The sequence below is a fragment of the Spermophilus citellus genome, assembly GCF_964194105.1.
Source record: "Spermophilus citellus genome assembly, chromosome: 16".
Lineage (NCBI taxonomy): Eukaryota > Metazoa > Chordata > Mammalia > Rodentia > Sciuridae > Spermophilus > Spermophilus citellus.
This window is the reverse complement of record NC_138196.1, coordinates 75,244,549-75,316,293: the sequence shown is the minus strand read 5'-3', so window position 1 is coordinate 75,316,293 and position 71,745 is coordinate 75,244,549. Positions and strand designations below refer to the sequence as shown.

Genomic DNA, 71,745 nt, shown 5'->3' with positions numbered 1-71,745 from the left:
AGAGAGTATCATTGCACCTGGGTCCATTCAGTATGATGTGTGCAAAGTTACCTGTGAAGCTCCCAACCAGTTATCCCCATCTTAGGATAGTTCTGAAGCATCATCCCAGTTCTAGAACTGCCCACAGTTTTCGTGTCTGCATGTGCTTGGACTGTACCTCAGCTCCGTGTCTCCATATGCCCAATACTACTTCCTTTGCCCTTTTGCAGGTGTTAATCCCCCAGACCTCCTGCCCACTAACCTCCGTCTGCCCCCAGGAAAGAATTTTCAACATTGGCCAAAGAAACTAAAGACAAGATCCATGATTCCAAGACTCAATATAGCTAGGAAGGTCAAATGTACACACAGAAATAAATAGAAATTGCAGAGGATAGGTTAAAGATTATAGAAATTGCAGAGGACAGATTAAAGATTATAAACCTTTTGAAGGTGGACACCCTGCCTCATTTATTTCATTATCTTCAGAGTTCAGCCACAATCCTGATTCGAATAAGTGTTTGTGGAACAGATGGCAAATGAATGACACACTCAGCGTAAACAAGAAGGGCCATCGGCCTTCAGAGGACCACGAGGTCTCAGTGGAGTCTGGTATCCATACAAAGCAGAGAGTGAGAGAGAACCTGATAAATAGGAGAGTGATCTCAAAGAATCAATACCAGATCGAGAAGAGATATGACCAGCTATCTAGAGACACTAAAATAAAAATAACATCAGAAAAGTAACCAAATAGATAAGGCATGATTGCACGTGTCTGTTCTTTTCTGAAGTATGCCATTAGATGTGAAGGGGAGTAGGACGCTGATGAGGAGGGTGAGGGGAACTCCCAGGTGCGTGCCTGAGCTACAGCACATGGCCACTGGACTTTTTCTGAAGAGGTAGGCTGGGTAAATGCAGGTTTGGGTGAGCTGGATGGCCAAAGTTGGTAAAGAGGCTGGAGGCCACCATCACCATTCTTCTTCTCTGATTCTGATTTTCCTACACGTGGCCATCCATCAGTCCCCCAAATCAATGCTGAAAAAATAAATTTAAAGAACAGTGGCTTAAGAAGATATCAGCTTATGGGTTGGGGGTTAGGGTTAGTGGTAGAGCAATTGCCTAGCATGTGTGAGAACCTGGGTTTAATCCAACTCCAGAAAATAAATAAATGAATGAATAAAAATAAAATAAAATGATGTGAATTTATTAGCCTGTCCTGAGTTCTGCCATGACTCAATTCAGCATAAAGGAGAACAAGTGGGTAACGGGGGGACATTGAGCTGAGATGCAGTTCCAGTCAAAGCCACTGCCAACCCTAGTTCTGAAACTTGGAGTTCTACATCTAGAGAGAAGCAGTGAGCAGTGAGAGAAGTAGAAAAAATGAGAAAAATATTCTAGATGTCAGCAATACAGTCACCCCATTAATATAACTGAAACTATTAGAAGCCATTTGCATTTTCTGCAAGTTCCATAAGGGTACAACTGTTGCAAGCTTGTGTGTGTGTGTGTGTGTGTGTGTGTGTGTGTGTGTGTGTTAACATCAGAAGGAAGACCCAAGTCATGTTCCCCACCCAGTGGTGTCCAGACACCCTTGGGAAACTGCTCAGGACAAGGACTCTTAACCTTTCCATAACAAAAGACTCCCGCTCACTCACTTGGAAGGAAAAAAAGGAAAAACACAACTCAACAGGGACAGGGGTAGAGTGAGACTGAGGACCACACACTGTTAGGGGTAAATTACTGGAACTGGGTGACCGTTTTAAGTGTAGCACTCGTGTGGTGCGCACACAGTCCCATCACAGTGGAGGTTGTAAAGGTAGAAGGAATGTGCACCCTTTTGCTCTCACCTATCTGAAGACAGAGTGAAGATACAACGAGGTCACCAAAATATAGCCTATGAGATGCTCTTCGTGATCCAGGTGACCAGCCTCATGGCAGGACTCTGGGAAGGTGCTACTGCAGAGACAATGGAAGCTGCTGGAGGAGGTCAGGGCCACAGAGGGGAAGGACAAGAAGACAAACCAGACAGTCATTCTTGAGCCCAAATTCTTAAGCCCATGAATTCCAAGGAGGGAGGATTGGAATTCCCAAATTTTGGAAGAAGAGGTTAAGTCAAAGAAATACTATCTGTTGCCAACAGTGAGGCTCTTCTGTACACCCCAATACCAGATGGTTATTCTTAGGAAAGATGGAGGGGGGTGCCCATGACTGACTTTACAGAGTTCACCAAGAGGACATATCCACAGCTGGACAGCTGGAACTCTCACTGCAGACAGTTTGTGTCTTGGGTGGTTTCCGAGGCCGAGGACAGAGTAAGCCAGCTGGCTCATCCTGGGAGCGCTCATCATCCACACTTGGAGGGAGATTCACTGATTATTTTTTTTAATCCTGGGGTTTCTAGTCTTGATGCTTCTAAATAACCAGTGTGATGAAGAAATGAAAACAGAATCTTCAGGAAGGCTGAGTGTTATGGCTTAGATAGATATGAGATGCACTCCTGCCCAGAGCTCCAGTGTGAGACGATGCAAGAAGATTCAGAGGAGAAATGATTAGATTATGAGAGCTTGGCCTAATGGGATTAATCCACTGATGTGGATTAACTGCTTTCTACCCGTAGGCAGGGAGGGTGTGGATAGAGGAAGTGTATCACTGGTGGAATGCCTTTGGGCTGTATATTTTTTATCTGGCAAGTGGAGTCTCTCTGCCCTCTGGCCACCATGCCCTTCCACCCCGGTGTTCTACCTCACCTCAGGAGGCCCAGAGCTATGGAATCTATGAACTGAACCTCTGAGACCGTGAGCCAAAACAAACCTTTCCTCATCTACATTGCTCTTGTCAGGCCTTTGGATCACAGCAACTCAAGCTAACTAAAATACTGAGTAAACGGGTGTTGATATGAGCCGACGTTTGAATACCAAGGGGAAGTCCCAGGACTTAACAAATTTCTGCAATGGGTGTCTCTGACAGATGCCTGAAATCCCACCATCATGGCCCCACTCGGTTGGCCTTTAATGGTGTTTTCGGCATTTTGGAATGCTTTTATGGATATAGAGTTGTCTCTAAATATACTTGAGTTCAATAGCTTATAAAAATGATAGACCTAACTTTTTAGTTGTTATATTCATGAAAAGTCTTTTTTTCCAACTCCTTTCCTTCTACCACCAGTTGCTGCCCATATATACCCCTGCCATGGTTGGTGTGCTATGTACCCTTCCAGAGATCCTTTCTGTACAGATGGACAATGTATATTCTCATCACCCTTATTCAAAGGGGTGACATTATAGCTCTTTCATTTTTGTTTTAGTTTGTTTTATTTGGGGGTAAGTATTTTTTTTTTTTCACTTAAAAACAACCAGATGTCTTTGACACTCTGTAACATCAGAGTTCTCTTTATTATTTAAAAAAACTGGACACTATTCCATTATATGAACATGCCACATTTTTAATCAGTGTTTTATGATTGTCACTTAGACTGTGAACAGGTTTTGCTACTTCAAATAACCTGGTGGGGTGGAGCCTGAAGAAGCTACCCAGAGGTTGTTTTGCACACCTGCTGGTATATAAGAAAATAAGCTCCCAGAAGTCGAAAGGATATAGAAATTTGTAATTTCTTTTCTAAGTATTTTGTGTATGTGTTTGTGTATATTTGTATGATTGTTGTTTTGTTTGGGAACAGTTTTAGATTTACAGAAAAATAACAAACATGATACAGAGTTCCTATGACTAACATTTGACTGGAACTCTATCATGTTTGCATGGTATGTTACCAATATCATAATCCCTTATGTTATTATTTTTTGATATGTGCACATTTAAAATGTTTAGTCAACACCACACATATTTTGTTCTGCAGTTTCTACCTTTGCAGGGAAAAAAAATCTACTATTTTTGTTCAGTTTTTTGGTTTCTATTTTACAGTTAGTTATTCATTTGAATTTATTTTGGTATTTGATATGAGGTGTGAAGTAGGGATATATTTAATATTTTCATTTTTTATTATTTTTTATTATTTTTTTATTGTTGGTTGTTCAAAACATTACATAGTTCTTGACATATCATATTTCACATTTTTATTCAAGTGGGTTATGAACTCCCATTTTTACCCCGTATACAGATTGCAGAGTCACATCAGTTACACTTCTATTGATTTACATATTGCATACTAGTGTCTGTTGTATTCTGCTGCCTTTCCTATCCTCTACTATCCCCCCTCCCCTCCCCTCCCCTCCCCTCCTCTCTCTCTACCCCTACTGTAATTCATTTCTCCCCCTTGTATTATTTTTCCCTTTCCCCTCACTTCCTCTTGTATGTAATTTTGTATAACCATGAGGGTCTCCTTCCATTTCCATTCAATTTCCCTTCCCTCTCACTTTCCCTCCCACCTCTCATCCCTGTTTAATGTTAATCTTCTTCTCATGCTCTTCGTCCCTACTCTGTTCTTAGTTACTCTCCTTATATCAAAGAAGACATTTGGCATTTGTTTTTTAGGGATTGGCTGGCTTCACTTAGCATAATCTGCTCTAATGCCATCCATTTCCCTCCAAATTCTATGATTTTGTCATTTTTTAATGCAGAGTAATACTCCATTGTGTATAGATGCCACATTTTATTTATCCATTCATCTATTGAAGGGCATCTAGGTTGGTTCCACAGTCTTGCTATTGTGAATTGTGCTGCTATGAACATCGATGTAGCAGTGTCCCTGTAGCATGCTCTTTTTAGGTCTTTATTGTAGCATCTTTCATTGAATAATTCTTCCCTTCTTTCCTGGTATCTATACTCTACCTTTATTATATGCTAAGTTTCTATTCAGACTTGAGTCCATTTGTAGACTCTCCAACTTGTTCAATTGAGTTGACTTCTAATTATTGGTGCTTTGGGGACAATTTAATATTTTAATGAACTCATTACATGTTTTGCAAGTTTTTCCAGCTGATTTTCTTGGATTTCAAGAATTTTTGCTCTTGTTTTATTGCATTGGCTAGAACAGAGGTAGACAGAGGAGGCATTAGATATGCAAATAGGGGGACTCATTTTTAAAAAGCAGAGAAACTCCTCCTTCCACAGGGGCAAGAAAGAAGGACAGCAGGATGCCCAGCAGTGGAAAATGAGACAGCAGGGAGGAGAGGCCATTCCCATTTGATGGCTCATACCTCTCTGTAGAGTAGGAAGCAAAGTTGTCTTCTTAAAGTGTGTGAATGGTGAGGTGGAGGAGAGAGATGAATGGGTGAGAGAAAGGACAGCAGAGGTATTGTGTCCTCAGGATGAGAACCAGGCTTTAGGTAAGACAAGAAGGTAAAAGGAACAGTGTGGGAAGAAGCTAGAGTGTGTTCTAAGAAGATTCAGTGGAAACAGAGTGAAAGGAGAAGTAGAAGCTTGGGTTACGGAAGGGAGCTTCCAAGCATTATGGGCAGGAGACCAGTGGAGAGGGTAGATCAGGAAAGCTTCCAACTGGTATCTGACCAAAAATAACCTGACTCTGAGGCATGGACATGTTAGTTGCTGCAAAGTTTCTAAAGGAGCAGTGTCAGAGTCCCCTGGTGCACACACAAGTGTGAGGCTGGGGAGGAGTTGCCACAGTGGGAATTGATTACCATTCTCAGGTTGTCCCAGTCCAGGAGAGCAGACAAGCTACAGCCCATCATGCATCATGACTCAGCAGTCCCAGGATTTCCAGTGCTGGCTAAAATGGAGTAGGTATGCTACAGTCTTTCTTCCACTGATTGCAATGAAAATTCTGCAGGATATAAAAAGCAGCTCACTGAAGGCTCCTCTGAAAAGCAAATAATAGTGGTGGGAGGAGAGACCAAACTTACAGCATGACCAGAGCGATGGTGAGTTTTGTGTTTTCTTTTCATTTTTGCCTCCTTTATCTCCTCGCTCTGACCTGAGAGTGGACTGATTTGCACAAACTCCACAGGGATGTGTTTAGCACAAACTCTGGGAGAAACTTCCTATTACAGGCCAGATGAATGGGGAAGAGGCTCTTGTGAGCTAGAAAGTGTAGGAGATTTTCCCATTGGTTCTCATTTTTCCCCCTTCCTTTCTCTTCAAGCCTTGTCCCGAGGCCAGCACCAGCCACAGTGTTGCGCTGTCACTGTAATTGACAAAAGGGACATGGGCTCAGAGGACCTGTCACTGAAAGAAGCTCCTGTCAGAATATTCTAAGAGAAAGTTCCCTGCTGTTTCTTCTCTCCTGTCACCACTTTGCCCCCTGGATGGTACAGTCACATGGAATTGTGTGACATCATAGTAGGGCAGAAGCGCTCACGCTCTTTGAGAAACTCACAATTCTGGCCAGAGGATCCAGGAAACGAAATACATGGGATCAGTGAATATGGGGGGAATTCTGTACAAAAGAGAGGTGAAGAGGCAGATATCATAATACCGTGGTGAACCATCGAGTGCTGGGTTCACCATTGATCTTCACAGCTATGGAACAGACACAGACACACAGTGAAGACTTTGAGAACTGAGTTACGATGTAAACCACTGACCACATCCAAGACTAAACTCTGAAGGGCACACGCACCCGGAGCAATTTCACATCTGCCAAAGTCATTGAAAACTCAACTGAAATTGGACCCACCACCCACAGAAGGTCAACACAGGTGATACCGGCTGAAACAAAAAGGTAAACATTTACCAGAGTATGTACTGGAACTAAGACTCTCAAAATATAATATTTAAAATATTAAGGATACCATCTAAAATTATTCAACATAGAAACAACCAAAAAAAAAAAGTCACTAATTTTCAAGAAGAGATCATTAAAAGATGCCAAAGGTGAGATGACAGAGATGTTGGAGTGAAAATTTAAAGCATCATTATAACCACATTCCATGAAGTATAGGTATATACTTTCAACAAGAATGTAGAGATAAAAATTCTTTTCAGAGAAAAAAAATTTAAACTGGAAAGTTTATAACAAAAATATAATATCTGAAATAAAGAATTCACTGGATGGGTTTACGGCAAATAAAAATGACAAAAGAATGAGTAAAATTGAGTATAGATTAACACTGATTTTCTTATTTTAAACTAGAAGGTTTTGCACTTTTTTTCAAGATTAATTTTCTATATGAAGAAGATCCAAAAAAAGCTGATTATAAAACAAACTTATACCAAGAGTCTGTGGGATTATAGCAAAAGTTCCAACATTCATGTCATTAGAGTCTAAAGAAGAAGAGAAATTTGTGTAGAAACAATGTCTGAAGAAATAAAAGTGAAAACTTTCCAAATTTTGTGAAATTTGTGTATTTACAAACTTTAAAATCTCAGGGAGATTTTAAGGGAGACAAACTAAATTTTACAAAACAAATCATACTCAAACTGATCAAAACCCAATATGAAGCCAAAAAAAAAAAAATCTTGAAAATAGCCAAGGAAAAAATGATGTATGAGATATCAATTCAAATGACTGCAGACTTCTCTCCCAGTTCCATGGAGGCCTGGAGACAATGGAATAAGATCTCCAACATGCTAAAAAGAGTAGTCAATCAAGACTTCTGTGTCCATTTAATATGCTCCTCAAGAATAAAGGCAAAATAGAAACACTTTTAGATGAAAGGAAATTAAGCGTGGGAGAAGGCATCAGATCTGCTGGAACCTTGATCCTCAACTTCCTAGGTTTCAGAATAGTGTGAAATAGATTTCTGTTGTTTACCAGCCATCCGGTTTAGGATGGTTTTGTGATGGTAGCCTGGATGGATCAAGACTATTATCTGATGGTTTGCTTTAAAATAAATGCAAAGGAAAATCCCTTGGGCTGAAGGGATATGATATCAGAGAGAAACCTAGAACTTTAGGGACAAAGAAAAATAAGAGCCAGCATTTAAAAAAATAGATTAAAATTAAAGACTATTTTTATTTTCTTCGATTATTTTAACTATGTAATATTATTGAAAGCAACAACTGTAACTACATTGTGTGATGGAGTTTTCAATGTATATACTGAAACGCTGGATTATATAGTGGAGGAATACAAATGACACAGCCATTGTAGAAAAGTATTTGACCATTTCTTATAAAGTTAAACCCATTATAAAATCTATAATCTCACTCTTAATCTTTTACCCCAGAGAAATTAAATTTATGTTGACACAAAGCCTTATATGTAGATGATAATATCAGCTTTATTCCTAATCATCTTGAACTAGAAACAATCCAAATATTTTTTAACTAGTAAACGGATAAACTTTTGTACACCCATACCATAGATACTAGCCTGCAATTTATATGACATTCTGGAAAAGGAAAAACTACAGCAATGGAGAACAGTTTGCAATGGTTAGGAGTAGAAGTACAAGTTGACCACAAAAGGGCAGCGCATGGGAATTTGGGAAGGGCTGAAACTGTCTTGTGCCTTGATGACTGTCGTGATTATAGGACGAGGCAATTCTCAAAACTCAGAATTGAAAAGCAAAAATATAAATAATTGTAAAATTTTTTTTTCAAAGTTAGCAGTCTGCTCACTTTTCAATTTCATGTGTCTGTATACCCAATACCTACAAGCTGAATTAATAAAACGACCTTTTGGGCTGGGGTTATGGCTCGGCGGTAGAGTGCTTGCCTCGAGTGTTAGAGACCCTGGGTTCGACCCTCAGCACCACATAAAAATAAATAAGTGAAATAAAGGTATTGTGTCCAACTACAATTAAAAAATAAATATAAAAAACTTGACCTTTTGTAAATTTAAATATTTAAAAATTCATCAAGGGAGTTCAATTTTTTTTAAAAAAATTCTTAGTATGAATTCTTCTGCAGAGTTTGTTAGTGCATCGGATACTCCTTATTATCCATGTAAACAGGAATTTTGGATTTCATCATTAGTGTAAAGTGAGATGCCATGGCCGGAAGCTAGGATCTGCCACTGACCTGTTTGCTGAAGGACCTGCCTGACCCTGTTTACTGAGGGACAGGTAGAATGGGGTCAGTGCAGTACCTGATGATAACATTCCTAGGAAAAGTTTCCTAGGGGTCCTGTTCCTAGGACCTGCCATGAAGAAACCCAACATGCTTGACTCGATGAAGAGGCTATCTGTAACTGGGCCTAGGGAGCCCAGGTGTGCAGTGACTCACCCTTTTCTAGACTGTGCCCACAGGTAAAGGTCATGGGGGCCTGAGCCCCAACAAGCCAGAGCATGGCCACATCCCTCCTCCCGCCCTGCCAGCCTCTTTTGACCCTGATGTCAAATGCAAACAGCAGCCCCATGAGAAGGAGGAAGTCCCATCTGTCTCAGCTCTGTGTTTAGTGATGGATGTCAGAGACGACACCTGTTCAATAAGCCAGGTAAACTTTACGTTCCTTGTTCTTGGCTCCTCTCTAGCCCTGCAGTTAGCTCAGGTGCTACCTTCGGCCAATTTGCACATCCTGGTCACATTTCCTCAGGCCTCACTTTCCCAAGCTGCGTTTCAGGTTCAGTAGTCTTTCAAAAACTCAGAAGACTCTACCCTGGCCCCTCCTAGGAGGGTGTTCCTTGCTTTGCTTAGTAACTTCCTGAAAAAACAATGGATGCAAATCTCATTGTTACCAATCACGGAGCATAATAAATGCCTAAGGGAGTTCCTTATACAGCAAGCCCAGTGTGGTTCCTTCTACAAATTGAAGTCTCCTTTTGTAAAGGAGCAAATCCAGTCCAACCCCCTCCCAAGCCACATGCAGCTATGCACGCACACACTTGCCAATTTCTCTACCTACTAAATCCACGTTGGCACATCATGTTTTATTGTCTGGTAGACACTCTTAAAAAATAAATATAAATTTCTTAAAATCCTTAAATTCCTTAAAATCACCTGTGCAGTGATTGCTGGATATCAGAATCACTTCTGGAAGCCCCGAGTTCCTGACAGGCATTTCCTCCTCTTTCTAAACCATATGCAGCCTCTGCTCTTCTCTCTCTCCCACCCAGCACTGCCTGCTGCCCAGATCTGCCCGCTGCCCAGCTCCCTCCAGTACTGACAGGATGCATCTTTCACAGAAGGAGAAAAGGGCCGAAATTCAACATGGAAGGTTGATAGACTCAAAATACACATTTAGTAAATGAGACAATTTCTAGGTTGTAAGATGAATGTCCTCTCATATTGCCAGAATACTGCGAGTTTTTCTTTTTCTAGGGATCTCACTGCAACTGGAAGGGATCAGTGGATACTGCTAAATGTTCCAAATAAAATTAAGTCAAATTTAAATATTAATGGCCTTACTTTGAGAAGCCAAGGATATCCACTTACAAGAAAGAGCCCAGGAACCCCAGGTCCTATCACTGCTGTCTCTTCAGGCTCCCTGCAATGGCCTGAATGTTTGCGTCTCTCCAAATTCGTGTATTGACACCTAAACCACAGGTGAAGGCATTAAGAGGTGGGGCTTTGGAAGGTGATTACATCCTGAGGGCAGAGTCCTCGTGAATGGGATTAGTGCCCTTCCAAAGAGGCCTGAAAGAGACCGGTATGTGAGGACACAGGGAGGAAGCACCATATATATGGCGCCTCTCCAGACATCAGATCTGCAGGAACCTTGATCCCAGCCTTCAGAGTGGTGTGAAATAGATTTCTGTTGTTTACCAGCCATCCGGTTTAGGATGGTTTTGTGATGGTAGCCTGAATGGATCAAGACTATTATCTCATTTTCTACTGTCCTAAGCAGAGAAACAGTTCAGGGGGACCAATATATTCCCCTTAGACTCTGCCTCATCTGGTGTGCCACACTGTGGCTCATTCCTTAAGGATTTCATAATGCACCCATCAAAAAAAGCAGAGTTGTTTTCCTGAGGACCTCCTACTATGGGAGTCTGTATCTCAAATCAAATTAAAAAATTTTAAATTTAGTACATATACATTAAGTATGATTTTTATGTGGCTATATAATAACCAGAAGCAATTATCTAATAGGTAGAATATTTCATAGACATTCAATTAAATGTTCATGAATTTTTATTTTTTAAAATTTTCTTCTCATACTTTGAAACCAATCCATTTATTTTTGGTTTTCAGACTGTCCTCTGTGAAGCTGTCATGCCTAAGGCACTGCATCTCTAGTACATAATGGGACAGTGGCCCTGCACAGAGGAGCACAGGAATGGTCCAAAGCCATGGCATATGCAGCTCATGACACTTTTGACAGAAAGGTTCATGGAGAGAGGAATTCAGACTTTTAACACCCACCGTCACCACTCTGAGATCTCAGAGGACTTTCAAGCCAGCTTTCCTAGAAACAAGTGTAAACATTTAAAAAAAAAAAAAAACAGAACCTGAATCAAGGACTTAAATGCATTGAGTTTATTTGGAAGAAGAGGCAGAAGTGAGGGAGAAGAGTCAATCAAGGATGCAGCCTAAGCTGGTTCCACCCTGAGCAACAGGGCCTCAACTCTATTGGGATCCTCTGAGGAATGTTCTTGGGAACAGCTCCAGCTGGAGAAGGAGGCTGGGGCCTGTGGCCAAGGAGTCCTGACCATATTGTTGGGTTGCCCTTGGAGGCTTTAACCTCTTTGTGCTTTCAGATCACACCTGACACATTTGTGTATGTGACTTCTTCAGTGTGACACAACTTCTTCAGCTTCAGAGAAAGTCCCAAGGGAGCAAAGCTATGAGGATTGGTGAGACCGCCTCAAGCCACTGCAAGATCTGCTGTAAAGAGCATGTGTGTGCCTTCTCCTCACAACTCCTGGAAGCATCTGTAGTGCAAAGATCATAGAAGGAGAAAGAAAGAGAGATGCTGCGGGTTTCAACCCAGATCAGCCTAAGATGGGTAGAAACTCTGAGATAATTTGCTCTGGTTTCCTTGACTGATGGCATCTTCTCAGTCCCTAATCCCTAGCTCCACATTGAGAAATAAGACCCTAATACCAGGACCTGGAAGACACATCTTTAAGGCAACAATCCCTCTGTTCATGGTGCAGCAGCCATGTCGACCACCATGTTTGGCCTGTGATAATATTCAGAAAAAGTGGGGGGAAACTTGCCTTGTCCATCAGCTACTTCACTGACCCCCATTCTACCTGTCCTGCAGGAAACAGGGTCAGCCCAGAGGGCCAGGCCCACCTTGGGCATGTCAAGCCACTTAACCTTCCTGAGCCTCAGCTTCCCCATCTGACAAACAGAAACAGTAACTGTGCTGACTCCACAGGGACTCTGTGACATTAAAGAAGCTAGTGTTTGAAAAGACACTTTGTAAACGGTAGAGGCCCATTCAGATCCCAGCCATTTTCATAGCAGGCCTGGCTCAGAGGCTGCCTGCCAGCCAGCAAGCCCTGCCGTGCCCAGCCTGATTGCTTCCTTCTCAGAAAGACTCCACTCATGTGCAAACCACCTGAAGGCTAATGTCCCATAATGCCTGGCTTTATCATTTGCATAGTACGGTGTGTGCTTTGGGTGTCCCTCCTGACCACAGTGTCCTGCACTCTGCTCTTCTGCAGTCTGTTAGGATGGTTCTCAGCTCCCCCCTTGGAAAACAAGCATCAGGTCCAGAAGAGTACTTGACCTCAAGGCCCTACACGAGTGAGATCTGGCCGTGCCAGCAGAGACGTGACCCTGTCCTCCTGGTGTCCTCCAGTCCACTCGCGCTGCTCCCTGTCTCCCCCATGCAGTCTCCCCAAGTGGCAACGCCCTCCCCTCCTTGACTTTCTTCATCCAACTCACGTCCCTCATTTTAGAGTTAGCTTCACCCCACCCCCCAGCCCCATCTTGCATGAAACCCTTTTCAGGCCCCTTCTCCGGTGTAGCACAATGGTATTTTTTTGAGCAGCTATTATGAACTGTACCATGCAGAGTGCCAATGGCACAGTAGTGAACCCATCCATCTTAATCCCTTCCTTTGCCACACTAGACACTTTACTCATAATACTGTCTTGAACTCACACAGCTTGACTTGTGAACTCCTTTTATGGTTACTTCATGCATATACCTTGTGTGTATAACCATCTTGAAAACTAGACCTAGGAGGAGACTCCATGATAGGCATTTGTAAAAAATAGCACATGCCTGCATTCTGGCCTGTAAGGCAAAGAAATGCATGGGTGAAATTATGATAGATATTCAACACAATGATGGATTAAAAATACTGAAAATGTGCATATCTTGATACAGATACTGATTATCAAAATACAAGGCTCCTAAGTGTATATGAGTTAATACAATTCCATTTAGGAATTTTTCCATTTGTAAAAAAAATAAATCTGGTATAATAGGGTCTAGAAGGCATGACAGATATGAATGAGCTTCCAGGTTGAGGGAGGAGCAAGAGATGAGGTGTGCTGACTTGAGGATTAATGAAAATCAGATGCCACCTTGTGGCCAGAAATAGAAATTCAGGGCTTTAGCTGAGCAAAAGATTGTTACCCTAATCAAATGCAAAATTGCATTCCACAAGTAACATGCCAGTCCAGTAGGGACAGTGTGTTCTCACATTAACCCTAGAGATATTTCTTAGCTCTAACCTATGACCTTACACCTTTAATCCTCTATTCCTATACATACAATATTGATAAACCTCCTGTCACTTCCACTTAAATCAGTGTTGCTTTACCCCTGATAAACTCTCAGGGAAATTTTGATCTACGAAAGTGGAGATGTCATTGTAGATAATTTTAAGAAAATTAGATGAAACATAATTTTCTCTTAAAAACAAAAAGCGACAAGAGAATGACCATTTTGCAAAAAAAAGTTGACTATTTTACAAAAAAGTAACTTTTTATCTGCCATTATACCATCACATGTAAATGACTAATTTGGGCAGTAATGGAAAGTTCAGGATTCCTCTCAATCCAAGAGCTATTCAATAATAAAAGGTCAATATAAACATAATTATGCTTTACTGCATATATTATATATTTGGATGATTTTTTAAAAAGTTTAGATGTGCACCAATCCAAAGATAGAGATTGTCAGAACAAAACCCAGGACCCAATTATAGACATTTTACAAGAAATACACTTTAAATATAAAAATAGATGTAGATGAAAGCAAATGAATGAAGAAAGATATGCTATGGAAACACTAATCCTAAGGAAGAAGAAGCTATATTCATTTCAGAAAGAGCTGAATTCAGAAGAAAGTTATTAGAGATAAGTAGACATAAGAAGAGATAACTCCTCCAAGAAGAAAACACAGTCCTTAATGTGTACTCACACTTAATAATAGAGTATAAAGGTTTATAAGGCAAAAATGATAGAACTGCAAGGAGAAATCCACTATACCTGGAGACATGGACAGATATATCAAGCAGAAAACCAATAAGAACACGGTTGAACTCAATAGCACAATCATTCAAGTGGACATAATGGTCACCTATAGATAATATCATCCAATGACAGCAGAGTACACATTTCTTGTCAAGCTCACAAGGAATATTCAGCAAGACCAACAACACTCTGAGCCTGAACATAAGCCTTAACAAATTCAAAAGAACAGAAATCTAACAATGTCTGCTCTCATAACCACAATGGAATTAAACTAGAATTCAATGACAGAAACAACTAGAAAATCTAAAATGCTTGGAGATTAAACAACACACCTCTAAGTACAATACAGGTCAAAGAAGAAATCTCAAGAGAAATTTTTAAATAGTTTGAACTAAACAAAAACTGAGAATACAATTCATCCAAATTTGTGAAATGCAGCAAAAAATGATGTTTTAATATTAAAGAAAGAAATTGAAGAAAACCTCAGAAGATGGAAAGAACTCCCATGCTCCTGGATAGGCAGAATATTATCAAAATGGCCAGACTACCAAAAGTGTTATACAGATTTAATGCAATTCTTATTAAAATCCCAATGGCATTCTTCACAGAAATAGAAAAAACAATCATGAAATTTATCTGGAAAAATAAGAGACCCAGAATAGCTAAAGCAATCCTTAGCAAGAAAAGTGAAGCAAGAAGCATCACAATACCAGACCTTAAACTGTACTACAGAGCTATAGTAACAAAAACAGCATGGTATTGGCACCAAAATAGACTTGTAGACCAATGGTACAGAATAGAGGACACAGAGGCAAACCCTCACAAATATGGTTATCTCGTACTCGACAAGGGGCCAAAAACATTCACTGGAGAGAAGATAGCCTATTCAACAAATGGTGCTGGCAAAACTGGAAATCTATATGTAGCAAAATGAAATTAAACCCCTCTCTCTCACCCTCACAAAAATCAACTCAAAGTGGATCAAAGACTTAGGCACTAGACAGAGACCCTGGGCCTAATAGAAGAAAAAAAAAGGCCCAAATCTTCACCACATCAGCCTAGGATCTGACTTCCTTAAAAAGACTCCTAAAGTGCAAGAAGTAAAATCAAGAATCAATAAATGGGATGGATTCAAATTAAAAAGCTTCTTCTCAGCAAAGGAAACAATAATGTGAGGAGAGAGACTACAGATTGGGAGAAAATCCTTACCACATGTACCTCTGATAAAGCATTAATCTCTAGGATATATAAAAACTCAACAAACTTAACAGCAAAAAAATACCCAATCAATAAATGGGCTAAGGAACTGAACAACACTTCACAGAAGAAGAAATACAATTGATCTACAAATATATGAAAAAGTGTGCAACATCTCTAGCAGTTAGAGAAATGCAAATCAAACTACTCTAAGATTTCATCTCACTCCTGTCAGAATGGCAATCAAGAATGAAGGCAACAATAAACGGCGAGGATGTGGTGAAAAAGGTACACTGTGCAATACATTCCCCACAATTTGCTGGTGGGACTGCAAATTGGTGCAACCACTATGGAAAGCAGTGTGAAGATTCCTCAGAAAACTGGTAATGGAAACCACCATTGGACCCAGCTTTCCCACTCCTGGGTTTATACCCAAAGGACTTAAAGTCAGCATACTATAGTAATGCAGCCACATCGATGTTTATAGCAGCTCAATTTACTATAGCTAAACTATGGAACCAACCTAGGTGTCCCTCAATAGATGAATGGATAAAGAAAATGTGGTATATATACTCAATGGAATATTACTCAGCTTTACAGAAGAGTGAAATTATGGCATTTGCCAGTAAATGTTTGGAGTTGGAGAACATCATGCTAAGTGAAATAAGACAATCCCACAAAACCAAAGGCCGAATGATTTCTCTAATATGTGGATGCTAATTCACAATAAGGTGTGGGGCACTAAGGAACAATGGTGTTACCTTAGATTAGGTGGAGGGAAGGGATGGGAGGGGAGGGGAGGGGATGTGGGGATAGGAAAGGTAGTAGAAGGAAACAGACATTATTACTGTATGTATATATATGTGACTGCATGACCAATGTGATTCTGCAACAGGTACACTCAGAAAATGAGAAAATATATCCCATCTATGTGTGATCTATCAAAGCGCATAAATGCATTCTACTGTCATTATAACTAATTAAAACAAATAAAAAATTCTAAGAATGATGCTTTAAGAGAAATTAATACCATTGGATACACATATTAGAAAAGAAGAAAGGTCTCAAATCAATCATTTAGCCTCCACCTCAAGAAACCAAAAAAAGAAGAGCAAGTTGAGTCCAGTTCAATAGAGGGTTTGGATAAAGACGACAGCAGGAATCAATGAAGTTGAAAAACAGAAATCAACAGAGAAAAATCAGTGAAACCAAAAGCTGATTGTTTAAAAACTGAGAAGCAGATAGCCAGTTAACTAAAAAAAAAAAAAAAAAAAAAAAAAAAAAAAAAAAAGAGGGAGCAGATAAATTACTAATGTGAGAGATTTAAGAATGGCGATCACTCCAGATCCCATGGACATTAAAAGGATAATAAAGGGCTGCTTTGAAAAACTGTATGCCCCAAAATGTGATAAATGGATGAGTACCTTGAAGACACAATCTACCAAAACTCACACAGGAAGAAATAGATAATAGACCTCTGTCTAATAAAGAACTTGAGTCAATAATTAACCACCTTCTAAAAGAGGAAGCCCTAGGCCCTGAGGAATTCACTGGTGAATTCTACCACATGTTTAAGGAAGAAGCTATATTAATTTTCTATAAAAACTTCCAGAAGTACAAACAGAGGGAATACTTCCAATTACATTTATAAGGCCAGAATTACTCCAACACAAGAACCAGAATAAAAAAGAAAAAAAGAAGAAAACTACATAAACACAGGTGCAAAAACCCAAACAAATTATTAGCAAATGAAATGCAACATTGTATAAAGTGAATAGACACCATGACCAAGTATGGAAGACCGCTCTCAAAAGTCATTAATGGAATCAATCACATCAAAGCCTAAAGAAAAAAAAAAGCACATGATCACATCAAAAGATGCAGAAAATGCATTTGATAAAATCCAACAATTATTCATGATAAAAATTCTCATCAAACTAAGAATACAAGGTAGGTTCTTCAACTTGATAAAGAAAATACTCATAAAAAAAGTTACAGCTAACATCATGCATATTGTTGGAAAACTAAAAGCTTTCCTGATAAGATCAAGAGAAAGGCAAGTGCGTCCCCCGTTCTTTACTCCTTTTAGCATTGCACTGGAAGGATTCAGCTAATGCAACAAGATGAGAGAAGGAAACAAAAGCTACAGTGGGAAGAAAGACAAGACTGTTTTCATTTACAGATGACATGTAAAAAAAACATAGATTTTTGTCTATGTGAAAAAATCCAAAAGAACTGAAAAAACATATTCAAAAAGACCGTCTTGGAACTAATAGCAAGGTTGCAGGATATAAGGCTAATATACAGAACTCAATCATCTTTCTATAAACCAGCAAAGAACAAGTGGAATTTGAAATTAAATACATGAGGCAATTTACATTAATTATATTTAGTTCATCCAAAATAAAATATTAAATAAATAAAATACTTAGGTATAAGTCTATCAAAATACATATAAAATCTTGATGAGGAAAACCACAAAACTCTGAGTAATAAATCAAAAAAGAACTATGGGAAAAATTTAATGGAAAAAAATTAATAGAAAGCTATTCTATGTTCATGGATAAGAAGATCTAACATAAAAAAAATAAAAAAAAGATCTAACATTGTCAAGATGTCAATTTATTTCCCACTTGAACTATAGAGTCAATGCAATCCCCCCCAAAATCCCAACAAATTATTTTGTTGATACGAACAAACTGACCCTTGAGTTTATTTGGAGTGAGAAAAGATAGAGAATATCTAACTCAATATTAAAGGGAAAAAATAAAGAGGACTGATACTGACTCCAAGACTTACCATAAAGCAACAATAATCAGGACAGCGTGGTACTGGTAGAAGAAACAACAAATAGAATCAATGGAACAGAATAGAGAGTCCCACCACAGACTTGTATAAATTAGTCAATTGATCATTGACACAGGAGCAAGGCAATACAATGGAAGAAATTTCCATTACAACAAATAATGGAACAACTGGACATACACACACACACACACACACACACAAAACAACAACAGCAAAAACAAGAATCTAGCACAGACCTTACACCCTTTACAAAAATTAACCCAAAGTGGATCTGAGTCCTGAATGTAATATGCAAATTATAAAACAGCAAGAAAATAACAGAAGAAAATCTAAATGACCTTGGGTTTGGAAATAACATTTTAAATGTGACACCAAAGATACAATCCAAGTAAAAAAAAAAAAAAAAAAGTTGGACTTCATTAAAGTTAGAATTTCTGCTGTGCAGAAGACAAGAGATTGAATAGACAAAGCCACAAATGATTAAAACTCAACAAGATGAAAGTGAACGATTTTAAAATGGACTAGCACTTAAGAGACACCTTACCAAGAAGATCTACAGATGGCAACAGACACGTGGAAAAATGCTTTGCCTCATATGTCCTCAGGGAAATGCCAATTAAAACAACAGTGAGATACCACTACACGCCTCTTAGAATGGCCGATGTCCAGAAGGCTGACGACATCGAATGCTTGTGAGGCTGTGAGGCAACGAGAATTCTCATCCATTGCTGGTGGTGATGAAAATAAATGGTGCACACTTTGGAAGATATTTTTCCAGTTTTTTACAAAACTAAACATACTCTCACCATCAAATCCAGCAATTGCACTCCCTGGTATTTACCAAAGAAATTAAAAACTTGTGTCTACGCAAAGAGCTGTACACAAATGTTTTCAGCAGCTTTATTTATAATCACTAGAACGCAGAAGCAACCAAGGTGTATTTCAGTAGGCAAATGGAGAAACTATGATCACAGCCAGACCAGGGAATGTTACACAGCTCTAAAAAGGAATGAGTCATCAGGCCACAAAAAGACATATAGAGGCATCATCAATGAAAGAAGCCAATCTGAAAAGGCTGTCTACTGCAAGATTCCAATTATATAGTATTCTGGAAAGATAAAACTATGGAGGAAAAAATCAACAGTGGTTGCTAGGGGTTGAGGGTTTGGAGGAAGAATAGATGGAGCATAGAGAATTTTTAGGACAGTGCTAGATATTCTGTGCAATACTATGATAGTGGATACCTGCAATGATACTTTTACATGAACTCTCAGAATGTACACCAAGAGTGAACGCTAATGTAAACCATGCAATCTGGGTGACAATGATGTGTCGGTGTAGGTTCATTGATTGTAGTCAGTGTGCCAGTCTGTTGGGGAATTTTGATAATGGGGGAGGCTACGTACATATGGGGACAGGAGTTGATGGGAAATCTCTATGCCTTCCTCTCAATTTTGCTATGAACAAAACTGCTCCAAAAGAGAAAAGTATATATATTGTAAAGTTTAGACGTGTGGATCTGTGTTAGCTTAGCATTGCTGTGACCAAAATATCTGACTTAACAGAAAAAAAGTCTATTGGGGGCTCATGGTTTCAGAGGTTTCAGTCCATAAATGGCCAGCTCCATTGCTCTGGGCTTGAGGTGAGGCAGAAGATCATAGCAGGAGGGTGTGGTGGAGGGAAGCTGCTCTACTGAGGGCAGCCAGCAAGCAGGGGTTGGGGAGGAAGAGGCCACAGGGAAGATGCACCCTTCCAGGGCAGCCCCCAGTGACGCACCTCCTCCAGCCACCCCCACCTCCCTCCTTCCCCACAGTTACCATTCAAACTAGACGGACTGACTAGGTGGTAACTAGATGAGCCTAACCAGGTTACAATTCTCTCAATCCAATCATTTCACATTCCTGCATTAGCAGGAGATTTGGGAGGACACCTTATATCCAAACCACAGTAAGATTCTATGATAAAAAGTTACCATGGAGAAAAGAAATTGTGTCTTCCTTTAATAATAGTCTATGTGAAAATGAGAGCATGGCATTCCTCAAGCTGCAGAAACTGAGCTTGGCCCATCTTGCTCTGGTGCTGTTCTCGAGGGCCTTAAGTGCGCAGGACAGCAATGGTTCCCATTCTGAATTCAGATAGAAGTACAGGCAAATTAATGAATTATAATTGCACACAGGAGTGTAGCAATTAGGAACATATAAAAGAGGAGGCTCTGAAATACATCCACCACCTTCCTATGCCAAGTTCATGGATTTTTCTATTTGTAGAATAGTCTGAGAAGTAAGGAGTGAAGCAAAATGATAATGTGTGATTCTTTATGGCAGGTAGGCTAAAAGGCCTGCAGGACTTTCCTTCTAATCTCATATAGAAAGCATATAATCACACTGTAATTACAGACTTAGCGGCTGGATAGAGCCTGCATTATCTGGACATTATCATAGCCTGTGGCAGCTGGAGGAGCTAATACCTGTCATCTGGCCCAACCCTTTCATTTTGTAGATAAGGAAACTGTAGACCAGAGAGGTTAAATGATATACCCAAGGTCATTCAGGACCGCCCAATCAGTGACCTCCAGGACTAGCTCCCAGGCCTCTGAACCTAGTGACCCATCCCATGTGCTCAATGGTTAAAATGGGCCACAGCATATAAATATCCTCATTTTATCAAAAAATGAAAAAAGTCTTCTTGAATTGGAATTCACTAGCAGGTAATTGAGTTTTCAAAATTGGGTTTTAGAAACTTGCTGATCTTAAATACTAAAATTATAGAGGCAAGGTGGAAATTCAAGATAGTATCAATCAGCAAACATTGTGATCTAAATCAACCATCAAAATAATCTCTTCACAATAGGAAGTTGGATCAATGAGGCATGACGGGAGGATCCAGGAACCCTCCGCCACAGGGTGCTGTGCACCTCCCTGCTTCATGGGAGCACCAGGAGCCTAGGAATCCCGTGTTCTATTTAGTGTGAAGGAAGTTTTCCTACCAGCTCCAGGTTTGGTTCACTCTTCATCTGAAGATCGTTCATTTCCTCCTGGCTGCTCTCCCCCGAGACACTGCCCTCTCAGTACCACTGATCATGACACCCTGATTGGGCCATTTATCCACATTTCATGATGCCATCGGCCTGAGGGAACCCACGAGAGGGACTGTTTGTCCTCAGACCCTAGGCCCTGCCTGAAGATGGCCAAATGATCACAAGGCTTTGTGGTTACAAACACTGAACATAGATAAGATCGCTAGAACTGTTACATAATAAGAAGGACTACAGGAAATTTCTCACACTCAGGCACTACCAGTTTCCAGGCTGGTGATGTTTTTCTTGGACCAAGACCATTGAAGCAGGAGCTCCGCCTGCAGTCCTTGGGTATTTCTATTGTCATCAAGGACCTTTAATGCCAACAGTGTTTGCAGAAAGCAACACCCTTGGAAACCTCAGGAAGCCCAGAGCTGTGGCAAAGGAGTGGTGGATAACCATAATCATTTTTATTAAAATCTGCACGATTTTATTTCAAACTTTACACAGGTATAGGCAGAGAAAGGGAGAGGATATGCTGCAATTTCTCAGCTGGTGACACTAGACTCCGATCATGATTTTTGGGATAGGTATTTATCACCTAGAGCCCAAGCTAAAGGCATCCACCAAGGGAGTATTTTCCCTCGTCAGCAAGCCGCTGTGATCTGCTTGCACACACCCACATACAGGTGAGAACACCCTGGAACCACTTTCTACTTCTTCATTAATGGTGTCTTCCCTCATGAGGGCCAGAGTGACAGGGACAGGGAACCCAGGTGTCCACATTCCTTTCTGCAGCTCTGGGCTTCACCAGGTTTCTGAGGCTGTTGAGCCTCTTCAATCTGGTGTCCTGACAACAGCAGAAATACACAAGGTCTCCACGGCAACACCCAGGCTTCAACCATCCCAGGTTGAAGACTGAATGTCATCAGTGTGGTCTTGATGGACAGTTTTTCCTCTCACAGAGGAGTTTCCAATGACTGTGGACATAGGCTGAGCTGGCCCTGGTGTCCTCCCAGCTGCAGTGCTGGTAGCTCTTCCCAGAGGTACCACTCACTATGGAAAGTGACACCCTGTGACCGCCATAGGTAAATAAGGAAACAGTGAAGGAGCCATCTTTTTTTTTTTTCAATATTTTTTAGTTATACATGGGCACAATATCTTTATTTATTTATTTTTTATGTGGTGCTGAGGATCGAACCCAGGGTCTCACACGTGAGAAGCGAGTGCTGTACCACTGAGCCAAAACCCCCGCCCCTGAAGGAGCCATCGTAAAGGAGCCATGCCAACAGGAACCTGGAATTCCAGAGTGTTCTATCCACAGCTCACAAGAGCGAGCTCAGGTTTTCCCCAGGGCAACGCTACCTTTGGGAGTCAAGGCTAGAGGAACAGGCAAGCTTGGACGTATTCTCAAATTTGGTCAATGCATGAAGTCCAGATTTTAAACATGAAGTCTGGCTGGAGACCCTGATGAAACTTCTTCCTTTCTGCGAAGTTCCAGGAGAGCTTGGCTGTTCTAGAAGTCGTTTAACTTCTTGATACCAAGTTTATTTTCCAGCTGTCCACTTTCAAGCCTGATATGTGCCTTCATGAGGACTTGTCCACTTTCTGCCTTTGCGTGACTCCTAGAATCTCCTGCACCCTCCTAACGTAACAGGAGATTCTAGGAACTTGATGATGGTGGGATTTAAAAGGGAATTAAAAAAAAAAAAGACAGAAAGAAAGCCAAGGGCAAGGGGAGAAAACACAAACCAGGGACAGAACACAGCATCCAGGAGAGACACCCTAGGACTTTTAAAAACAGCTCGAGTTTCTTTGACTTTCCACCCATGCCAATGGAACTGACACCACCTTCTCCATTAAGCCTCGGCCCCTGGCTTCCTTCACCATTCTCTGGCTTCTCTCTTCGCTATTAGGTGGAAGCATTCCACAAGGTTCTTTCTCTCTCCTGGGACTCTCACCTGTGCCCTGGCTTTACCCATTACACCCCAGAGAGAACAGCTAACCCTGAGGTCAGCCCCAGACTTTTCTTCTGAGAACCAACATGACTTTCCTTTTAGGTACATGCACCTGCACATCCTACAGGGTTTCAGGACTTTTCTAAATACAATTAATGACTGTTGCTCTCATGCAGAGGGGGAGATGTTAGGCTGAGAAGACTGAACCAAGTCGTCCCTTTCTTCACTAGGCAGACATTCTGGGTGGAAGGCAGCAAAACCGCAGAGAGGCCCCCACGCAAGGGGAGGCTACAGAGAGCACATCTGGTGGGAGTCAGGAAGTGCCATCCTCAGGGTGGCCTTGAAGACAGGACTTTGGTGGGTAGCCAGGGAAGATGGAGAGGAGGAAGGAGAGGGAGAAAGACATTCCAGTGAGAACAAAGGTCCAGAAGGAATGTGGCACTACCCACTCGGAAGACTCTGCACCTCTCCTGGTTTCTCTTCCCGTATGCAGGAAGCTGGGCAGCACCATGTGTAACAGAGCCTATTCTTAAACTCAGTAAGCAATCAGAGCCCTTGAAGGTTTTCAGCAAGTGGATAACACGGTAGGTCTCTGCCAGCAAGGAGAGGCACAGACTCTGGAATGTGGAGGACAAGTTTAAATCTGGGAGCTCTCCTGCAGGCCACGGGACACTTAGATGTGGTGCTTAGGAGAAGAGTGGGAGTGCTACGTGCCCACATCTGAGAATCATCTCCCCAGAGGTGGGTAGATTAACACCTAGAGGTTGTGGAGAGACAGAAGCAAAATCTTTCTGAGCAGAGGAAGCAGCTGAAGCTAGCAGGGGACCAGAGAAGGTAGTCACAAAGGCAGGGATTGGGAGGAGGGCAGGGAATTGGGAGCCAAGAGTGAAGCAGCCCTCCAGCCTTGAGAACGTGGGGTGGGGAGAGGAAGCAGACAGGTGCAGGGCATGAGATGGGCACCTGTCACTACCTGCTGGTCCTCGCACCAGGTCTTCCTCCCTCTCAGATGTGGATTCCAAGTCTACCCTCTCCTCTGTTCAGCCTCTCCCATTTGAACGGGTTTCCCTTGCTGTCTCCTAGTCATTCTTCAGGACAACCTCACCGTGATACCAAAGCAACCACCTCAGTCTCCCCTAGTGCTCCTCCCCCACTGGGTCCTGTGCACCTCTGCTGGGTGACTTTTCCCAATCATGGTATGCTCTCATGAAAGACCCTGGACGACTCCCCATAATCGACTAAAAGGTCAGGCTTCTTATAAAGGCAGGCAAGGCTCTTACGCAATTGCAGCTTCCTGTGAAAGTATCTCCTGCAAAACTCTTAGGGCTTCAAACCAAGCTGTGTTCCTCAAACTGCACTGATTACTCTTAAGCCACTCCCTATATTCAGCCTTAGACCAGAGACACTGCTTTCTTCCCCCATAAGCAATAATCCTCCACCTCGGTTCCCTCCTACCAGTGTCTCTCCCTCTTCTACAACACTGCGGTTATTATATTCTTCCCGAGGTGCTACTATTAAGGCCACTCCTGTGGGCCAGAGGGAGGTCTTTCCTGAGAAGGGTGGCTAATCTATCAACGGCCCTGGGGACTCAAGACAGTAGGGAGAGATCACCTTTATTCATGGATTTTCTAGGGCTGGAATTGAGTTTGAAGACTGAAGAGGGCTCCAGAGAGGAGGTGGCAGGCTCCCAGGCTGAAGATGAGCTGCCACATCTGCTTCCCAGCAGACCTTCACTGAACACCTGGACACACTAAGCACTATGCTACGCGGTGTTGCTACTCTTAGAGAAGCAATGGCCTTGATTAGTAGGTGCGCACCTGTTTCTGTGGTGTAAATATCCTCACTGTTGTCAATTTCAAGTCACCCATGTGACATTACCCAACGTGAAGCTGGGAAGAAATGCACACCATCAGCACCAAAGAGCTGAGGCAGGGGCAGCTCCAGCCCCCAGCTGATGGGGATAAAGCATTGACCTGGAGGACAAGGGGACCTAAAGGAGCCTGGGCCAACAGGCAGGATGCTGCTGTTTGAACTTCACTGCCAACTTGCGGGGAAGGGGCCAAGATGTGACTGTAAAGAAAATCCACGTAGGCGTCAGACAACCCCTCACCTCCTGCTTGACTATCACCTCCACCAAGGGCTTCAGTGGCTGTACTGACAGGAGGTCTCTGACCTTGACTCTTGATTTTTTTCAAAGGGGCTCTCCAACTCCTACCTCCAGTTTATATTTTCCAGCTTAAACTGTAATCTTTGGGGAACATGGCCTCTGGTTACTCTCAGGGACTTCTCCAATCAGAGGGTCCTTACAATCTTTGCAGAGGGGTGCGTGAGAGAGAAAATGAGAAGCCATAGCATGCTCTAGGCAACACAGGCAGCTTGCCACACTCAGGCTCCCTCAAGAAGAAAAGCCACCACCCTCCCAAGATGGGGAGTGAGGTGAACAGGAAACTCCCAGCTGCTGCCCTGCTGTGACACCCCAAGTGCCCTGGTGCTGGCCAGTTGGGGCCCTGCTTCCAATCTGGGAAGAGGGCAGTTCCCATCCAACCTGGTGATGCCCGTCCTTCGTGAGTCAGATGGAACATGCACAAGCTCTGCCCACACCATCTCTCCTGGCCGCCCACCTCTGTCACCTCGCTATTCCCACCACAGAGCCCACAACACTTCCAGGATCAATGCTTTATTTTCTGTAGCTCCAGTGATACAACTGTAGCAGCATATCAGCAACATTCCCACGCATGAGTGCACATTTCTCCACTTCTTTGAAGAGTTGGCGGCAACTGTGAAGCAGAGACCATCTTGACTGCCAAAGACACTTAAGTAACACCTTGTCCCCTCTTATCACATACACCATGCATCTTGCAAGTAGGAAGCAGCAGTACATTTCTATTTCATAGACACAACCATCCTTAAATAAAAAAATAAAATCTCAAGGCATAACAATGTGTTGGAGATGCAGCTTTAGGAGCCATTGGAGGGTGGTGGTTAGACCGAGACATCAAGCATCAGAAAACAAAGAAACAGAATAGCTAGATTCAATCCAAAGAAAAAAAAGTCCTGGGTGGATGATTCTCCCATTTGGAAAAAAAAAAAAATGTTTTATTCTAAAACTCTGATGTACAAGTGATTGAACCTCCAATCAGGGTCTGAGCAACAGCTAATGCACGTCACACACACACACACACACACAGTTAAACTATGAGTACTGCACACTTTGCCAGGCTGCGACGTCACTCCAAAGATGCTCGTGACCAAGAATATGCCGTGAGGAAGGTGGTCACTGGGAGGGGGCAGCATTCTCCTATTTCACACTTTACTATGTCAAATCAGTCAGCACATGGGCTACAGTCTGCATGGGCAAAAATAATAACTTTCAAGCTCAGGGTAAGAGGGAAAAATTGCTACAAAATTAACAAACACTTTTATCTGTTTAGTGCTTCATGACTTGAAAAGGCATCTACTCACTCCATGACGACCTGGTGGGGCAGGTGGGATAGGAGACTAACCTCTGACAACCCCCATCCACCATTACAGTGAGGGGAGGGCCAGGACAAGAGCCTTGGACCACCAACCCACAGAGAGTCAAGTCCCAGTCCTGCCTCTCCACCTACATCCCCTAACCAAAGAGGCTCTGCTGGGAAGCCAAGAGCCTCTGGTGTCAATGTATCACTGAGAACAAAATCCTATAGGAAGTAGGGAGTACTTTGCAGCAAGGTGGTGTACTGAGTGGATGAATGGGGTGGTCGCAAGCATTTGTTAAGGATTTCATTTAAATTCTACTTTAGGATCTACCATCTGATTTCCTCCTCCACCTGCAGCACTGAGCACTACTTCACACTAACCCAAGGCAGCCCCAGAGGACAGATGTGCACATTTCCGGCAGCAGCCCTATGAGCACAGAACACTGCTGCAAGGGGTTTCTATGGAGGTCAGGGGTGTCACCTCAAAGAGGGGGCAGGTCAGCAGCCAACATGCTCATGGGCTACACATGGAAGGTCACCAAAGTGGCTGTCTCTCCTCCTTGATCTGAAAAAGTGTGGGGAGCCATTCTCACACGTGACTGGGCACCTCCCGGATTGGGTGTGAGGCGCTCTGGCTAAACTGTGTCGGAGCTTTCCCCACCCTCTCCTGGTGCAAGAGCCTGTCTGTGTGGGGGTGTGACTGACCACTGACCCCGAGGCCAATCACTGACCCTGACCTTGGAGTGCTGCCCCCCTCAACCTTCATTGGATGGAATTCTCCCCTGAATTTCTTGTTCCCCAATAAAAGGCCACTCCCTGGCGTTCTCTCTCTCTCTCTCTCTCTCTCTCTCTCTCTCTCTCCTGCTAGCCCTAAGTAATTCTTGCTCCCTACCGGGTGGTTCGAGGTGTGAGCCAGAGGGAGAGCCGTCTCGGACCTGGTCATAGAAAAAGGTAATTGAGTCTGTGTGTTTATTTTGATCTCACTCGCCAACTTTTATGCCAAGAACCTCTTTAATGAAACCAGTGCGCTGGTCGCATGGTGGAAAAAAAGGAAGTCAATTCTTGTATTATACAACTTCTCATAGCTACTGGGACAAAACCTACACCCAGAGGCACTATGTGCATGGTCCCAAGGTGACGCTTCTCCAAGTGCAACCTGATTCCCAGACAGTCACGCCATCCAAAGGAGCCCAGGCAGAGCCTTCTGGCGAGAGGCACCGCACTGGCTATTGGCAGAGCAGCAGGTGAAGACCTGGTCCACCAAAATGAAGACACACATGCTTCCTGCTCACTTGTAGTCAGGCTGAAGAGCGCTAAAGAAAACTGCGAGATCATCCAAGTCGTCCCATGAGAGTGGTCTGGAAGCATATGGAGTGCTGTGGCCAGAGGAAACAGGCTTGTATTTTCTCTTAGCAACAATCTGACTCCATTTCAGAGAACAAGGTAGCAGGGCCTGGTGTTCTCAGGTGCCAGGAACCAGTCCATGCTGAAGAATGGATCTGGGAAAATCCTTTAGCTTGCGCGTGAGGGTCCAGGTCAGGGTTCAGCAGTAGGGTCCCTTATGGATGGCCGGTCTTGTCACTGTGCATTGAGAGGCTGTGACAGGGGAATTGATGGTTAGAACAGGGCAGGTGGGTGGACAAGGGCCAGAGATATGCTGCCTCTGTTTTTTTTTAAACAGATTAGGAGGAGACTTGGTCAAAACACATAGAGACCAAGTGACCTGATGTGCCTGAGAAAAATGGCTGACATAGAAATAAGTCTGGGATAAAGGTAGGATTTGTCCCAATGACCTGCTCAACCTAGCCAAATGCTGGCTTGTCAAGGGCTTCTAAGTGCTGACCCAGGGAGGCAGAGCCACACCACTCACAAGGAAGGACCAGTCTCAGCAGGTTTAAGACTAGTCAACCTAATGCTACTGAAGCCACCAACCTGCAGTGTGAGCAGCCCACCGCCCCATATGTGTGCGTGTTTGTACACAGCGGGAGAAAAAGTGCCAGGGCCTGATCTTTGGTCCTGGAATTTTTAGGAAAAACAAAGAAAAAGGCACATGAAGGTGACTGATTAGGTTTAAAAAAAAAAAAACTGCAAATAATATATCATTATTTTGATCTTTTTTTTTAACGTACCTTTTTCCCCCAGTAAAAGAGAAATTCAAAATATTAACTTAATATTTATTATTTTACATTCAAGTGAAACTTCTATCTGAGGGTGCTACACAGTTTCAGGCTGCACTCAGCCATTTATTACTTTGGTGCCTCTGAACTGAGCAGGATGGAAGAATTCAGCACTCTTCTTCTTTTTTTTTTTTAAAAAAAAACAACACGATCATCCCAGCTGTAACACTATTTATGGACACGCACAAGCACACACACAAATTCAAAAACTTCTACGTAGAAAAATAAAGGATAAACATTATCCACCTATTTTAGACTGTAATGGAACCTTTATATACATAAACTCTTCCTTTAATGTGACTGGTCACTGCGCTTCCTCTTCCCTGCTGTGTGATCTAAGGATCTACGGAGGAGACTGTCACAGTGAAGCAGAAAAGCTACATTCCTTTCGGGGCAGGAGGAGAAAGTCTTTTCTCGCATCCCTTCCAAAAGTCCTTCCCAACCACTGCCTCCTTGGATGTCCCCAAGGATGTCCCCATGGACAGCCATCAGGTCAGCGGGTGTCCATCCAGTCCTCCCCTATTTCTAAGGGCCTGCCGGGAGCACCCTGCAGGAAAGGACCTGGGTGTGAGGGTGAGGGGACTGAGGCAGGCAGGAGAAGCCTTCTGAGAACAAAAGATTCTGGAACCACTTCCCACAGCCTGTTCCTTTAGTATGGAGTTCGAGTCTCCAGCTGGCGCTTGGTGAGGAAGTACTTGAAGAACTCGTAGACGGACCAGGAGATGGCAGTGGAGGGGATCTGGTAGATGACGCGTGCCTGGATGCCTTTGAAGTAGCCTGCCAGCCCATTGAGCTGGTACACCGTCCGGAAGGCATTGACCATGCCCGACAGCCGGCCGCTGACATTGGCCAGGGAGAGTGCCATGTTCTCCTGCGTGTTGAGGAGGGTCTTACAGACGTCCAGGGGGGTTGTGGCGGCCGCAGCCAGGGCCCCGGCCAGCCCTCCTGAGATGATGTGCGACTGTGGGTTGTAGTCCCGGCGAGGGTTGACCTGCTCCTGCAGGAACTCGTAGGTGATAAAGTGGATGGACTGGAAGGGAATGTTCATGGTCAGCTGCGTGGTATAACTTCGGTAGAAGGCCCCCAACCCCTCGGTCCTCCACACGGTCCGGATGCAGCTGAGGGCTGACTGGTGCTGCGAGTTGTACATCTGCAAGCGCTGTTTCACCACTGTGTTGAGGCAGGGCGGGCCAGACGGGCAGCAGTGGACAGGTGGTTGGTTTGGCCCCACCCCACGTCGGAGTGAAATGGGAAGCCAAGCCAATAAAGAGAAACAAGCATATTAGACTTACCGGCAATAAGTAGGAAGAACGAGCACTCACAGCCCAGCCCGAGAAGCCACAGAGGGTGGATCCTGGTGTAACACTATATCTCCAGGACCCAGGGCCAGGAAGACTAGTTCCTTAAGTGTCTCCTGCCAGAATCTTGAGTAAGGTCGTCCCCAACCCAGGCAGCTGCTTTAGGCCAGATGAGCCAAGCTGAGCTGCCAGGTCCTGGCTTCCAGTACCTCCTGCACCCACCACAGATTCAAAGCCTTCCCCGAGCTCACTCCAATGGTCATTTTAGCTTCTATGTCATGGTGCACTTGGGACAACACTGGAATTACATCTGCCCAAGTTCAGTGACAATCTCCAGGGCAGACCCTGGCTTTATTAATACAAAAGTAATTAGTGGGTCACAGGCCAAGAGTGAATGAGGCCGTGCTCCCAAGACTTCAGAGTTTTAATAATGTCCTCCCACTGCCAAAGGAACACACATGACTCGCTTCACTTTAAAAGAAATAAAGACCCTAAATCAACAGTAATGACAAGGGGAGGGGCAAGAGTTGAGTCTCACTTTTTTCCCCTTTAGAAAGGATAAATCCTCCCTTAGTTAACACAGGCTGACTGGTTATTGGCTAGGTTCCTTCATGAATCGTCTTAAAATTTTTTTAAAAGGAAGCATAAGACATACAGTTGGCCCTCCACACTATCTAGATTAACATCTGCAGACTCAACCAACTGTGTACCAAAACATTCAAGGAAAAAAACTGTACTGAACACGTACCAACTGTTTTCCTGTCCTTATTCCCTAAACCAGACAGTACTACAACTATTGACAGAGCGTCTACATTGAATTAAGTCTTATAAGTGATTCTAGAGATGATTTAAATGTGGGAGGACACTCGCGAATACTCCACCATTTTATATAAAGGACTTCAGCATCTGTGGATTCTGGTGTTCAGCCAGCACCAGTGAACACCAAGGAGTGACTGTAGTAGTATTTATCTATTTGAAGATTTGGAGTTGTCTCTAAACTACTTCCTGCCAGCCCAAGAAGACCTCTTTCTTGACTTCAGAGGATCTGTCTTGAACAAATTACAGGATAAGCCACAAGGACAGGTAAATAGACTTAAGGATATTCCACCTCTGGAGAAAGTGTGTGAGAGATAAACTGGACACAGGCCACCTTTCGAGCTCTCTGCTTTCCAAATACACGTGAGACCAGTGCCTGTCACTCAGCATGCCTCCCGCTTGCTCACTGGGGAGGGAACCAGCATAAAAGGAGCCTGCATCATTCCTCCCACACCTGTTGCCCTCAGCAGGGTTGAAAGACTCCTGCCCCGCCTCCCACTGTGACCCAGCCTAGCCCTAGGGTAGGAACAAGCCCCTGTCTGCTGAGACATGAGAAGCAGCTGAGAGCAAATGAGAAATTCCTTCAAAGACAAAAAAAAAAAAAAAAAAAAAATTCATCACCTAAGACTCAAATTGCTAAACTTCTCTCTCAATTCTCCCTTCTGGCAAGGGATCATTCTCAGGTGTGCAGTATGGGGGGTGGGGGAGATCCATATGTCACCTGAGGCTACCACCAAGTAGGGAATGACCCAGCTGAAGACACAGCCAGTATCAGGCCCCATACTTCCTCACTATTCTGACTGCTGTTGGCCGAGGACATAGGGATATACAAAGAGCTAACAGAACTCATGTCTGTATGGCTGTTTACTTTAGAATACTCCAAAACCCAAATGAAAAAAATAAATAGAGCCCAAACAAAATGGCTGACTGCTAATTTTTGAAGCAGAAGCAACGGATACACAGGGATTCATAATACCATTCCCTCTTCAGTCACCCATGCCTGAAATCTTCCATCATCAATTCAAAGTTTTTAAAAAGCAAACTGGACAAAAGGCCTAATAGATGCCCCCCTAAAATTTGTCTAGGGTTGATAAAGGTTAACAGGGACTAGGTGGGTGTGAGCATGCACCTTTGCACACACCGGTAGCCACACGTGCATGTGTGGAGTCCCTGGGGCACTTATTCCAATAGACGCTCAGTCCCTTCCAAGGGGCTGGCTTCAGCGGGCCTGAGGTAGGTCCTGAGAATCATCATTCCTAATACCTCCCGGGTGGCTGCGGGTCTGGGGACCACACCTCTGGTATTTCCACCACAGGAAGACCACAGGGCTCCAACGCTCCTGCTCCTTCTTGAAGTCTGATGGACTGAGAACCCAGCGCTCCTTCTGGCTCTGGGGAGGGCCAGGAGGCCCTGGCGCACTCTCTACACCCCGTTCCCGCCCACCTGTTCTCCTGCCCCTCTGTACGTCCCCTACTGTCCCTCTGTACGTCCCCTACTGTCCCTCTGTGGAACCATGGAACATTACCTTCTGCCGGATTCATTACCGCATCGTGGAGCAGGGTGGCCATACTCCCAGCTATCCCTGCAAAACAAACTCCAGAAAATTACACTCTGGCACCAAGTGTTCCGAGGAAGTCCCTGGAACCTAAGTCAGAGGACCCTAGCACGCTAAGGAGCGAAATCTGCTGACTCCACTCAGTGAGCACTGAGGCTTCACACCCTGAGCCAGTACCAAGGTAACGGGCAATTTCCAATTACTTGGAAACGCTGAGCACAATGGGGAAGGGTGACACAGGCAGAGGTTCCCCCTTGCAGAAACCTCATTCCTTTTCTTGTCCTCAACCCTGGGAAGAGGCTAGACCTGCTCACGTTGTCAGTGTTCAGAAGCCACACCTCACAGTTTTCTCCACTGTCTGATTTTCAGTTTCTCTTGTCCCTCGCCTCTGTCTGCATTCTAGCTGACTGTACCCTCAAGCTAAGCTCATCTAAGGGGATAATATGTCTATGGTTGACGGGGAAAGACAGCAGAAGGGAAATCACTTAGGAAAATTTTTTAGTGATGCCCAGGTATTTTTAGGCAAATGAGTAAGAGAAGAAGTTAAGAAGACTGGCATCTAACAGAGTTCCAGGGTCTCCTGAATGACCAACCCTACCTGAGGGTCTCCTCTGGTCAGGCTTCAAGAACCAGGAATTTCAAAAGTCTAGACTCATGCCTGGAATTTTGCTTTGGGCTTTGCATTTCTTCCCTCTGCAGGGCCACAGCCCGGTAATTAAAATGACCACTGGAAGCTGGGGGGCTGAGGGACGGACAGCAGGCTCCCTCCTCAGAAATGCACATAACAAGGCCCTTCCCCTGCGTACACACTTCTAATTATCCCCAGAAAAGCCAAAATGCGACCACAGCGTAAACCATGATGCTTTGGGGACAGCGCAGGGCAGACGTAGGTCTTAACAAACCTCCCTCAAGGAGCTAAACCAGTCCATAAGGCACCTAGGGTCAAAGGAGGGCCCAGTGTCCTGGGCTCAGGGGAGAACCAGGGCGTGGCTCTTAGTGACCTTCTCAACAAATGCAATGGAGGGCCAGTCATTTACAAGCCAAAGAAATGATTGCAAACCGACTGGTGCCCTTATTTCCAAGGCTTGCTGATGGGAGGAATGCATTTTGGGTCTCTAAGAACAAAAACAAGGAGGGAAAAAAAACACATCATTACTGGCCCTGTCTCACTCTCTATTGCTGAAAAATGAACCGTCAAAACAAGCACACTTTAAATTGATATTCACGGTGCCCCTTCTACACCCAAGCAAAAAAACAATGGAAAGTGACACCACGCGACAGGAGCAGGAGCCTGTCGAGCGGCACAGGACCGCGTGCCCTGCATAAGAGCTGCCCGCCACCACGTCACCCCACCCCGCCTGTCTCCCTCGGATCAACCACGCAAAACCATCTCGCTCGCAGAGATGCGACTCGGACACACGGAAGGGTGGGGGCAGAAGTCCCCAAGTCTCCCGAAGCTCAGAGTGGGAAAGGCCCTCCGCAGGGGCACAAGTCCTTTGTCAGCCATAAAACTTCTTGACCTTTTAAAGCTTAGTTAGATCTTGGCGCTGTGGAGACCTGCAGTACCAGTTTTTAAACAGTCTCAAAGGAGCTGTCCACATAACATTTGTTTTTTTGAATCCAGCATTCAAAGGTTTTGTTTCTATTCGGGTTTTTTTTTTCCTAGGTCTGATCATTAATTGTTTTTGGAAAAAAAAAAAAGAAAAAGCCAAAAACCAAAAAGAGCCCACAACAACGAACACCGAAACACACTGCCACCGGCTTCCCCCGGCTTCAGAGCGCGAGGGAGCGGACGGGACAGCGGCTCCCTAGAGTCCTGTGCTGCGCCAGCCGCTGGAGACGAAGGCTGCTGGGTCCCGGGAGGAAGGCCCGGAGGAAGGCCCCGGGGAGCATGTTCAGTAGAGAGCTAACTCCACACAAATGCTTTCAAAATACCATTGGCTAGGTGGCTGTTTCCTTGGTGGTTGAAAACATCATTTAAAGTCCTTTTCACGTTTTCATAGCAGGCAAAATACATGGCGTGGGCCGGCCCTGCGCCCGTCATCATCACATTGAGGCCCCGCAGGGGCCTCCAAAAGCCTTCCGTCTGCATGATTTTCTTGAGGGCTCCGTAAATACTTGTGTACTGGGCTTTCGGATCTGGATACAAACTCTGCATTCGGGTCTGTGGAGGAACAAGAAAACAAAAACACGCTCGTTAATAAGGAGGCTGAGAGAAGAGGACCCGGGGACCCAAAGCCGCGGGAGAAAACGGCACCACCGGGCTCCTGGTAGGATGTTGAGAGCCACAGCCAAAGGGGCCCCAGCAAACTTCCAGCTGCCGGCTGATGATTGGCTCACAGCGGCCCCAGCAACATCTAGCTGATTGGCTCCTCTGCGGTGATGTTCATTGGGCTGTTTCCCTGCCCTTCAGACTGCCAGCTGATGATTGGCTCACAGCGGCCCCAGCAACATCTAGCTGATTGGCTCCTCCACGGAGCTGCTCATTGGGGGACTTCTTTGGCTCCGCCCACACGACCCAGCCAATCAGCCTCAAGAGCAGGAGGATTGTGGGAGGTGGTGAGGTTTGTGTCGGGGTGAGAGGCTTGGGGAAGCCGGTGGTGGCAGTTGGGCTCTGAGGGTTTTTTCCTGAGGAGCTGTTTTGTTTGGTGTTTGTAGTTCTAAAAATAAAGTTAGTTTCTTTTGACAAGTGGCTCCTGAATTGTGCCCAGCCAGACTGCGGCAGTAGGCGATGTGTTTACTCTCTCCCCCCTAAAGTGCCCCCCGCGCCTCTCCCTGCGGCACAGCCAGTCTTCATGGTGTCCGGTCATGGGGGCAAAGGACAAGGGAAGGGCATGGGATGTGGGGGAGGGAGAGCCTACCAAGCCCGCCACTGGCCGGCTGCAGGACTGCTGACAAGTTCCTTCACCTCTCTGGACCTCCGACAGTCCATGAAAAACACCTTTGTTGCCTGTGGCAGTGAAACAATGCGTGTGAAGACCTTCATAAAATCGGGAGTCCCAGATAAACAGAAGTTCAGCTGCCCCCCCCCCCATTTTGTGGGAACTGGTTCCAGGACCCATGGGATAGCCCAAATCTGAGAATGTTCCAGTCCCTTCTGTAAAAGAGTACCATTTGTGTATAACGTAGGCACATCCTTCTGTAAAAATCATCTCTAGGTCACCTACGATACCTAACACACTTCAAAGGCCATGGACAAGGCTATGCTGCATTGGGCCCTAGGAAGAGTGACAATAAGTCGGTATACTCCGCACAGAGGAGGTTTTGACAGTTTTTGCCAGGACCTCCGCAGCGCTGCTGGCATGGAGAGCGGTGGGCGGTGGGCTCCCATCCTGGGCTCCCACTCTGGCTTTGTCGTCTTCTGCACTCTCACCTCTCTGAGATGACCTGAAAACTTCGGATCAGGCCCTGCCTGGAAATCTCCCAGAACCCCCTGGGTCTCACCCACCTCATCTCCTCTAAATACTTCACATCCTTTCATTTTTACAAGGTAATACTTCAATATAAAAGGTCTTATTCTTAATGTACCCCTGCGCACAGTCCTGCGCGTTGGCGGCCAAGACCTGGCTTTGGTTTTCCTGACAGCTGCTCAGGCGTCAAACGCACCCGAGCAGGTGGGAAGATCAACTTCCTGTTTCAACATGGCTAGCCCAGGGTACCCAGGTCAAACATCAGTCTAGATGATTCTGTGAAGGTAGTTTTCAGATAAGATGCACATTTAAGCATTGACTTGGTTTAATTAAGGGCTGCTTTTGAGGCATTTTCTCTACTGGATGCCACTATCTATAAATTACTGAGCTCTTGTGGGTGGGCCCGATCTAATCCATTAGAGGCCCTCAAGAAGGAAGAAATTCTGCTTCTGGACTACCTTTGGACATGGGCTGCAGCATTAGCTCTTCCCTAGGAGTCTGCTGCCCGCCCTCAAGATTTTGGACTTGCCAGCTCACACAGTGATGTGAGCCAATTCCTCAAAATAAACTGGGGACGCACACACACACACCCTATTGTCTCTGCTTGTCTAGAGAGCCCCGACTAGCACAGAGGTAAGAGGCACTTGCCAAGTGGAAGACCCAAGTAGGCTCCACCCTGCCACACAGAGGGATTCTTGCCTCCTTTCCTCTTTCCCTCCCCACCCCCTCATCCTCCAGTCTAGAGTCGGGGCACTCCAAGTTTTGGTAGGAGAATCCTTTAATCTCCAAACAGATCCGTACAGAACACCTAATATATAAAAAGGAAAAAGGGCTTTTGTGATTAAACACAGGGCAAAGAACTCTGGACCCCCAACAGCAGGGCTCCCTCCAGGTCCCCAAAACAGAGACCCCTGACACCCAGGTCCAGAGAAACAATGTGAACACGAGTGATCTACCTTTGTGGTCATTTCCAGATTTCAGGTTTTGCCAGCTATTAAAAGCACAAAAAAACGGGCAGGCTCTTGCCAACTTGTTGTTTTGCCAAGAAAGGACATAAAAATAATAACATAAGCAACGATCACCAACACCCTGCTACCATCACCACTTCCTCAAAGAAAGGGCATTTCTTAATGCTTAAAAAAAAAAAAGGAAGATTGTCTCTGCTTATAAATCTGTTCTTTAAGTTGGGTCCAGCCTTATTAAAAGCTCAGTACTTGGCCACCTATGGCAAGTGGAAGACCCAAGTAGGGGTAGACCTCCCCCAGCCCAGCCCTGAAGGAGGGAGGCCTTAAGTTTCAGGAGCTCACAGGACCTGGGTTCTCTTATCCCAGGGGTTTAAGTGAGTCCTGGCCTAACCCCACAAGCCACCTGACTCCCTTTTCCCCATTCATCCATTCAACATAGTCCTGAGCCCTGCTCTGAGCCACGCCTTTGGAGGGTGACACTGAAGACACAGAGATGCCTCAGGCCTAGACTGACCCACAGTGAAAACAGAGACAGACAAGAACATAGAAAGCACTGCCCAAGGGGATCAGGGTCCTGGGGGGGGCCTCCGGGAGGAGCCTGTCAGCATCCCTAAACCTTTATGTTTCTTCAAGAGGATACAGAATGAGCAAAGGAGATCAAGAGAAAGAGAAGCAACGGAGTGCGCCAGCCCAGAAGCTGCTAGGCCTCAGTCAGACACCTGGGCTCAGTGCTGGGTGGCTGCCAGCGACCCCTGAAGGGGAGGGAATGCAGAGTGCTCTCAGGGGGAAGTGGGGGTGTCTGTCCCTGGGAGTGCCGGTGCTCCAGCACTAATTTCTAAAGGATGCCTGAAATTGCTCAAGGTTTCAGGCAAGAGCCTAACGGGCCAGTGTGTGGTCAAGAGCCTGGGCTTTGGCATCAGAGAGCCAGGGTGAATTCAGATCCTGTGGCTCCTGGTGTGACCCTGGACATGTGGGCTAATCTCTCTTGGCCTGGGTCTCTTCACTGATGGGATGACCAAATGAGAGCATTAAATGAGACATGTGTCTATTTCCATCCTTGTTAGTAATAAAGGACTCACAGAGGGGCCTCACAGAATCTAACATGGTCTGGTATATGGTCTTCCAGGGTATGAGTGTCTGTCTCATTCACAGATCCCCAGTGCCTGCTAAGATGGACTGATCCTGGGGCCCCAAAGAATGTTTGCTGAAGAACGAAGGCACCTACCCTCCGGGGTAGAGGGCACTGTGTCTCAGACTGTCTCCCCCAGTAGGAACCACATTTCACAGACTGCACTCGCTTGCTGGTCACTGTTCATCTAGACCTTTCCTTATCGCTGTAAAGGAAAGATTTCACTGCATTTCTCAAGCCAGGACATGACCTGCCGACTCAAGCAGAGCAGAGGCAGCAGCCCTTCCCTGGGGACTATCCTGGGACTGTGGACAAGCAGTGTCTCTGCCAGGCCCAGTCCAGGGCAGAGGTCCCCATGCCTTGGGGAAGGGCTGCTGCAGTGCCTCTTTTCAGGTAGGAAAGCTCTGGCTTCACTCGGAATTTGCCTCCGTTCCTACAGGGACAGGTATCTGAGGGCTGGTAGTGGGCACAGAGGTGGGCGGGGCCAGAGGCGGTGTGGAGCCAACCTGAGGTACAGCACTCACAGTCCCAGGGTGTGGATGTCCCCGTCTGTCTTAATCCCTAGAGCACTAGGAAACATGAGTCCAGGCTGACAGTTGACTATTGCCATCCCTCCTCTACAGAGGTGACATGGCCAGGAAGGTCTCCTCCACAAACCTGGCATTACACCGAGACTTACAAGGAAATTTGAGACTGATTCAGCACCTCCAGACCCTCTTTTTAAGTTACACAAATGCACTGAACCCAATCGCACCAACCTCAAACAAAAAAGGAAAGGCCTGGGCGTCTCTGCACTCGGAATTTCCCTGTCCTCAGGGCGCTCAAGAGCACTGATATTTAATGACACTTGCCTGGGACAGAGGCAAGTCGGCCATAAGCTGGGCGCCCGCGGCCACAGCTTTGCAAAGAGCCTCCTTCCTCTTGAGCACCTTCGAGTCTCCACCTGCCTGCACCGAGCACCCGCCCAGGTTGGCATCAGGACATAGGGAAGGATGGACAGTGGGAAAAACAACACAAGTGGGTGATAAGAGGGAGGAGAACGGCCCACCCGGGGGCCAAAAAGGAGCATAGAAAAGAGCAGAGGGCGGAGCAAGGCGCACCAGCAGCAGAAAAGAGCAAAGGCAAGCACGTAGGAAGTGAGGCAGAGCAGCCCGCTGGAGAGATGACAGTCAATTTGGACTTGTGGACCAGAGGAGAAAAAGCGAGGGAGGGAGCAGAAGAAACCCAAATGTCCACGAGGGGTGAAGGGTGGTCTAGCCATACTGAGGAATATTACTCAGCCTTAAAAAGGAAGGAAATTCTGACATATGCCATAACATGTGTGAACCTGACATTGTGCTGAGTGAAATAAATCAGTCATGAAAAGACCAGTGCTTCCCAAGTCCACTGAGGGGATATAGCGGAAGTCAGATTCAGAGACAGAGCAGAACGAGCTGTTAGAGGCTGGGGTGGAGGTATGGGAAGGTTCGTGTTTAATCGGTGCAGGGTTTGGGTTCTGCAAGATAAAGAGGTCTTTGGCTGAATGGTGGCAAGAGTTAAGTAACAACCTAAGTGTAGCCAATGCCACTGAACTGTATGCTTAAAAACGGCTGAGATAGGGCTGGGCTTGGGGCTCAGCGGTAGAGCCTTCACCTAGGCATTGGGTTCGATCCTCAGCACCACATAAAAATAAATATATAAAATAAAGGTACTGTGTTCAACTACAACGAAAGAGAAATATTAAAAAAAGAGCTAAGACAACAAATTTTGTTATTTCACTTTAGTTTTTTAAAATACAAAAAAAAAAAAAAAGGAGTGAGGATAAAGAGGATAAAATGGAAATTAATGGAGAGAGAAGAAACAGCACGCATCCCCAGAGACAGACTCCCACCAACCACTTTTCACATCTGGGCTGTCCCAGCCTAGCAGGAGGGCTCTCCTCCCCGTTTCCAGCTCTTTCCATCTGCAGAGATCCGCACTGCTTGGAAATTTGCAGCGCAAAGGCCGGTGGAGTCCTTCAAGAAAGAAACCTGTTTAACTAGGTTGAACAAAGCCCTTCCTAAACATGAGCCTGCTGGCCCGGCAGGCCTTTCTTCATTTAACCATCAGTCACACTTTGCTGAACACACTTGTGAAAGCGCAGCTGGAGCCAAGGGGCGAGCGGAACCCTGAGGCAGGAAGTGCAGCGATCAAGCAGGTGCCCAGCTGACTCTGGCAGTGCCAGGGAGCAGGCTGAAGCCTAGGAGCTGGGCCCAGGCAAAGGAGGTCCCCTCATCTCTGCCTGGGCACTGTCCCCCTTCTCCACACACTACCTTCACAACTGCAGCCCACTCTCAGGGGTGGAAAGGAGAAGAATGTACTGGCCCATAAATCGGGGGACCTGGTCTCTGGCTTGGCTCTGTGACTCGCTATGTGACCTGTGGAAGTTCTCAGCAGCCCCAGAACCATGACTCGACAGGAGGACCCAGGTACAAACCCAACTCCACACCTGTGTTACCCAGGCTCTGGGCACCGCCAACAAGGGACCGATGGGTCAGCCTCTACTCAGATTCTCCCCAAGATGACAGACAGGAAAGGCCACCTCCTCGGCCTGCTCTCGCTGAGGAGAAGAGGGAGGAGGGAGGAGAGTGGAAAATGCATTTCTGTCCCAAGTGAGATCAAGGATCATATAACGGGAGGTATGAGGTCCCTGAAGAGGGACAGCATGCAGCCCAGTCTCTGTCTCTTCAGATGGGAAACTGGGACGGCAAGAAGGAAAGCCACTTGTCAAGGTCCCATGGATGGGGAACCTGGGCTCCAGGGCTGGGCAAGCTGAGTCCAGCAGGGTGTCGTTAGCTGTCCCTGAAGATCCTGCCAAGAACATGGCCCAGGCCAGGCCCCACAGTACCCACCACCGGGCCGCTGACTCTCTGCCTGCTGGGGAGCAGCTGGTGACTCCCAACCCTCCCTTCTCAATTTCTCATGAATAAAACACCTCCGTGTTCAAAGCACATGCACTTTTTAGGATCAGGGAAGATAATGTAGAATCTGCTCATGTGGAGCCAGGTACTCTGGGGTGCAGGGCACAGAGGGGACGCACGGGCTCCCGGGTCATGGTGTGAAGAAGAAGCACCCAGCAATGAGCAAGCACAGCTCCTGTGAGGAGCCAGGCCAAGCCATCTCTGCTCCTGGCCTCCTCCCAAAGACAGGAAGCAAGGCTTAGGCACCCAGGAAGCACCAGAGAACTGCCGAACAGTGGTAGCCTCTGCCTCCAAGGTCTTGCATCCTATCCTGCCTGATCCCGAGCAGCCCTGACGCTTATGAAATCCAAGCCTGGGAAAGCGCCTGACCGCGGGCCCAAGCCCAGCCACGCCCGGAGCCCAGCCAGCTCTCCCACCTGCCCCCTCAGCCCAGCCACAGCGCTGCATTCCACTGCACTTGGGAGGCCACCAAGGAGATGACCAGCCCAGGAGCCAGTCCTCGTCCTGAAACACCATGCTGCAGATCACAGTGCAGGCCAGCGGGAAGAGAGACCTCTGGCACAGTGCGCGGTGGAGAGATTCCCTTCTGCAGCAACCTTCATCCAGGGTGTGGACAGCCCTGTCCCACCTTCTAGAGTCCTTGAGAGGCCCACACTGCAAATGCAGAAGCCCAAGCCACATCAAGGAACACTGAACACAGTGAGCCCCTGGCACTCACCCATCAAAGCTACCCGCGCCCTGACTCAGAACCCACTCCTGGTTACGCTCTGGGCAGGAGAGAGGCCCGTAATAGGACTCTCAACGGTCACACCCTGGTCCTTTGAAATGCTGTGTAGAAGCTCACCACAATGAAGCACAGGGCACCATCCGGCAGCCTTCCACACGCCGCTCACCAAGAGAGAAGCTACGCGAAGGACCCTGAGGGGAACCGCGACACCCCAGCAGGCTCAGGCACATCTGAGTTCAGTCAGAAGGTCAAAATTCCAAATCATGCCTTTAAAAAAAATCTTCCAAAAGACAGACAGACACACACACACACACACACAGCCAAAAGGAAAACTGGGCCTTTTAAAATGTGGACAGTGGCTAGAGAAAATACCATCCCCAAAGTATTCCCCCCTCTGCAAAGAGCAGGTGGGTGGGAGGATGGCTACTTACTGTGCTGTCGCCGGGAGGTGCACTGGAAGACGCTCCCCCACAGGCTCCGGAGATTTGCTGCTGAGGACCTCCATGTGTCAACATAGAGGCCAGCTCTGGAAAGAGCCAGAAAGGGACTCAAGAAGGAAGGAAGACATGCTGCCCCGTCAGGCCACGCCGGGTCAATGTCCCTGCTCACCTACGGAAGCCACGGCCCTCACCTGCTGTCTCTGAAGTACGGGGCAGGGCCCACAAAGGATCAGTGGCACCTGTCACTCATGCTCTCCAGACAAAATCCCTGCAACTTCCAGGGCCCCTGGGGCGGGTTTTGAGGGACACTGCTGTTTGGGGAGGCAAAAGGACTAAGTGAAGAGTTTCCATCGTGTGTTTGGTAGAAAACGATAATTCCACATGACGAGGATAGCCAGGTTCCTTGGGCTCCCTCGGAGGAAGCCCCACAGCACCAAACCCACCTCCCCTGGACACTGGCCTCAGTGGTGGCCATGGTATAGGGGTTCAGAGCCTAGATCATACCCAAGACAGAGGGTGGCCAGAAAAAGAGCCTATGAAGAGGGACAGTATGTGGACCTATAAGAAAACAAAGAGCTGTCACTATGGTCCCTTCTGTTCTCTTTGATTCTTTGGACTATTTTACTTTGTGTGGTGGGGGCGGGAGGCAAACATGGCCTGGAGGGGAAGAGAACACTTCTGAGTGTGGGGCGTGTGGACACTGGATGATTCTCGGCAACAGGGCCTGGTGGCTGGGCGTGGTGCACAGGGGAATGTCACACCAAGGTAAGGCAGCACCACCCAGGCTCAGGAGGCTGCTGGGGCATTCGATGGTCGCCATGTGTCTGCTAGAAGAGAGGCAGGTTGGGGCCAGACTTCAGGAGGCCCTGAATTCCTTGCTGAGGAGTCTGGAATTTAGTGTCGGTCAGGTGTTTTCCGTGGCTACATACAGCTCACGAGAGCAATGGGGCAGGAGCTACAAGACGCTGACAGTAAGCAAGACAGGCCTTCCCGCACCTGGTGGAGGGTGGCCCAGGCAACAGAGGCCCTGCCAGAGGGGCCACTGGACGGGCCGGCCACTCTATCCGAAGCTGCAGCCACTCACGAGGTCCTGGTAACATCACAGGCCACTTAGGCCTCGCTTGGTACAGAGGGCAACAGCTCAGCAGCCTCGCCTATAGCTGGAAGGATGCCATTCCTACATTCCTGGCCCAGGAGCCAGACTGGCTCCTCCCCCTCTCTAGAGAATCTACAGCAGAAGCCGAGAGGATGACAGAGCCCATACCCGGCCCAGGCCCGCACACCCAGGATACTCTCAGGACATCCTGTCTATGGCCTGCTCCAAAGGGTTAAATGATCTCTGCCCTACAGGTGGGGTAAATTCCCAGGATTCCAAGTAAAAGGGCTGGGATTTCATGGGTGAAATTGGTGACCTCACCAAAGGGAGAGTGGGCACTGGGCTGGAGGGAAACCTGAGCTGCAGGTTCACTCCTATCTACCTGCCCGGCTCTGGTAAGAAGAGCAGGGGGTTGGGTCACAGGTCCTGCAGCTGCACTAACAGATTATGTGCCCTCAGGCAGGTTGCTTGCTTTTCTGAGCCCTCAATGTCTCCACTTATAAAATAATAATAGTAATATTAGCAGCATTTTACAAATGGAAAAACTGAGGCACAGAGTTGCTAAGCAACTTGCTTCAAGGGCACAAAGAAGAGAAGCAGGACTGGAAGCCAGGTGACGTGGCTCTAGAGCCTTGCTCCTAACCACTAGGCCACCCGATCTCTTACAAAGGGATGGATGCTGAGGGATCACGTGTGATCTCTAACTCCCCTTCTGTCCCCAATATGCTCTGCTCCTATGTTGCCACCTCCTATGTGTCCGGCCTGAGGAAGAGGGAGCTGCCTGTGTCAGCTCACTTGCTAAGTCATCCTCACTTGCTAATGTTCCTGCAGTCAAGGTTAGGGGGTGGGGCTTCATCTATGCTCAGTCTGCAAGCAGATGCTCAGAGGCAAAGTCAGCAGCTCACTCCCAGAGATCACAGGGCTCCACTCTGTCCCATAACCTCTGCCATCGGCTTACCACTGGTCCCAAATGGGACTGAGAAACGGTTCAACACAAACCTATTCTGCCTCCTGAAAAAGAGTGTGAACCACTCGCCTGCCAAGGTCATAGGCAGGCAGGGCATCTGGAGGGTCGGGAGCCTGGCACTCGTATTTCTCTCAGTGCATTTTCTGCTGCTATAACAGAAAGTCGCCAAGCAGACAGAACAGGAGCAGCCCATCTGGGTCAGGCTCTGCAGGCTGGGAAGTACAAGGACGCGGTGCCAGCAGCTGGCAAGGCCTCTGTGCTACATCCTAACATGACGGAAGGCAGAAGGGCAGCGAGCATGGGCAAGACGCGAGGATGGAGCCAAACTCCCACTTTCAACAGGACCCACTCCTGTGATAACCAACCCACTCCCACAATGATGGCACGGATCCTCATCACTCGTCACCTCTTAAAGATCCTGCCTCTCCATGCAACTGAATTTCAATGTGTTTAGGATGGGATATTCAAATCCTAGCAATATTCAAAGGCTAAGACTGAAATGCGCAGTCAGGCTGCTTCCAAGAAGGAATTTAACTCACCGCTAGTAAAGTGGACCACTCAGGGCCTCCCGCTGACTCAGCCAGTCTTGTGGCTGTCACTGGCTTATAAACATCCACTTACTAGTAAGGACAAGATGTCCGAGGAGAACTGGAGAAACGCCTCGCCCTCAAAACTGTTTTATTTTCCTGGCACATAGGTGGACTCGCTGTGAGGAACAGGAGCCTGTGTTGAAGCCCTGTAGGAGCACACCAACCCAGCAGGGGCAGGTGGCCCCAGTGACCCTGCCGTCGTGTTTGGCACGGTGGTGCTCCCTGAGGGCTTGCACTTGCTTTCAGAGTTCTGAACCCCTTTGTTTCACTAATGAGAAAACAGTAATGTGACTGGCCCAGGGTCCCAAAGCCAGTCAGTGAGGGACCCTGCCCCTCTGTCAATCATCCAACCACACTAGGCTAAGAATTCCAAACACAGAATCTTATACCACCTAGCTCAACCACCACACAGGTTCTGGTGTTAGGGAATTGCATCCTGGCTGGGAAAACCAGATTAATAGAGAGATGCCACAGAGATGGGGGTGGGAGGAGGGGGATATTTCAGGGCCTATTTCAGGGCACTGGGCACACGGCTGGGGCAGCTGGGCGTAAGAGGACAGGCCTCAGGTTCACCCATTCACTAATCCAATCACACGGGAACTGTGCAGTCATAGTCAGGCCACATGTCATGATTAAGACCTGAGGACACAGGATGGTCCCAGTCTTCAAGATCCTGTGATGGAAATCCTACTCTATTTTTCAGCTGCATAAACTTGGGTAAGTTACTTCATCTCTCTGAACTTGAGTTCCCTGACTACAAAAACCCCAATTCCATGTGTTCCCCGAGATGAAGAAACAAGAAAACACAAGCAAATACATTACCTTGTACAGTAGGTGCTCAATAAATGCTTATATTCACTGCAATTACCCTCGGAAAGGCTCCAGTGTGTTCCTTGCCTGGGAGAGGGAACCACTACCTCTCTCTGTTGACACACACAGCCCGGACTCTCACACTAAGAGGACTGTCATGTGTGCCTGAGTGGGTATTTTTCTTTGCTTTTCTTTGCTTGCTGGTAACACACAAAGGACCTCACTGCAGGTTTAGAATGAATCCTGTTTGATAACAGAATAGGATCAGGGCTCCAGAGGACAGATACCAGCCACAGGGCACTGTTTTAGGGATTCCAGGCCACAGTGTGAATTTCACAGGAATGAAACCCTGATCCAATCCCCTCTGATGAGCCAAGCTCACAGGGTGCGGTGACCTGAGTACAGGCCCAGCAAAGCCGAGGGCCAGCAGGACAGGCTCTGGAGCTGCCCATGCATCTGAAGCCAGTTCCAGCTGCTTCCTTCTCCTCCTTCTCCAAGTGTGACCTTAGGCAAGGGACTTATCTTGGAGTGACTTATCTGTAGAGGGGCTCACAGTAGCGCCTACCTTCCAAGGTCTTGGTGAAGATTAAAGGCCCTAAGCCTGGGATCCAGCCTGCATCTGCCCATTGCTTTTGTTTCTGGTTGTTTTGGTTTTGATAAATAGCAAATTCCTAGAAAGGGGCCATTTTTACTCATTCCTTCATGAATTCCCTCACTGCTTACTGCTTAGCAAGAAGATGCCCTCAGAGCCTGCCCTGTGGGGGAGCGAGCCCACCATAAGCACTGCTCACCACACCAGCTCACACTACCATGGCCCAGGCGGCCACTCCACTCTGCTGTTTCACTTAACAAGAAGTAGTCCAAGTTCAGGAGGGGCCCTCTGCTGCCCGAGGGACTCGGAGGCTCCTGCATTCACCCTTCCCTCATACTTTCTAAATGAATGGGCAGGCCTGCTTCAATCAGTCCTGATTACGTAACAAAGGAAACTCGGTTAGCTAATGGGGAGGGCACTCACTGGTGTTGGTTTACACAGGCACAGAGAATCCCAAACAAAAGTGCTGTGGGCAGCTCGCTCACCTGGCCTGGCTGCTAGGGGCCAGGGGCCACTCTGGGGACCTCTGACAGGTACTAATCAGGCCAGGCTGACCCTGAGGACCGAGGTTCCCTGGCATTGCTGCTGGGTCTGGTGCAGCCAAGCTCACCACCATGGACAAGGCCCTCACCACTGCTCAGGGCTCCCTGCCCTCTGAACCCTCGGGAAAGAGCCCCAGGGCAACAGCCAGGTGAGGGCTAAGGTCAGCTGGAGGACCTGGCCCAGGGGAGTCCTCAGTGGGCTCGGCCCCCCTCATCCATGCCTCACAGTAACCCTGGAGGAACCGGGACTTCCCGGCTCAGGGATGGGGTGCAGGGGGTAAGGGGCAGGCTCCCTGAATTCTGGAAGAGGTCCATCACAGTCCACAGGTGTTACACCACACATCTCAATCTATCAGACAGGGGTGATCCTCCAAACTGTGTGCCTAAACAGGGAGAACCGTTCTGAGAGTCAAAGACTAAATTCCTGCCCACTTCAGCCCCTAAATCCCAGGGGGACTCTGTGCCATCATCTCACCTCTCTGGTCACCTACTTCCCCCAGCACACAGTCCGATGGGATGGGAGGTTTCTTGTATTTTATTCACCATCTATTGCAACTGCAAATACATGTTGAAAGAATAATAAATGGTGCTAATAGATTGTCTCTAAGGAGGTTCTTTCCTGTCTTGAACATTCTGAATCTATGACTCTGGTGGAGCCTTTGAAAAACAAACGTGCCTGAGTGTGCATTTCATTTAGGGGAGTACGTCACTGTGCATCAGGCCTCTCAAGGCTTAAAAACACCTGTGTCAAGACACAAAACCTGGAAGCCTTGTGCACTGTCAGGAAAGGGGTGCAGCTGCTATGGAAAACAGCAATGCAATTCTCAAAAAATTAAAAACAGAATGATCACAGGGTCCAGCAAGTCCATTTGTAGGTCCATACCCCAAAGAGCTGACAGCACAGTCTCAGAGATGTTTGCAACCCCACGTTCACAGCAGGATTATACCCAACAGCCAATAGGAAGAAGTGATCCAAGTATCCATCAACAGATGAATAAAGGCAATGTGGTCTATCCATGCAATGGAATGTGATGCAGCCTTAAAAAACAACACACTACAACATGTACCAACCTCAAGGACCTGATGCAAAGTGAAATAAGCTGGTCCCCAAAGGACAAATATCATGTGGTTCCAATTTTATGAGGTATCTAGCTCTAAGAATCAAATTCAAAAAGTCAGAAAGTGGTATGGGGGCTGCTAGGGCCTGGGTGTGGTGAAAATAGGCACTTGGCTTTTAAGGGGTAGAGCTTTAACTGTGCAAGATGAAGAGACTTCTAAGATTGGTTGTGTTAACAATGGAAGAATTTAACACTACCGAACTGTATACTTTAAAAAGGGAAGAGCATTAAATTTCACCACAATTTTTAAAAATCCTAAGTCTAATCAACAGCTCACTCCAGATATACCTCAGGATCTGAAATCCCAGCACAACCAAATAGTCCCCTGGGGTTGCCTGTGACACCTGGGAGAGTAGGGGTTTTGCCTGTCTCAGGTGAAGGCCGCCAGGGGTCTCAAATGCACAGTGTAATCTGTGGACACAGCAGCACTTAGCTGCTGAGCCTGTTATGGAAGGAAGCTTCTGGAAGGTCAGCCCAAGGGCTCTTGGGCAGAAGGCAAGCTTTAACGGAAGACAAAATGCTGAGGACACAGCTGATCCTCTTCCTTCCTACACCCCACCCACCCAAGGGTGCAGCACTTCCCTCCCCAGCATATGCTGGCCATGCCACCCAGAGAGGTAGCATCCCGGGAACCAACACACCAATGCTCAGGCATAGGGGAGCCAACGAAAACCAGTCAGCTGTGTGTGTGAGAGACAATGGGCAGCACGGCCAGTGGCTCTAGACACTGCCCTTGGTGTTGGCAGAGCAGCAGGGCCTGTAGCCGCATGAGCTGGGCGGGGTGCTGGGCCCTCAAAGCCCCATGCATGTCTCCAAGCCAGGCGTGGCCCTGCCAGCTTCTACAAGACCAGCTTCCACGCCCTTGACAGACACCACGCCTCTGAAGCCTGCCCATGATGAGCCTATCATCCACTGAAAAAAGGATTTTACAAAGCAACCCCGTCGCCAGCTGTCTTGCTCATTCCTCTACTCATAATTATATCCGGTGATGGGCCTGTGTGTCTGTCTCCCGTGAGAGCTGGGAGAGAACCAGGAAGGAAGGGCAGCACACTGCTCACCGCTGGCACCTTGGATCCCAGGACGCAGCTCGCTAAAACACCCACTCAATGAACCACACGAAAATCTCAAGACCAGGTACGTGTCACCCACAGACACCACAAAGCAGGACCTTCAGCCCTCCTCACACTCCGGCGGATTGCTGCGGATCTGTGTCACCCCCGCAGGGCACACCAGGAACCATCTGGGGCCTGGCACACAGGGAAATGGCTGAGGATGCGACCACCATCAAATCTGCACCCCAGAGTTCAGGGAGAGCTCGAGGCCTAACCAGGGGTCCAGATGTTTCCAAAGCCAGATTTCCTACAGTCACTACCATCATGTTATGCGCGTGACACAGGCTGGTGTAGGGAGCGTCAGGGACAGTTGCGGCTTACAGGGACAGGCATTCTTTCTTCACACGCCTTCTACCTTTCACACCAGACAAAGGTGACAGCGTATCAGAAACACCAGCAGGAGCACCCGGGAGACAGCATTCAGCCTCTGACCCACCTGCTAAATTTAAGCTAGACCACGTGTACAAATGACTTCCTATGATTTAGGGAGAGTCATTTTTAGGTTTTCCTGGATGCCAGAGCGAATGTCAGGAACCTTCCACTGTGGGTGGGATCTCAGGTTGACAAAAACTCTCTCCTGGAAAGTAATTTAAAACAAAGTCACCTGACAGCAGGGTTCCCAAAGAGAAAGAGACAGGAACCCAGAAGCAGAAGTCTCAGTGGTAAAATGGTAGGCTCCTTCTGCCCCCGAAGACCCACCTACCACCTACATGTCAGGGTGCTGCTGGAGGCTGGAGGTGATGGCCTAGGGGAACCCTGGCCCAGGGGTGCTCAGGGTCTAGCTGGGGAAGAAAAAGGAAACCAAATTCATACAAAGAAAAAACTTCAAGCTCTGAACGGCATGAGGCAAAAGCAAAGGTGCAGGGGACCTACGTTACACCTGGAGGTCCTGGAAAGGACATCAAAGTGGACACCTAGGCTGGGCAGGCCACGAAGCACAGGAGAAAGAAAAGGGCTTGGGGCAGGAGGAGCAGGTGGGGTGAGGACCAGGCCCTGAGAGGCCCCTGGGTACAGCACAAGGACATGGAGCCTTTCTAGCACCACAGAGGACTCACTTCACCCCGACACTGTGCTTACTTGGCTCTGACCTTGGCCTTGGATTTAGGAACAAAGAGAAGAAATGAGGTGAATGAAGCAGGAGATGGTTTCTTGCTGGGAAACCCCCAGGGAGGGCACACCCCCATGTGGGGAGACCTGCCAGGAACCTCTGCAGCTCCTCCACCCTGCTGCTCCCCCCAAATGCCCGGCCAACCCATCTGTGTCTGTGTCTGTGCTGCTGGCAGCGCCAGATGACCTTTGGCCATGCCGGCTGACCCCTCAATGACTCAGCTTCCTGGTGGTGAACTTGTGAAAGGTCCCAGCAGGAAGGAGTCAGAGAGCTATAAACAGGGCTTTCCAGAAGCATCTGCCACATTCTCCCCTGGGTTCCAGGTCAGGGCTGTGGCCTCAATATTCAGCATTTCTGAAATTGCCTGAATGAAAGGTCTGCAGTCTCAACAGTGTTGGTGGCGGTGGTTTCAAGTAGAATAAACTATCACTTCTAGGCAGGCAACTTGGAATTCAGGGACAAGCAGGGCCCCAAATGGGACACGGGCAGCTGGCTCCTCTCCCCACGTCTTGGTCCCCCCACAGAATCCACACAGATGTCTCCTTGGCTTCCTCTTCAATGCAGAAGTGCTTCTGTCTGTGAGTCCATACTGCATCCCCCAAGTTCAGACAGCACCCCAAAGGAATAAGGAGTAGAAATTTTACAGCAGGAAACTTCCCAGGACACCACTGAGTTTGACTCAATCTTGCCATTTCACAGATGTGGACAATGAAGCTCAGGTAAGCTACCTGCTCTTCCCAGGGCCACTCGGTGGCCCTGATTATCTCAATCCAATCACAATGTTCCCTAAAAAGCAAGGATCTGCGTGTGTATACAGAAAGGCCCAAGCAGCCCACCTCCCCTCCTTTCCTTCCCTGATCTCCAGGGCCAGGCACAACCCAGCGCCGGCCAGTTCAGGGTGGAAAGAGGCTCCCAATGCTCTCTGGTCCCTTCAACTCTGGCTGCTCCAAGAGATCAGAAATCACCTTCCAATTTGAAGCAGCTTCTGCTGAAAGCCCAGCTTTCAGGGACCGAGAGAGGATTTCAGAAACTTTCTCATGATGGGATCATCAGAAAATACAAAGATCCTTGAAAGGAAGCTCAAAACAGGAATGCCTACTCAAGGCCAGGCAAAGTGTCATGTCACCTCTCAGCAGTCTGAGAGGGAAGGAGCTAGCTCCAATGGTGAATGGAACCTGCCGCCCCTACAGCTGTGGCGATGTGTACCCCCCAGTGGCAAATGGCACCCTCACTTCTCTACCTGTTTCAGGCTTTAGATTTGGGTGGAAGAAAAGAAGAAACGAGGAGTCTTTCCAACTTGCAAATGTGTTTTTTATTGTTATCACATCACAGCTCCAATAAAAACTCAGATGTTCCTGATGCTCTGGGAGCCAGCTATAAATCTTCAATTATTTCAGAGAAGTGAGCCGAACACTCCCCCTTCCTGGGTACATGAAGACTCAGGTGTGGCCCGAGAAGTCAAGGTTCAAGGAAAAAAAGTTTGCTGCTGTAATAAAACTTTCACCCCCGAAACATCTGGGAGTAAACCTCTGTGGAAGCTCAGAGCTGGCTACAGCAAATGTTTCATGGCTCTACCAGAAACAGGCCTGGACTCCATTCAAAAGGATGTAGACACACAGTTCACGCAGAAAAGAACATTTTGAGTACAGTCCCATTAAAAGAGAGCTCCCCAGCCTCACCCACTCTCTAGGCTTTGACCCTTTCCAGACTCTTCTCCTTCTCCAGGGCATTTTCCTTAGCTGCACGTCGGCCAGGCCCAATCTTCACTTTCTCCTGCCAAACACTGCCAGCCCCTAGAGAAGGCCCCAGCCTGCCCTCCTTCAGAGCTCCCAGGGAACAGACGGCAGAACAGAGGCATGCTGTCCTATCCTGGGGACTCGATGAAGACAGACATGCAGAAGTAGTGTCAGGGTCAGCAGGCTGTGCCTGTGTCCCTGGACTGGCCTCTTGGAGGAACAGGACTGGGTCTCAAGAAGCGTTTAGGTGCGGGAGCTTCTGTCTGATAGAGGCCATGTAGAGACAAGGGCAAAGTCCTCACACCCTGGTCTTCACAGAAGCCTCCACGCTCTGAGAAGAAGGCTGAAAGCAGAGAGAGAGGACAGGAGGATTTGTCCAGCTATACCACTGGCGTCCCAAAAGGACAAAGAACCCACATACACTGAGCTCATGGTTCCAGATCCGTCTGTCCTTTGAAAGACACAGCTGTCACCTACACTGTCTCTCTCAAGTGTCTTTTCACCCTACAAGGTGTGACCTGGCTGGTAAAGGCCACTAGGGCAAACCCTAAACCACCACGCATCACATGACCGTGTTTAATTTTTAGTCGCTTATCCAAACGCGGCTGTAGCTGACATTTGTCACTCCTGCTACCCATTAAATATGAACCATTATGTGCAGAAGAGCTCGGTGTGACAGCCTGTCCTGCTTCCCTTCTTTGTCTCGGCCCTCCTCAGCTCTCAATCTCTGAGGGGGCTGGCTTCCTTGTGAGCCACCAGGCAGTCCTGAACGGGGGTTCGCGACAAGGAAAAGAGGAGCTGCCGCTGCAGATCCCTCCTGGAAACCCCAAGCCAAGAGCTTTCTCAGGTGGCACCCCCAAAGCAGAGTGCCAGGGGTGCAGGCCTCCCAAAGATGGTCAGGTGTCTCAGGACCCACTGTGACACTCTCAGAGAAGTCTAGACACAGACATTGAGACATTACTGTACTTGTCAGGTCTTTCTGACTCCTCCCCACAAGCTTCAGGATGGTGTGTCATCCTCAGAGGAATGATTCACTGACACATCTGTCCTCCCTGCCGGGGGATCCACGTGGTCATAACCCCCCAGCCCCGACTTTGTGATTAAGATGGTCATCTGGTGATGGCCAGGGGAACAAGTTCCATCTCCACAAATGCCTTTCCACTCCTCTGAGGCAGGGGCATTGCCGAGACTCCGCGCGGCAACATGGGCAAGCCAACAGTTAGACAACCACAAGGACAGTGACTAAGGAAAGCAGCTCGGGACCTTCAGCTGGCAACACCCTCCACCCCCACACGTGCAGGGCTCGGGCAAAGGCTCTGACTCTGTGGAGCTGGTCATCTGGCCACCCAGCAACTTTAATCCAGGCTCCTGACAGTCTGGGGGCACCCACAATCCTCACTCCTGGGCTGGGGCAGAGAGCAGGGAAGGGGGCACCCCGCACCCGGGATGCAGCGGGAGTCAGAGGCTCACCCTCCACCCAGTCAGCCAAGCTCCCACCCTCTACCATACACTCCCAGCACCTGGCCCAGGAAGGTAGGGCACCTGCAAAACCTTCAACCTGGCCACAGGGGAAGAGGAGGGCCAGGTGAGTGGGAGGGGGGTGGCGGACACAAAGGCACCTACATCCCCACAGAGAAGCCAGCAAGGGAAACAAACAAGAGGGCAGGAAGGAAAGAGCCCAGGCACCCACAACATATGCAGACGCTTCAGGGCAGAGGCTCAGTCACCTTTGTGCTCCAGGGACCCTCCCCACAATGACATCCCCAGACTCATCTGCATAGCCCTCAAAGGGATAGAGATTCTCACAAAAAATGAGTGAACCTGTAGGCTGGGGTTGTGGCTCAGTGGTACAGCGCTCACCTAGCCTGTGTGAGGCCCTGAGTTCGATTCTCAGCACCACATAAACGTAAATAAATACAGGTATTGTGTCTATTTACAACTGAAAAAAATATTTTAAAAAAAAAGAGTGAATAGGTAAAACAATGATCCCAGAAGCTCCGCCCCAGCCCCAGGGCACTCTTCTGCCCTTCAGTCCCTGGCTTCCTCCTCCCCAGCACTCTTGGGTTGAGGAACCTCCTCTCCTGGTCCCCAGCTAAAAAGGCAGGTGGTGACGGGACAGAGGAGATGGGAGACCCTGGGTAAGGAGAAGCGTGGAGGCCTCATGGAGCCTCCAGTCCTGTGGGAAGCAGAATCTGGATATTCCATTCCAATGAGCTAACCTACGCCTTTACCAGCGTGATGACAATACCATGCCCCGCATCGCAGTGGCTTTTGCACTTTTTAAACTATTTTCCCTGCAACCTGGCGATATTTTTCCCCAAGACACAGTAAGTGTACTTGAAAGGCAGGTGGGGGGCAGTGTCACTCTTTCTGATTTCTGATGAGAATCTGCAGCCCTATGCTGCCCTGTTCTTCCCAGTAGGCCACCTTCATGCTGTCATCTGGATAGGAATCCGCAGACAGCCCCGAGTTCAAATCTCCACATTCAGTGCAACTTCAGCTCCCTGCTGTAATAAGAAGGGACCAAGGAAATGCAATGTGTTCCCTAGAGAGAAGCCAGAGCCGAAAACATTCTGCAGCAACAACCATTCGTCATGGACCCCTTGTCCTCCTTACTGGAGGATGTGACTGAAAAACTCCTAACCACACATCAGAGCCCTGCTGATGCTCTCAGGACGCCGTGACTTCCTGCTAGAGCTCCCTCCCAGAATGCAGCTAGGCCCACCGGCAAGCCCAGCCCTTACCACTCATCCCCAGGCCTAGCTTGAGGTCCGCCAGTCACTTAGTCTGCCCGAGCCCTGCACCTGCTCGCACCCACAGATGCCCTTCCTCACACCTCCACCAGCCACTGTGCCGCAGCAGGCCTGAGACCCGGTATGTTACTTTCCTGAAGCTCAGTTTCCTCATCTATGAAATAAGAAATAGCCCAAGCTTTTTCCTGTCTTCCAGGGAGAGCTTAGGGGATCAAATGACAGACTGGAGATTAAAATGTTCCAAAAATACTGTGCCATGCAATCTCAGCAGCAACAGACAACGCACCCAGGCAGTCCGGGAATGACACTTTGGGAAATGACAGCAGGAGCCGATATTAACTAAGCATTTGCATGTTCCTGGAACTGCTCTCAACACTGGCCGCACCATCTCAACGAGTTCTCCCAGCAACACTCTGGGTATGAGTACCATTATCCCCATTTTACAGATGAGAGAGAGAAGGCACAGGAAGGTTCCAGCAAGTTGACCCCAACCCCAACCCCAGCAGTCTGGCCCTAGAGCCTGTGCTGTGAGCCGGAACAGCTCCGTTTGGTTGCCTCTGATACAACCTGTCATTCGTTTATGTGTTAAGATTTACAAAAGCCATTTGCGAACATGATTTCACCTAAGTTTCCCAATAGCCCTGTCATAAAAGTAAAGCAGAGTCAATGCATGTAGTTTCACGAGGAGAAAACCAGCCTAAGAAAGGATTGGCCCAAGATTTCCAAGCTGGCTAGTGGCAGGACCAGGACTTAACGACTTAGGGCCTGCCCCTGGTGTGGTGAGAAGCCTCAACTCCAGCATAAGCCTGACAGGCACACAGCCCTTCCATCCCCTGAGCACAGCAGCATCTCAAATGGACCCTCCTGGTCCTGCCAGGGGGCCACAGCCGTCCAGCCCAGCAAGCCACAAGGGCTGGCCTTCACCAGCAGCAGGCTCCCCAGGCTGCCCAGCCAGCCTCCGGTCCCCGTCCTCCGGTTTGAGTCTCTGCTGTCTGTGTGGGATGGATCCAGAGGCTCAGAGGATGCAGAGGAAGTCCTCTCAGTGACACAGGCTCAGGCCCTGGGCTCGACCCTCAGGGGCCAGACATTTCCTAAAACCTGTTATGCAACTTGCTTCAACCAGGCCATGGCTGGGGTTTCTCCTTATTTCAACATGTTTTGTTTTCTCTACACAGAAAAGCATGAATGTGAAACCGCAACACCTCTTAGTGAGCAGACAACGGCCCTCCTGGCCTGTCTGGGGTTACAAGCAAGGTGGGGGACATCTTCTAAGGCCCCCACATGAGCCAACATGAGCTCCCAGAAGGACCAACAACCTCAGGAGGAAGAAGACGAGGTGCACGGGTGAGGATCACTGACTCCTCCAGCAGAAGCAGCACCACACTCCAAGAGGCACGGTGCCACGGCTCCAGGAGCTGTCTTTCCAGCCCAGGTGAAAGCCCAGCAGCCCTCCCCCTTCTGCCGTCTCACTTTCCATGGTTTCTTACCTGCAGTCAGACATGGTCTGAAAATGCTAAATGGAAAATGCCAGAAATCATTCATGAATTTTACATAACTTACTACAGAGCACATTGTGACGACTGTTCTCTTTATTATGAGTTGCTAACCTCCTGCTGCACCTGATGTGTACGTTAAGTGCCATCGTAAGCGTGATGTACAGGAGAAAGCGCAGTGTGTGCAGGGTTCCTTAACGTTTAGGCTTTCAGGCACCTGCAGAGTGTTCTGGAATGTGCTGCCTGAGCATCAGAGGGCACCACGGTGCAGATCCACTCAGGCAGTTCTCTCAATTCTCTCTCCTAGGGGAGCCAGCCCTGTGGCCTGAGCTCAGGGTCTAATTTTAGGGAGCATGCTTGCTTTGGAAATGTGGGCCAAGAACTCTTATTTTTGTAGCTCAGTGACTAGCACAGGGCCTGGCAAAGAGGGGACTAAATAAATGAGGAATGAAATGAGTGGCTGAATCAAGCCATGGTCTCATCTCGGGTAGCTGCTGCTTTCCAGGTCCTGCTGGAGAAAAAAAGAAAGACAAACCAAAGTGCAGAGGTGGTCTTTTTTGTGGCCAAGATACATTATAGACTAAGAAGAATGCAAAATAACAAGAAAAAAAGACAAAATAAAAACTAGCCCTTGGTCTGTTTGGTTTGGTTTAGTCTGCTGGTGTCTTGCATCTCACTAAAACAGCCCCGCCTTCGCTCACTCAACCCCAGTGCCAGACACCAGTGGAGGATGAACTGCAGAAGGAACTGCAGTGGTGTATACTCCCCGTGCTCTTTCTGAGCACCTACTGTTTGCTGGGTACTCCTCCACCTGGAGGGGACATGCTGGTCATGTAAAGCAGCGGAAGATTATCGGGTGGAGAAAGCACCAGCTGTGAACAGCGGAGACCAGAAAGGCAGGCCGCTACTCAGCCCGCTGCAGGCTCTGCTCCCCACGGAGGATGAGCTGGGTCTCTCAGGCCAAAGAGCTGACCTTAGCTCTAGAGAAGGATCACAGACTGATCATCAACACCGTGACCTCACACTTGCACACAGAGCTTTCTACAGTGGCAATGGTGCACACTGCAAACCTGGCGGTGTGGTCTAACTAGATGCAGTACACAGATCTGTACAGAAGGCCGGACTGTCACTCCTATCAATTCAGACGGGGAAACTACAGCCCACCAGGAAGCTGGAGGGCTCTGAGACTACAGTGAGCAGGACCAGCTATGAATGATCTGCAGAATGAACTGCAGTGGTGTTTACTCCCCCTGCACTTACTGAGCACCTACTATTCGCTGGGTACTTTTTCTGGCAATGGGTATACAGAGAATAAAAGAGCAAAAGACCTCTGCCGGCTTGATGATTACATTCTAAGGAGGAGAAAGAGTCCATAAGCAATATAAATAATATAAATAAAATACAAACAACCTAAATAAGCAGACCATAGTGCAGGCTAGAAGGGAATAAATGCTATAGAGAAAAACAAGGCAGAGCAGACGAGGAAAGTGCAGTGGGGGGTGGGTGCTTACTTTCAATCTCAGTGATCAAGGAAAGCCCCCAAGGTAAAGGACAAATCTGAGTCCCCCTAACCAAGGTGGGGGGCCGGGATTAGGAAACAAATGCAAGAGCTGTTGTAGACACACAGGGACCTTCTGTGCTCTGGGGCAAGGGTAGGGAAAAGCCCCAGGTGATGCCCAGGTGCTGAGGGAGGGCACAGTCCAGGGACAGCCTGAGGGAAAGGTTGAGATGTCCATCTGGCCCTGCTCCCTCTGGAGAAGACTGTGAGGCAGCCGAGGAGACACCGAGCAGAGCCACTGGAGCTTCAGTCCCCAGAGAGCACGCACCCCAGATATGGATCTGGGGGTTATCAGGACCCAGGAGGAAACTGAGACGCAGACACTCGGGGAAGACAAGAGACTAGAGGACAGAACTGAGGACCCAGGAGGGACAACGGGAACAAAGGAAGGGCCAGACTCACAGAGGGAAACCGGAAGGGAGCAGACCCTATCCGAGGTGCCCTGGGGAGGGTCAGCAGTGGTGGGCCAGGAGACTAGAGGTCGGGCTCAGCAAGATCACTAGGGGCTTCCTTGTCCTCGAGGTTTGGAGGGGCAACAGCAGAGACATGTGCCCGTCGTCCTTTCATAACGCTAGTTATTTTAAGGAGGAAACAAAGGAACACACAAGTTTACTTACAGGAGGAAGAGCTGGGGTGGCCTCTGGACATGGAGACCAGGTGAGAAGCTGGTGGTTTGCTGGGACAGGCTCAGACCTGTAGAAATACTTTTAAGAAACCAATGGAAGGGAGTGGCATCACCCAAGAGAGGGGTGACAAGAATGACCACCACTGTCCCCACTTATTGACAACTTAGGTGCCAGGCTCTACAGCAAAAGCTTTATAGATTAAATGAAATCTTTTAGTTCTTTCAACAGCCCTATGAGGCAAGTGCTGGTGTTAATGTCCCCACTTTGCAGAGAAGGAGCCTGAGCCTGCAGGGGTTAATCCTGTGTCCCATGGGTAGAGCCACAGCTCCAATTAAGGTGTGTCAAGGTGGTTTGTACACATCACCCTGCCTCTGCTGATTCACCTTAGAGGAAGGAAGGACGCCTGTTCCCTTGTGATGGGGGCAGGAGACAAGACAGCTTGGAAGGGCAATGATGGGAAGATGAATTTGCTTAGGGCCCTGGTCTCTCTGGGAAACAGGAAGGGAGACGTCCGCTGAGGCTGAAGACTAGGAGGGCTGGGAAAGCTGAGGAGCAAGAAAGCCAAAGGGGACAAAAGCAGCTGACCAAGCCATGTGGAAGGACAGACAGCAGAGCTCAGGGCCTCTGGCACACCAACAGAGGAAGAGTATGAGCTGTTCCTAAAGGGCTTGGCTGCCCAACTAACAGATGGGGTATTCGGGGTCAAGGTCAAGACTAGCTGGCGTTGAAGAAGCCAAGGGCAGAGGAACTGAGGACCCAAGAGCAGCTGCAGCAAAGGATCATGGGGTCCAGACTATGAGGCATCTAAATTGAAGATCCTAGAGCTGGGAAGGTTCTGGGTTAGGACAAGACCACATGGAGGCAAAGGCCATGGATAGGGACATCATCTGGTGGTGACCAAGAGGGACCCTCAGTCTGCAGTGGAGAAGGAATCTGTGCAGCAGGTGTCAAAAGTCCTGGAGAGTGAGGGGACATAACTATGACCACCCTGTTGACAGGAGGAGGAGGAGAAGGAAGAACAGATCCCTGGAGAGCAAGCTGGGGAGGCAGGCTGCAGGCACGGGAGGCCTCCTGGAGAGGCTACAACCCCATGGGCTGGCCTAGGAGTGGTGCAGGCCGAACCCTCCAGCCACCTAGAGAACAGTACCCTCTTTCGCCTTCCACAGATAGGCCCAGAGAGGTCAAGAGACTTGTCCACGGTAAAACATGGGTGGGAACTAGGGCCTAGCCCCAGGCACCTGGTACTAGGGCCCAGGCTCCTAACCATTAAGAAGAGGAGCCAGTCTCCTTTCAGGATGGGAGGTGGAAGGAACATTCTGTGACTAGGGGAGGATATTCACAAGGGAAGAAGGAAAGGAGCAACAGAGAGTGGGGTCAGCAAGAGAAAGCAAGAACCCCCATTTTGCAGATAAGGAAATTAAAACTCTGAGGAGCTAAGTGACTTCTGCCCAGCCAGGTAAGCCAAACACTGAGATGTGAAACCCAGCGCGGGACGAATCTGGCTCAGTGGGAGACCTGGGGTGTGTGCAGTTCAAGGAGGAGGAAGTGACTGGACCCATCCCGCCTATGCAGTCAGCGGATCGCAGGCCAGGTGGGCAGGCTGTGGGCCAGGGAGGCCTCCTGAAGAGGATCGCAAACCCTGCAGCTGGCACTGACGCACAGATTAGAACAAGAACAAAAAAAAAAAATTCTCCAAGAAGGAACTGAGTGCTATGGGAGCTAGGAAAACAGCCAGAAAGTTCTGGGTTCCAGACAGACTGCCACGGGCTGCGAGACACACAGGTAAGTTCACTGGAGAGGTGAGAGAGGACAACTGCGCCAGAAACCATAAATCAGGACCAGTGGGACTGAAGCCCACGGATGGGTCACTGCTATACCCGGCAGATGGGACAAAAGCCCTCTTCAATGACATGGCCACAGGTCAAAAGAAAGGACCCAAATGAGAGTTAAAAAAGGTTTGGGAAATGCTCCCCTCCTGGTCGGGCACGGTGGCACACATCTGTAATCCCAGCAGCAGGGGGACTGAGGCAGGAGGATCAATCATGAGTTCGATGTCAAACTCATCAATTTAGCAAGGTCCTCAGCAACTTAGCAAGATCCTGTCTCAAAATAAAAAATAATAATAGCTGGGGATATGGCTCAGTGGTTAAGTGTCCCTAGGTTCAAACCCAGTACCAAAAAAGAAAAAAAAAGAAATATACCCCTTCCTTCCATGCCACACAGGTCCCCAATCCCTAGGCACATTATCTATGTAGCTAAGCAACATAGCCCATTAAATCTCTCCACTGAATGCCATTGCCTTTTCAAAAGCTGAGGCTTATGTATCAGTTAAGAGAATAAATTAAATTTAAATTTAAAAAAAATGCTGAGGCCCCCTCCGTTGTTAGTCCCGAACACCATCTTCCAACTGTCGTGCCCCACCCAGCCTGACCCACCCCCACATCCGGGCAGAAGAAATGGACACTTGGAGGCCAAGTGGCGACTCTGGGATGGGGTGCATATGTTGAAGATGGGCACTGCATGCACCTGGGAAGTCAGGAGAGAAGGGCTAGGTCTGAATTCAAAAATGCCTGTTTTTACTCCATGTCACCCTCCCAATTCACCTTTTAAAAAAAGCACTTTCCAGTGAAGAAGGACAGAAAAAAAAGGAGGAGAGGAATTCAGAGGAGAGAAGACAAGGGAAAGGAAACGGAGAAATCACTATAATTTTGTTCCAGGAACTAGAGCAATTTGGGATTTCACGCCCTCTTAAAGTTGAATGGTGTCGCCTGTATTGTACTTTGTTTGGAAAGCTCTGAGGTGGGTGGGAGGGGGCTCTGACAGCTGCTGGCACCCCAGGGATTCCTACCAGTCAGCCTGCTGCACTGCAGAGGCCTCAAGCAGAGAACACACAAGTTGAGGAGGGCCCTGGCACCAGCCTCTCCCAGTGCTGCCCCAAGCTCGGCTCAGCAACCCCTGTGGACATCATGAGGTCACCGAGGAGTCCAGTGTCTCTCGGCAGCCACCAGTACCAGAGTGAAGGTTGTTAGCTCAGCCGTGCTCCCTCTATGCCCTGCCTGGAGGGAGGGTCTCATCCTAGGAGAGTTAAAGGGCAGGGCCGCCCCAGGAGCTGAGCAGAAGAGCCGTGAAGGGGTCAGGGAAGTCCCCGTTTCCAATCTTTCCTGTTTCCTTTTGCCCCTGCTTTCACCAGGCAGACTCCGCATGGTCCACAGCGCTGTACCTAATGAGGTTGGAATTTCCTCCTCCACCCACCTGGCATGCTCCCCACAGACTTGAGCACTCCTGACCAGGCCAGGGGTTCTCACTTCCACCCCAAGTGCCACCATACCAACTGCCACTTTGAAACACCGGTTAGGGGCTCCTGGAGAACCTGCTGCTCAGTCCCAGCTGGAGAGGGAGTCACGACCACCACTGAGCAAGTGACCCACAGAGACCTTGCACTCCCTGTCTTGGTATCCCTTTGCTGCCCACTATAATCCTAGGGGCAGCCAAAGGACCCAGCAGCCTGGCCCTTGACAAATGAATGAGTACTCATGTCCTCCACCTGGTGTGGGGACTCAAGGGAGGAGAAGACACAGAAAGGGGCAGGAAAACTGCCTCAAGTCTTCCAAATAACCACAATCCCAGGCTGTTGACTGTGGGAGCGACAGAGACACTATGGAGCATGAGGCTCACATGCTTCTGACCATAGCCCCCAGCCAGGAGTGCAATTCACACTGCAGCCAGGGACACACACACAGCCCAAATGGAATTTCACCAAGCAGCATTTCTTACTGCATGCCATGCCTGCTCGTATTTGTGCTCTCACCAAACTGTCTTTTTTTAAAAATGCTGAGCCCACTACTGAACAACAGTTTGAAAAACATGGGCCATTAAAGTGACATTGGGAGGTGAGAGGGATCTCATGAAAAAGCAACTTTAATATCAAAACCTTAAGCATTAGTGAGGCTGCCTTTCTGCACTTAGGACAAAACCAAGCAGCTCAGCAGACTCAGGGTTCAACAGGACGAGGGCTGGGTTCCACGACCCACACTTCCAAGAACAGAAAAATGGAAGAAAGCAGGCCTACTTAACGCACTCATTTAACAATGACAAGATTAAAGGGGTAAGCCAGGAGCAGTAGTGCACACCTATAATCCCAGTGGCTTGGGAGGTTGAGGCAGGAGGATAGTGAGTTCAAAGCCAGCCTCAGCAATGACAAGGTGCTAAGCAACTCATGAGACCCTGTCTCTAAATAAAATACAAAATAGGGCTGCGATGTAGCTCAGTGAGTGCCCCTAGGTTCAATCCCTGGTACCAAAAAAAAAATAAAAATAAATAAAATTAAATTAAATTAAAGGGGAAAAACAAGCCTTTCAAAACTCAAGGAAAACTTTTCTTCCTTCCAAAATACAATTTGCACTGATTCTTTCAGTTTAATAATTTATTTTGAAATTTCAAAACATTAAAGGACAACGGGCGCTCTGTGTCAAGAGAAAGCAGTCATGAATCAAAGAGGCACAAATGCTGAACTTGTCCCCAGCTCCCACTGCACCCGTGACAAAGCTACGGCACAGAACCATACCTAGGGCAAGAAACAGGTCGGAAGCTGGGCTGGCAGTCCAACACAGGTCTCCTGATTCGATTACTCATGGTCTTCCATCCTCCAGAATATTTAAGAGAAATGCAGCTGGGTCTCCCAAGTGAAGCTTTTCCATCACTGAATCACAGATGTCCCTGCCACCTCGTGCTGGTCTGGTTAGACCCTGGCACTCAGCTGCCACCCTGCCTAAGATCATGCACTTTTGCTTGTGCCATTTACCTCTCTGTGCCTTTTGTCTCTGCAAAAAACTAATGAATAAAAGAATTCTTTCCACCCTTCCCAAGAAAGTTGCAGGGGAAAACAAGAGACTCTTTACAACCAACCCTGCGTGCTCAGGAACGGCAGAGCCCCCAGAGACACTATCTGGAGTCAAAGTCAGAAAGTCATAATGAGAAGATTTTATCACCTCACTAGTGGGAGACCTTACTTTATGACAAGCCCTATACAGCAAGAGACAGTGACAGCCTCTGACAGAACAGCACCTACCACACACACCATGCTAAGCCAAACACCGGTGAAACTGCTGGGAAAGCAGCGCCAGGAACACAGGCAAGGTCTGAATCAAAACACTAAGGTCTCCAGGCAGAAGAAGGAGCAGGGAGAACCAAACCCAGACCACAGAAGTCAAACAGAGACAGATGCCTCCAGTGTCAAATGGAGCTCAAGCGCATGACTATTTCTAACCCTCAAAATATGCTAAAATGAAGCTCTGAACTGACTCAAGGCAAAAGAGATCACGGGCCAAAAAAAGGTGGCAGGATTCCTTTGACAGAGCTTGTCTCCAAGACACCAGTGGGTCTGGAGCCTGCTCAGATTACACCTCCCGGCTCCTAATTTCCCCCAGACTCTGCCCAAGGTACTTGAAACTACAGTTTCAAATACTGGAAGTTTTACTTCATTTGAGGGGTTCTTTCCACACCAGTGCCAGCTGGCATCTATCCTAAATCTTTCCTGGAAGATCTTGGTAAATTTAACAGACAAGGTCTTCCCCCATCCCCTTGGTAACAGTGGCAGGAAAAGTCGTCCCTCCAATTCCCCACTGGGACACTGGAGGGACAGAAGGGTTGATGACTCAGACCACTCAGTGCACTGGATGTAGGCCTCTTACTTACTATGAGTGCAGGACCAGCCACTGACTGCCACCTTTGAGAAAACCCTGAGTTAGACCTCTGGTCTTCAAACTTGCTCCTGTAGGGCCAGCATCCACTACAGGGCACAGGTGCTGGTGAGGGTGCTCTGCCTTGAAAGATACCTGCCCACTTGAGAAGGTCCCAAGTTCCCCAAAACACACTGGAGCTGCACCCAGAGGACTCCGTGGTTGTGAGTCAGGGAAAGCTAACCAGTTCATCTCTCTGTGCCTGCATTGCTTCATGTGTTAACTTCCAAAATTGCTTTACACATGAGATGAGCTATGCCTCTAAAAGTGCAATGTGTAAGAGTCAGCACTAGTATTACTCGCTGTACCTCTCTCCTGGCCATTCAGTTACCTGGACAGACAGCTCTCAGGAAAACAGGCAAATCCCACCTGTTGAAGTTGCCTTCTTACAAATAAATGCATATAAAACCACCCGGGGAAGTGACCAGGTCAAACTTGGCGCCCATGACACAATCCACAGTACAGGATGTATAGAACAAGTTCTTCCCCCACTCCTCATCTGCCCACCTGCCAGCAAGCAAAAGAAGGCAAATGTCACTGCAGGTCTCATTGCCTCCCAGTTGCTCAACTGCCAGAACTCTGGGGAAGAGGCACGGGGGATCACACAGGGTGTCAATGAACCAGTACCCTCCCGCAAAGAGCTGCCACGAACCAACCAAGAGAACCCCTGCCACCCGCTGGTCCCCCAAACCAGCTGGGGCGCACCAGGCACACTCTGGGGCCAGCGGGCGCGCGGCCCGACTGGGGCCACGTTTCTTCTGCTACGGTGGTTGTGGTTAAAGCTTCCCAATCGTGAGCTCTTAGGATCGGAAACCGCGCACATGAGGGCAGGCTCAGCCACCGCGCACCGCAGGCGCGGTAAGACAGTGCAGGGCTGCAGCACCCGCCTCCCTGGAGCCCCATCGCCGCCACCACCCAGGCCAGCGGCACTCGCCACTTGTCCTACCCGGCCTCAGCGCCGCCACAGTGGGGCCGGGCACGCGGCGGGAGTGGCGGTGCCTGGCGCCGACTGCGGCTCCCTGGCGGGGTCGCGGGCGCCCCCGGTGCCCGGGTGAGCCGCAGAAGGAGCGGCGGCGCGCCTCCCGGAGCTCGGGCTGCGCGTGCCCACTCCGGGAGAGACCCCAGCCCGGCCCCGGCCGACAGCGTGGTTTCGGGGCGCTGCCCCAGGCTGGTCATGCGCGGGATGCAAACGTGCGCGCGCGCTCCTCCTCTGCTCTCTGAGTCCCTAAAGTTTGCCGGCGCCTCACCTTCACAGAGTCCACCGGGTACATGACCGTATGCTCCAGGATCCCGGCCATCGCTCCGGCTGTCATGTGGGTGGATACGGAGGCGCTGGTCGGCAGGTTCTCATAGTCCTCCGACCCGGCGTCCTTGCAGCAGCCGCCGCCGCCATCTCGGCTGTCCCCATCCATCCTCCGCCCCACAGGCTGGCTGCCCACGCCGCCACTGCGTAACTCCATCCGCCAGCCCCGCGCGCCGCGGGAGGCTGCAGGAGGTGGGCAGGAAAGGGGAGGGGGCGGAAAACTTCACTTCTTAAAGTGGGAACCACCTCCCCGGCGCTGAGGCGGCTGACGCCATGGCGGGCTGGGGTGGAGCCAACGAGCCGGAGACACCAATCACTGGAAAAGAAGAGGCCGGCCACGGCTGAGCTATTGGTGCGCCGTGCAGTGGGCACCGCCTCCCTGTGTGACGTCACTGTCCAGTGCAAATTTCCAAGCAACCGGACGGGGGCGAGAGCAGGCGTTGGGGTGTCCTGGGAAGTTGTGCTGCCCAAGGGTCTGCTAGGGGCGGGTAGGGGAATGGACCCTGAGGAGGCTCAACCAGGCCTCAGGGGAATATGCCCAGAGATGGAGGGAGATCAGCAACAGAGTCGGGGGTGGGGGGGTGGGGGGACCCGCCTCCAGAGCCGGTTTTGCAAACTGCGTTACTTAGCAAGCTTTGGCATTCCGAAGGCCAGACGCAGGATGGCGGGGAGTTGCTGGGAATGTCAGTTATGAAGCAGTTATGGTGGTTGGATGGGGAGTGGTATTGGGAGGGGGAGTTCTAGAATTGAAGACAGGTCTCCATATCAGTGGGTACACCAAGAGGGAACAAGTTTAAAAGTTCAGGGTCCCTTCCTAGTTGACTTTGTTGGAAAGAACCCCGTTTATTTGAAATTGTTTCTCTCACTGAATACATACAATGAAGAGCTGTGTATGTTACACCTCTTGTTCTCCTGAGTAGGCCAAGTCTACCCCTCTCTGGATTGACTGAGACTTTGGTAACCTGAATGGAGCCCTTTGGGTTAGGTGTCACCCCCACATTTTCTTCGGATTAAGAAGGGCTTTAGACACCTGGTTTCACAGGAGGAGTGCCAACTGGCTGAGAGTAAAATCTTGCAATCTGGGTCTGCCTGTCTGTCTTAAGACTGGTTTCCTCACTCTTAAAAGTCATCTCACACTGTAGATAGGGCAAGGGGAAAAGGGAAGGGAGGGGGCATAGGGGTAGGAAAGACTCTGGAAAATGATGGTCATCATTATCCTAAGTACATGTGTGAAGACACAAAGGATATGACTCTACTTTGTGTACAACCAGAGATATGAAAAATTGTGCCCTATATGTGTAGTATGAATTGTAATGCATTCTGTTTTCATCTATAACAAATTCAAATCTTAAATTTAATTTAAAAGTCATCTCACTGGCTTCTATAAAGGCTGCTTTATCTTAATATTGTTTTGCTCCATCTGGGAAAAAAGGAATCAAGAAATCCATCTACATGTGCATGAGAACTACTGGGGTTGATCAGCTTCTGCAGCACCAGGGCCTCCTTGCCTTATCTAGACAAGGCTTTTGGTTAGGAAGGCTGGACATTGAGATATGCAAGGGTGGAGGAAACTCTGAAGATGCTGTTCCTACCAAGGTCCAGGTCATGGTGTTATAGGCAGCTCATAGGGATTTGATATACAGTGATGTGTGCATCAATAGAGGTCAACAGGCATCGGGATCAAGGGCACAATTTTCCCATTTTTGGTAACTGCCCATAGTAGGTCCTATGATGAGTGCTAAGGTAGAATACCTTAGTGATAGGTAAGAACATGCTCACAGTGTCTAGTGATGGCTAAAGAAAAATGTCTGTGCTTTGTCAAAGGTGATTTGTAAGAAGCGATGGTCAGAAACTGTGGACACTCCTTTAAAAATAGCTGCCCTTTAACTAGTATGTTTGAATCCCTTGTCTTGCTTCTGGGAATGTGACATCAAAACCCTAATATTCGTAAAGATCTTTATCAAAGCGTTATTTATAGTAGTAAATAATTAGAAGTAAACTATTTAATCAGGGGAGACTGGCTAGGTAAATTATGACATGAGTATTAATGAAATCTTAGATAGCCATTAAATATCGTGGTTCTGTTCATGATAACATAGGAAATTATTTAATGCTTGAAAAAAGCAAAAACAAAATTCTATAGCCATTACATTCACAAAGATATAAATATGCACAGGAAAAATGAAATGGTTATTGTGGTGGTGACAAAGTATTATAGGCAACTATTTTGATTCTACTTTCAGAGTTTAAACAGAACTGGTATTATTTCTAATTTAAAAATTAGAAGAATGAGTCATTCTATTAAAAAATATATCTATACATATATCTCCTAATGAATGAGAAATCCTTCACACTTTTCAACAATGATACTGGTAGAAAGAATTCATCTTTTGGATGGTGAGGCAAATGGTGATCCTGATTGTCACAAACACACATATTTAAATTTTTTTCATTAAGTAAACGTTAAGTCAGAACCAACTGAAAATTTTTGGATTATTTATTGTAAGTATCAATTTCTCTCCCTCCCTTTCTCCCCCACCCTTACCCTTTCTCTTTTTTTTCTCTCTCACTCTCCTTCCCACACTCCATATCATATTTATCATATATATGAGATAATATATATGATAAATATATATATATGATAAATATGGGGTTGGGCACTCATCCTTCATCCTGCACTCCTTGTACTGCAGTAGCCAGAACATTTAAAGCCACATTTCTCAGACCCCCTTGTAGCCAAGGGACTAGATGCAAGTTATTTTCTTCCAGTAGATGAATTAGTGAGATCTGGAAGGTAGAATTCAGAAGGAAACTATTTTCCTGCTATTTTGATGTTTTCTGCTGCCCGGGAAGATCATAGACACTTGGGGTAGGAGCAGTGGGAAGGACAATGGCTTCTTTTACAACAACGTCACAGTGTCTTCATCAGATTCATTGGTGTTAAGAGATGCTTGGTGACAGTGGGTGCCAGCAGTGATGGTAGCATCCTCTTTCCTGCACCATAACTCCAGTTAGTGGCCTTCAATTCCTCCCCTTTGAGAGCTGGTCAGAGGAAGCTGTTCCCTTGGGAAGCCAGCTTGACCTGTGGATCTGAGAGTTAACCCTGGAGTCTGACCCCACCCCTCCCATCACTATTGTGCAGAGGAGCAGAACCTCATGATAATGGTGGAGCCACTCAGGAAACCCAGCCGCCAGTCCTGTTCCTGGACCTCTGGAGAAGGCCTGTCAGAAGGGCAGCAACCCATACACTGTAACCCAGTGCTGTGGCCACAGGATCAGCAGGGAGGGAGCAGCTCTTTCTTTGAATAGCAAGAACCCAGGGACCAGGAGCACAAGAGTGGGTGCCTATTTGAGTCTTTCCTTTGGGGCAGGCCGGGAGACTCAGGAATGACTGACAAGTTTGGCCAGAGTCTTACACAAAGTTTCTGAAGGTTGAAGTTCTGATGAGGACATCATACTGCCCTCCACCAATTGGAAGCAAAGTTCCACTTAGAAAGGGGAAGTGACTGAGCATGGAGAATGCAGAGCTCGCACCTCTAGACAGGGACTCTTGCAAATCCCAGTTTCTCCATTTATTAGTTGTGTGACTCTGGCTTGGGCTGGCTTGCTTCCTCCTCTGTAGTCCAAGATCATTAGTACTTCCCACATGCTGAATGAAATATAGAAAAAAATAGACCCAAAGTGAAAACTCTGGTGAAATGTATATAATTTGGGGGTGTTTGGAAGAAGAGGCTTTCTCCAAAATCTTACTTTTCCACAATAATTACTCAAACCCTAACATCTGCCAGCTCCCTACCCCCATGCAATGCACAGATAAGATACATTTCCACCCTCCCCAGAACCTAGCCAATGCTGGGACCATGCACTCCTCCACCCTGTTCCAATGAGAAAGTCCTCTGCTGGGAACTGAAGCTGGCATCATGTCTCCCAGGACACTGGACAGTGTGGACCCAGGGTGGTGGGCTATACTTCAGGTCTTTGTTTTTAGAATGGATGCTCATACGCATGCTGGTTAATTTTAAGTCAAGTGTAAATATTGGGAGGGCCACAAAACCTCTGGACATAGGGTCCGTCCCTCCTGTACATGTCTGGCCCAGTAATCCCAGATTCTTTGCTTTCCCTGGAACAGGATTCTGTTTTTCTTTTTCTTTTCTTTATTCCTGTCTTCCCTTTTTAAAATTTTTTTATTTTTTATTTTTGAAGTACTGGGGATTGAACCCATGCTGAGATACATCCTCCAAGTATTTTTTTTTTTTTTGAGTCAGGGTCTCACTAAGTTGCTTACTTAGGGCCTCACTAAATGGCTGAGGCTGGCTTTGAACTTGTCATCCTCCTGCCTCAGCTCCCTGAGCCACAGGGATTACAGGCGTGCATCACCACACCTGGCCAGTACTCTTTCTTAGAGCTCCATCTGTGATTCATATCCAAGGATAAGTCTCCCAATAAGACAGAAGAAGAAATGAAGGTAAAAGCTAGTTGAACCCTATGACAAAGAAGAGGTAGGAGAGAGCCATCAGATAAAAAGAATGCAGAGCTGCCTCACTTTACCAGGCTTCTTTATACAAAATGTGACCAGTATGTGCAGACCCCAGGGGCAGAAGTTCATCAGTAGGTTGAGACAGAGGTGTTGACCTGCCCTACCCCCAAAGCCTTCCCTCTGCTGGTGATTTAGACTGCTCAAGTCCTCTAGGAATTGTGCCATGTGCCATCAGCTGAGCCCCCTGCAGTTATACAGTCCCCTTGCTCCTCTTCTGGGGACTCCTGCACTATCCTCCACGACCCAAAGATACCAGCTCTCTCCGCACTCTACGGAAGGGTCACTGTCTTTGCACTGACCCTCTCACTCCAGAGCCTGCCTCCTAGCAGGTGGCCCAAAGCCCAGAGGGGGCCAGAGGGAGTGACAGAGGAAGGCTGAGTCCAAAGAAGCAAAGCACTGGAGAGATACTGGCTGGAGTGTGCTCTATGTGTACATTAGTGTGGGTGGGTGGAAGGCCATTGGTTGTCTGCCCACCACAACAGCTGACATCTGTGATTTTTCCATCACTTCACTATTTCCACAAACATACTCAGTGCCTCCATCGCCTAATAAAATCCCTCTTCCCTACTCCACACCTTAAGCTATGGCCTATTTCTCTCCTCCATCCTGAAGTCCTTGGGAGAGTCATCTCCCCACCTCTCCTAACTCACAAACGCTCAGTCCTTAAGCCTTTATAGGGTAGTGTCTAACCCCTGTAATTTTCCACAGGCATCCTACAAAGGTCAACAATGACCTCAATGCCAAATCAGTGGGCAGCTCCCACCCTCCTCCTCTTGAATTCCTCCCTCATCTCGGCTTTTGCTTCCTGCCCTTCTGCCTCCTGCATCTCTCCATCCTTCCCACACTGTCCTTGGAACTTCTTTCCTCCCTTCCCTGTGGATCCCTCTCTCAATTCCCTGTCCCAGTTACCAAACCCGACCCTGTTTTAAATCCTGGTCTCTCTCTAAGCTTGGTTCCATAGGTTCATATGCATCCACAACAGCACCATCTGAATATTCTACCAACCAAAACCTTAGAGAATGTATTCACGTCCTGGTGCCACCGTAACAAAATACCATAAACCAGATGGCTTAATAAAACAGAAGTGTATTGTCTTGCAGTTCTGTAGGTTAGAAGTCCAGGGTCAAGGTATCAGCAGGGCCACACTCTGAGATCCGTTGTGGAAGATCTTTCTTGCATCTTCCAGCTTCTGGTGGCTCCCTGCAGTTCTTGACATTCTCTAGCTTGTGGACACATCTTTCCAATCCCTGCCTGCCTGCCTATGTGCCATTCTCCCTGATGTCTGTCTGAATTTCTCCCTTCTTATAAGAACAACTGTCATATTGGCGTTAGGGCCTGCCAGTGTGAGCAAACCAGTATGGATCTCACTTGAACTTAATTATGTCCAAACAAGATGGCCTCACAGGTTCTGGGTGGGCATGAATTGGGGGGAATACCGATAACTCAGCGCAGTGAGGTGGTGGCAAGGGCTCCTCGTGGTCTGAGTTCTGTTCCTGACCTATCTTTCTTGCCCTCATCCTTTTATCTGGGAAATGATGATCTGGGTTTAGATTCAGTGATGGCAGGGCCCCCTCCAGCTCAGTCTTTCTGATCTAAATTTATAAGTTTCTTTCACAATCACCAACTCTTCCCAGCACCATTTTCTCCTTGAATTTTACTTCCTTTATACCAACCAGCTGGTAGGCTTGGTTCCTCCTGACTGTCTTTTTCTGCCTTGCAGATTTTATTAGCCATGTGCCATTGCAGCCTCTGCAATAGCCTCACTTAGAGCTGCAGCCAACTATGGATCTTCACGTCTAAAAAGTAGAACACATTTTGAGAGGGATAAGTGGCATTGTCCATACTTGTTTCAGGACAGAAGGCATAAGCTGAACTGTCCTAACAAAGTCAGGACATAGGCCCCTAATTCTAGCTAGCCCTTGCTTGGCCTTCCCAAAACCATCTCCTCTTCAATGGGAAGATTTCCAGGTCGAGCTTAAAATTCATTTCTCAGCCCAGATGGCGCCTATCATGTAGTCTGACCCCT

At 47.7% G+C, this 71,745-nt stretch overlaps 1 protein-coding gene across 5 annotated transcripts; it reads right to left on the bottom strand.

Annotated features, from left to right (window-relative positions):
* Window positions 1–29,072: 29,072 nt before the first annotated feature.
* On the bottom strand, window positions 29,073–65,476 carry SLC25A37 (solute carrier family 25 member 37). 5 transcript variants are annotated; one of them, XM_081269183.1, is made up of 4 exons: window positions 65,127–65,476; window positions 34,366–34,594; window positions 32,401–32,457; window positions 29,073–29,931 (listed from the first exon to the last, which is right to left on the bottom strand). In XM_081269183.1, exons 1-4 carry the CDS (start codon window positions 65,337–65,339, stop codon window positions 29,411–29,413), a joined length of 1,020 nt encoding a protein of 339 aa, XP_081125309.1. In that variant the 5' UTR covers window positions 65,340–65,476; the 3' UTR covers window positions 29,073–29,410. The 5 variants fall into 5 exon arrangements, with proteins under 5 accessions (XP_081125309.1, XP_081125310.1, XP_081125311.1 ...); XM_081269184.1 differs by lacking the exon at window positions 65,127–65,476 and adding an exon at window positions 42,032–42,052; XM_081269185.1 differs by lacking the exons at window positions 34,366–34,594; window positions 65,127–65,476 and adding an exon at window positions 33,432–34,338 and having other exon boundaries at window positions 32,401–33,397.
* Between the last annotated feature and the right edge of the window lie 6,269 nt (window positions 65,477–71,745).

What these genes read in the sequence shown, in the direction of transcription:
- SLC25A37 (XM_081269183.1), bottom strand. Translation starts at nt 65,339, where the DNA reads ATGGAGTTACGCAGTGGCGGCGTGGGCAGCCAGCCTGTGGGGCGGAGG. An exon ending in ACCCGGTGGACTCTGTGAAG is followed by an intron (nt 34,595 to 65,126) that starts GTGAGGCGCCGG and finishes GTTCCTCCACAG; the next exon opens with ACCCGAATGCAGAGTTTGTA. An exon ending in AAACAGCCACCTAGCCAATG is followed by an intron (nt 32,458 to 34,365) that starts GTATTTTGAAAG and finishes TTTGTTTTGCAG; the next exon opens with GGATAGCTGGGAGTATGGCC.